At 40.1% G+C, this 72,089-nt stretch overlaps 1 protein-coding gene across 6 annotated transcripts; it reads right to left on the bottom strand.

Moving 5' to 3' along the window:
• Positions 1-15,469: 15,469 nt before the first annotated feature.
• pcdh17 (protocadherin 17) lies at positions 15,470-70,543 on the bottom strand. 6 transcript variants are annotated; one of them, XM_086025767.1, is made up of 6 exons: positions 69,981-70,543; positions 66,541-69,339; positions 48,515-48,573; positions 48,138-48,310; positions 19,964-20,344; positions 15,470-19,849 (listed from the first exon to the last, which is right to left on the bottom strand). In XM_086025767.1, exons 2-6 carry the CDS (start codon positions 69,034-69,036, stop codon positions 19,653-19,655), a joined length of 3,306 nt encoding a protein of 1,101 aa, XP_085881893.1. In that variant the 5' UTR covers positions 69,037-69,339; positions 69,981-70,543; the 3' UTR covers positions 15,470-19,652. The 6 variants fall into 6 exon arrangements, with proteins under 6 accessions (XP_085881893.1, XP_085881890.1, XP_085881892.1 ...); XM_086025764.1 differs by having other exon boundaries at positions 15,470-20,344; XM_086025766.1 differs by having other exon boundaries at positions 15,470-20,344; positions 48,138-48,307.
• Positions 70,544-72,089: the final 1,546 nt, after the last annotated feature.

The raw sequence follows: 72,089 nt of genomic DNA, 5'->3' as shown, positions 1-72,089 counted from the left end.
GCTGCCGCCGAGTGTTCATCATGTTGCCACATCACATCTCAAGCCAGCAGTTTAGTCATTCCATGCCCCACTCTTTAGTTTGTGAACAAGCCCAGTCATCTTCTCAGCCCATAACCTTCCCCTTGATCCCTCCCCCATGGATAACTGCCCTTGTCCTGCCAAGCATGCTGTAGGGTCACATCTGGAGTGGAGAATTATTGCTGCTTTTCATCGAACCACAGATGGCCTGTTGATTTTAAGACCACTAGAGTATGGTGAAAATGGAAGAGGTGGCGGGTGGCGACAATGACTTAATATTTATTTATTGTTTGCTTTGAAAACAGATTGTGCACGATTATTGTACATGGTCGGTTAGAATCAGAATCAGACTTTACATGTTACAAATGATGTGTTAACACGACAGACATTGCTGGTGCTTCACTGATTTTTTTTTCTCATTATTATCATTTATTAAATATTTGAGCTATGGAAACGATGCAATGGATGCAACGATGGATGGCATTTTTTATGGATTTGATTTTTAGCCGCTAACCGGGCTATTCTGAACTCAAGCGGCCAACGGCAAAGGCCTGTATAAGTGACAGACAAACCTTTACCGCCGCCTTTGGTGACGGTTTCAGGGTCCCACCCACCTGTCTCAGCAACGGGGAACAATCACTTCCTCCTTTCCACGCTGTGTACCTGCACCTGGATGCCGACGGCAGGGTTCTGGGCGCATAGGTGCCCCCACCACTTCCCGCTGCACAGGAGAGGGAGGAACCCAGATGTCTAACCTTCCCAGCCAGGTGTAGCACAGGTGCAGGGTTTGCTTTTGGCCTCTTCAAGGTATCCCCATTGATTGGGACTGCTCGCGTCACAGCATGCCTTGTAGCAGGAATTGCACTTCTTCACGGCACTCGTGAAGGTGGCGCTCGCTGTTGCCGTCGGGTCCACCTGGCCTTGCTAGCTCCTTCCTCCGCAATGTTTCACGTCATAAATTCATCGTTTTGCTAACAGCAGCAACTGTTTGCAAAACTGTCTTAAGCATTTGTAAACAGTTGTAAGACGTGTCGCCAAAGTTATTTTTTATTCGCCAATGCGAGAGACCCGGTGACCATGGATCCAATATATGTCGGCCCATTTGTGTGCAAGCATTCACAAGCATTCGCCTCTCTGCGAGATATCAGCACCAATTCTCCACATTAATCATCATGCCAGAGAAGTGGAAACAAGGCACAAAGAGGAAGGCAATGACCCCTGGTACTTTTGAGGAAGTCGGGGACCATTATGCCAAGGTCCCGGTTGAGGAAGAACTCCTTTCAGTTTCAGAAGAAGCAGCAGACCCCCCCTGTAGCTGTTGCTGAACCCACAGAAATCAATTTCCATATTATGGAAATCTATCTTGGATGGGGGACAGCAAAAAACTGAATGTTGGGTAAGGTTTGAGCACCTTTTCATTGGGTTGGGTCCACAAATTTGCCTGCTACTCCAGGAGTTGGCAAAAGATACCAAAGGTTCCCACTGGCACAGTATATGATTAAAGGTTTTGGGCCATAAAATCCAGTGTCAAAATAAGTCTGTGACATGGTTAAAGTTTGACATCTACTATATATGATTTGTTGATTGCATGCAATATCCAATCAAACCTAGAATCCTTTAAAGGCAAAGCCACACACAAAAAAAAGATCAGAATTCAGCGTCATTGTGGCACTAATAACTAGTCAAGTGTACCCACCCACTAATTCAAATTCATGTGATGCTACATTGTGACAACCATTGGGTTTGAGGGTAAGAGTGACACACAATGTCTGACAACAATGGCAGAGAAATGAGCAAAAAACTGTAAATTGTTAAAATGTGAAACGTATAAAGTACTTTGCATTGATTTCCTCTTTTTTTTTTTCTCCACACAGCGATTGTCAACATTTGAACATTTTTTTCAAAATCAGAATGGCTTTACAAATGATTTACCTTGATGGTGGAAAACACACTACATTTTGTTAACAATTATGCTTGTGGCAGCAGCATACTTAAAGTGGCAGCAAAAGGAACTAACAGGAGAAAATGCAAGGAACCATGACAGAACAAACGTCATGACAAAGGTCCAACAAAAACTGAACAGAAAAGGAGTAAGTACATGATGACTAATTACTGGACCAGACAGCTGAGCGGGACACAAGGGAAGTAAGGAGCTGATTGCATGTGACACAAAAGGGGAAGGGCAAGCAAATGAAACCAGGTGAAACTAATGACAGACATAGAATGGGCACCAGGGAGTGACACAAGAGGCATGGCGGCAATTGATTGGATGGATTTACGAACAGTTGCTTTGAAAGTAATTGGACTACTCTGACTATGAGAGATACCAGTGTTCCATATGTTAGGCCCACATAAAAAAAAAAAACTTTATAATATTTTATAATATACTGCTTACTACAATGTTCAAATCATGAGGCAATCCTAGTTGCTGTTTGTTAGTGAGCAGGGTTAATGTTATTAAACTGTTCAAGGCCTTACAGAAGCTGGAGTGTCTGAAATCTGACACAGGGCTGACCTAAAACTCAGCTTTCACCGAAAACTATGATTTGGTTCAGTTTGGTACTGTACAGGTCAGCAGGGTCTCCTAATAGTCAACCATAGTCCATCTTCTCTTTACTTCTTCTCCCCTATGGTATGATGTATCCTATTGCTGTAATTGTAGCTGAGGTCAATGTCAGCATGCCTCCTGCACACCCCACGCTAGATGAGCCTGATGAATTTTACGAATCAGAAGCATATCTAGGTGAACGGGAGCAAAAAGGAGAAAAACAATGGCAAAAAAGAGGAAGCTCGTGCTTCACTTGAAAGTGGATGTTGTTGAAGTAAAACTGTGTACATTCTGGGAAGAAAAGGTTTAGACACCCATGGTCGAGAATGCAGAGCCCCTCTGTTTTTCATCTTTCATTTCCATCTGAACAGAAATCTGAAGGTTTTTAACTACCAGGCATAAGTGGCTTGGGCTATCTTTTTTTCTTTTTTTTTTATAGACACTTCCCATAACCTGTATGCTTGCAGTCAAACACTCCTGAATAATGCGGCCCCCTCTAAGTACACCAACCTGCTGCTTACATAATTTGATGTCTTGACAGGTAAGGCAAAGTATGTTGAATCCAGCACACATAGCCGTGTGGCATGTGACATTTCCATATTATAAAAATGAGAGATGAATTCATTACTGCAGATATGAAATGCAGCAGCCAGTCATCTGTTTCAGTGTGCCTTCCATGCATTTATTTTGACGTGAGTCAAGTCCTATGTCAGCTTGAAAACAAATGCCTAGTTGCAGGATTCCCTTTTATGTTCCTACACAAAAACAAATGTGACAGACATAGATGGGATCAATTTATTAATCCCCATAAAAACGTTGAGCAAATACACTGTGATCTCAATTACATATCGTTGTAAAACTATGGTACAGTATATAACCACAGCTGGGCATTTTACTAAAAGCTGCCAGTCCGTTTATCGCCATTCCGTCCGATACACGATTACCGGTACATAGACTGAAAAAACATGCTTCTGCCCATTCTTAGTCCTTCTATTTTTTTAAGTTTCACATTTATTGTTTATCACCAACAAATGAGCGTCCGTTATAGGCGGATAGACGGACGGGTCCATCACATAGGCGGAATATCCAGCTCTGTATATAACTCCATTGAAACTTAACTAGATAAATAAATGAAAATGTCATAAAAAAATCAAATAACAAGCTTCATGCATCCAATGCATTTAGGCTCAATCCTAATTGTACCTTTAAACTGTTTTTTTCACCACTTAGCCCTAGATAGCTGATTTTTGCAGTGTAGCAGGCAAGAGTAAAGAAAAAACATGATAAAACACTACCAATTCCATAATTTCCTGTGCAAATTGTATCCTATGGTGTTTTAGTCAGTCTCCTCTTTACTACCATTTAGCGGGTTTCAGTAGGTGACACGCACACGGCTGTGAATTTGGCGACAATTGAATGGTGCAACAGTGGCGACAAATACCTTAACCCAATAAAATGAGTCAAATTGTCTATAAACTATTAGCTAATGTGCGAACAAATATTGTTTGCCTGCATTGGCTGGGCTACTGCCACCAGCCAAGTTGGTAACCTAATTTGCTATTACTTGGCACCTTTTTGAAAATGCTTTTCAAAACAAGCTTTGATAGTTTTCTTGGAGTTGCACTCTTGACTTGAATAGCAGTGTGGATCATGGAAAGAAAGAATAATGTGTGTGAAGATTTGCCAGGCCTGGAAAGACAACAAAATGGTGGGTGAATAACAATCTGATCCTCAATGGCTATGATCTTGAGAGCAGTTGTAAAAAATGCTGAACTACAATTTAGTTCCAGGGGAGCAGTACTGATGCCAACAAGAAAAAGTCATGATACTGGGCAAGTGTGAGCATAAAACCTTGTGTGGGTGATGGCTTTCAGCCAGAAAACCATAATTGGCATAAGAACCAAAATTTTGCAATGCCGCACAAATGGGTGTGTTATTGTATTGAGGTAACTCAAAACAACACTACAAGTGGATCTGCTCAAGAAAAATATATATGGTAACCATGGAAGCATGATTTATTATTCATAACATCACCTTGCCTCTTTTTGTATCATTGTGCGGATGGAGAACGATGTGAGCAGACTACTGATGTACCTCCATTTTTCATTTGAAAGTCACAACATTTTGTGTTATAACTGCTCTCTGAGGCTGATGGAGGGGGGTTGATGGGATTCCTGGATGCTTGTATGTGAATAGAGGCAAGACTCTTTTTCTCATCAACACCTGGGATGAGTGGGGGCTACCAGCTTTGACTGACAACAAAATGTTGAGGCCTGACACATGTGTTGAGAAGGGAGGTGACGTGATTCAGCCCAGAAAACAGCAATCCACGAAGCATAGGAGTTCAAGCTTACTTGGATGTGTGAGGAAAGGAAGAAGAAAAACAGAATGTGTGAAAGGGCAATGTGGATGTGAGAAACAAGAGGAGAGAAGAATGTAAAGTCAAGGGGAGCAAAGACAGAAATTATGAAAATGAAAAGTTCAAATGAGGAGGAAGGTATAATGAACATGCTTGTAGCATGTGTTCTATGCTATGGTGACTTAATTAGCTTGCACTTGCTTGGCTAAAGTGTTAGAACAAATACAAACACAAAACATGCACATCTCTACATTGTTTTTAACTCTGCTTGTTGGATATGTTTTTGTTTTTACAAACACTGACATGTTTTTTAATCAACCACTGCAGCAAAGAAAAAGACAATGAATTATGGCTTCACCTCATGCATTATACAGTACATTCGGGTCTGTCGGCTGTGGAGGGATGCGTGATGGATGTAGGTTACTTCAGAATTTGGTAATGCAGATCATTGACAGCCAGCGAAAGGAGGACTTGCACCGTCTAGCGTGTGCGAGCGTGTGTCTGTGAAAGCAAGAAAAGACAATAATGAAGCAAGGTGAGGATCACTGAAGTTGTCTCCAACCGACACCTGCTAATTTAGAGCTTAGCCTTTAACATACGATGTTTCTACAAGACCCACCTGAACTTGTGATATTTTCTAAAATGAAGGCACTCAACTACACATTTGTCTAGACTGCAGTGGAACAAGGGATAGTATTACTCATACAACACAAATTTCCCCAACAGGATTGGTCAACAAATTAACTTGATGATATAAGAGACTACATTTTATTTATGAATGTATAAATGACTAGTGGGACATGATGATTTTTTTTTTAGGGGGAGCATAACTATGCATATTGCCCCCCCCCCACCCAAAAGAAAAGACAACAACAAAAAAACATTGCGCAAGGCTTACAGAAAATTCATCATCATCATGTTCATCATATTCTTATCCCTTTCTTAGGTATTTAAAGAAGTACTTTGTAGTACCTATATCACAGATAATGCCTCTCTCGAAAGAAGTCATCCATTGGCAGCCCCCCTTAGTGACAGCAGGCCTCCAGCTGTCATTTGAGCATTCCAGCTAGTGATATGAAGGAAGAAAGTGTTCAGTCTAACAGGGCTGCTTGGTCATACCTTATAACCCCCCCCCCCCCCATGAACGCTGAAGAAAGAGCTTTCTTTTGATGTGTAGCGTCCCACTGTGCGCCTGGTTATGAATAGTGCTAACCAGACGCACACATTCTTACTGCATCTCATTACCTTTTGAGGCTGTGAGGTTCTAATGCATGCATGGCTTTACATTCTCGTTTTGTCATGTACTGTACATGCCGTCCAATGCTTCGGTTTTCTCGCTGCATGTCTCAGACTCTGCTCGTACCGCTCGCAACCGACACCAACAAAGCTAAATCTGACTAATGGGATAAATAAACTCCTCTAATCTCAACAAGGAGACTGGTGCCCAAAATCAAAGGTTTTATGCAAATAAACGTCTTTATGGAGTCTTACAGTCATCCAAATATTAAGTCACATCAGGTAGTAGTAAGCTGGACAGCTTTGAGCGTACTATGTAAACAAGTGTCAGGCTGTGTGCTGTTTGCTGAGACCCCAGCGACATTCTCCTGTCAAAAGTAGACTTCTTCTTCTGAACTAGCACCTTTTCTAATGATGCCTCGTCTTCTGCAAAAGGGGTTTAAGTTGTATATAAAATGTGTTGGCTGAATAAGTCACCTGTTCAACTTGTTGTAGCGGCTGTGACCTTAAAGCGCTTAGTACACAGTCATCACTTGGCTTCTAGATCCATATAGTTTAACATAGTTTAACATACATACAACATTTTTAAGCCTGTATATTTGGACATTAATTTGTTTCAATATCCTACAACTGGACTCAAAGATGACTGGTCAATGGCACTTATATTTTATAAACATTGTATTGCTTTATTTATTCATCCCTTACTTGTGTGAAAGTACATGATTATGTTTTTATTAGCAGTAAAAGCGTTTAAACATTAACAACAATGCATCAGACTATATGGGAGCTGTCAGAGTGTATGCTCGAAGTTGGTCTTGAGAACACATCACCAAAGCACAGCTGTCTTGTAAGCGAGATTAGGTTCAGTGCAGCAGAAAGACAAAGCATCACTTTGCAGTATTTATGAACAGTTTTTAGAGTGGTGGCACTGAGTGCTCTCCTTTGTATTTGCCAGTCTGCATATCCTGGCCTACATAACTTATGTGTGACAACAACAAGCAGTTGTCTGTTGAGCGCTGTCTGCTCTCCAAGCGGAAGTCCTGTTTTCCTGGCACAACACTCGCAGCACTTTCCACATGTTAAATATGCCTTCGTTGATTCATTGAAATGCACACGAGCACTCAGGCTCACGCACACAAAATGAAGAAACCAAGCGTTATTCATCGTAATTACTTAAACTGTTGTCTGCTTTATGCTGATGATCAATGGCTTTATCATGTCTACCTAGGTTTATGGTCTTGGCCAAGGACAACTGCTACATTGCAGTCACTTCTCAGTGAATTGACTGCCTATCAACATATACATTTACATTACAATTATTCAGTGTCTGTTAAATGTTTTTTTAAACATGTACTGTAGCTTATTTGTGTCTCTACTGGCCATTATAATTTGGATAAAATGAAAAGTGAGAATTTATCCATATAACCAAACACCATGGCGTTAAAGATCTCCACTGAATGTAGGTCAATACATTTGCATAAGTATAATACATAAATGAGTAAACATATTGCTCTCTTCAGTTTTGCTTGATTACAAAAACCAAACATTTCATTTAAATATTGGGCTATTTGATAATACTGTAGTTATGTGATCATATTATCGCTGAGGCCATTGCAGTAATCTCTTATTATCAAATGCAATTAACAATGGAACTGAGTCCCTCTGGATGTTGTTCCTTTTTACAAAGTACAAAGGAATAAACAAAACTTGTCTCAGTACTCATGAAGAATGTCAATCCTAAAATGGTGTCTGTTAAATATAATAATGTGTAATGACATAGAGAAAAAGCTGACTGCTAAAAGATTCGCTGACAGATTTTTTTTTTCATTGAGTAACTGTGTCCCACCTTATGTATGTGTGCTTTTGTTGGAATTTGTTATTTCTTGTATTGCTAGATACTGTCATTGTGCATCACTCTAGCTCTGTATTGATGCCATCAGGAATGGATATGGTCTACATATCACACAGGCCTCACAACTGCTTGAAATTTCACGGTCCGCCTAAGGTGGATCTGAACCATCTGGTGCATTTTTTTTATTTTTTTTTTTAACTGGATTGCCAAAGAGTTTAGTAGCGCAGTACATTTTCCAACAATATTTTATGGAAAACATTACAGTAATTACTTACTTACCTCCTTCCTTCCTCCCAGTTCCCAGTGAAAATATGACCATTCATAAGAGTGTTATAGACATGAGAAAATACAACCTTTCTAGCCTTTCTAGCAATGTCCTTCACACGATACAACCTCACTGTTATTGTCAGGATCACATTGTCAGTACCAAACGCTGTGCTTCAAAAAAAAAAAAAAAAAAAGTACTACATTACTCTCATGGTCAATAAGTATAATTGCTTCTATAGAAATTGAATGTTGTACAGCACCAATGACCAATGACCCTTGACCAGTGACTCGCCTTTGTTCTCCAGAGAGAAAACCGTAAGCGAAATGTTACTTAGACAACATTCATCTCAACAGTCTACACAACTGGACAGAATTTCAATTGTATGCATTTCAAATATGTATTCAGTTCTCATCGTATCCTGAAACATGCATTTCTTCAGTCCATGACATTGGTGACAAGAGCATCATGTATTTAGTCAATTGCTTGATCCATTGAGTAGGCAAAAGATCAATATATTGATTGGTGAATAAATCAGTCAGACCACGCATTGTCAGACAGAGGCTCTGTGACCGAACCGAACCCACGTTCACATCCCTTCATGGCAAAGTGGAAGCTTATTGTCAAATGGTGTCAGGCAAATGATCTGACGCAGCACTGCCACTGTCCCACTGCCACGGAACTGACACTTGAAAAGAGGGTGTTCAGATGTGCACTGGGCTGTGATATGCGCTATGACACAGGCCAAGATGCGCAACACATGCACGCCGACACACCCACTCACACACACACACACGCACACACCCGTGTGCTGATAGGCTGGGTGGTCCGGAAGAAAGGGGAGGAGAGGCAGAACGCGAGCAAGATGTCTGAAGGGCAGAAACATGAAAAGAGAGACAGAAAGAAACATAAATGGAAATGGAACAGCACTTTTTGGTTGTATAACCCAAGGCTAACATGATTTCATGGTGACTCCAAAAGCTCATCTGTGGCGTCAAAGTTAATACATCCGTTTATACAGGGTTGAGTCGAACGGAAGTTATCATCTATAGTTTGTATTCATATGATGTGGTGGTGCCATTCACTGACTTTGGGAGATTGTCATATGGCAGAAAAAGCAAATGCATACCAAAGCACAATTTTACAACAATATAGTCATACTTGTACATTAAAATGAAACGCGAAGACCAAAAACTGAGAAATCTTTGTTGTTTGCATCCCTCTAGGGAGTTTGTTATTTAAACCCTCTTATTGAGTGCAAGTCAGTATTGTGTGGATTCTTGCTTTGTTGTAGATCAGGCCCAGAATGTGCTAAATGCTAACTGTCAGACACAGCTTTTTAAGTCCCTCAAGGTCCAAAAAAGAGATATTTGCTATTTGATATTTGCCATTATCTAGCGAAAAGGTGTCTCGAAAATGTTCGCGTATTGACTGTATTTTTTTTTTCTTAGCGTGTCAGTGTTTGAGAAAAGCATTCAAAGCTCTAATGGACAGTCTAATCGCATGCGGGTAGCGTATCCGAGGCTTTAATCGTCTTTATCAGCCATGTCTGAGTTCAGAGCAAGGCCGGCATCTCTGCATGCTACAGAGTGCTGTGCATCTAGTGGACATACATAATATAACTATGAATGCAAAGAGTGGGAGGCGAATTCAGAACACTTTGATCAGACTTAAAGTTAGCAGTTGCCACTGATGTACTTTCAACATTTCACAAGGTCTGTAGCTTGACCAAGGCCAAGCGTTTGGACTGGTGCCAAGGGACAAATAGCTCACAGATTTTCTGTATGTTCAATGGACATTAAAGTGACTTATCCTTGTGGAAGAAATCTCCAAGCAAGAAGCCTCTCGGGGTGCTACCATCACTACCACCGGCATAAAGCAAACATTACCAGCCATCACCAGTTTGACTATTAATGCAGGAAAGAAAAACTAAATTGGCAAAATTGATCATTCTGAAATATGCCAATACTGACACATTACGTATTTTGTACAAATGCTACCACAAGAGCTATTGACGCTTACGTACCCCTGTCTAGTAAGAGCCAATACAAGACATGCCATTTCAAAAGTAGTAATGTTCAGTAAAACTGCACTCAAAAGGGGGATTAGCTATATTTTAACAAATGTGGCTGTCCTAAGTGGTGTAGATAAGATTTTTATTTGGAATATTCTTATTTAGCTACTGTACATGAGAGGCAATATTGCATTAACTCATCTCAGTATGATGCAGTACAGTTGGATGCCACTACAATCTACTAACACAATGGTAGGCATGTCATAAAATTAATATATTTCTGTCATTGTCAGCCAGTACAGAGCATAATTATCTCAATGTGATTATGGGATGTCACACTCATCATGAATCCAGCAATTGCTTGGAAATGTCGTGTGCATCCCCATTCCTTCAGGGAATTAAGTCTAGCAAATAACAGTACATTCAATTATTTTCCCCACTAATTCATTTTTCCTGTGATGGTCTTTATCATGTACGTTTTTAGCATGAGTATTAACCCGTTATGGGTCCCCGGCCCACCCGTGTGGGCGATGGTGCGATGGTCGGACATTCACTACATACTGAACAACTTCAAAGCATTCCTGGGCATGTTATATATGGTTAGAAAACTGAGTTTCCGCAGATTTGAATGATACCAAACATTATAAGATACAATCATATCTGCATGGTCGGCGAGCATTTTAGTCAAAACAATCGCTAACACACATAAAATATGGAACTCACCATTTCATCCTCAAATGTCCGACACAATTTCATAATCCATCATCAATGATCATATTACGTCGACAAGGGTCCAGTAAAAGTATTCCAGTTATATAGATAGTCCACAACAAGCCTGACATCCATAAAGCCACGTTATTAGCTTGCTGCAACCGTTACAGGTTGCATTCAGATACATATACATATGTACATATTTTCCATTGTAGAGTTACCTTCGACGACGTTTCAAAACGTAGGGTGGATCTTAGTTTGATTGATAGCTTACTTGATCCAATAAACTAATGTTTCCCATGTCGGGGTTCAACAACAGCCAATGAACATAATCCATGCGTAAATAGTACCACCCCTGCATATGGATGATTTGCCAGTTATGTTTGTAGTCACAACCAAACTTGATAAGATGGTGATTGACAGCAGCGCTGTTGACCTACAGGGCGCCGGTGGAAATTGGACTACTGTTGGTCGAAGAAGGAGAGGAGGAAAGTGTCTTCGTAGGAAGAGAGAAAAGAGGAGCGCTAAGAGTATAGGACTGAGAGTAGGGACATTGAATGTTGGAATTATGACAGGAAAAGGTAGAGAATTGGTGGACATGCAGAGGAGGAAGGTAGACATACTGTGTGTCCAAGAGACCAGGTGGAAAGGTAGCAAGCCTAGAAGTTTAGGAGCAGGGTTCAAGTTGTTCTATCATGATGTAGATGGGAAGAGAAATGGAGTAGGAGTTATCTTGAAGGAGGAGTTTGTTAAGAATGGAGGTAAAAAGAGTGTCAGATAGAGTGATGAGTCTGAAGCTAGAAATCGAAGGTGTGATGTTCAATGTTGTTAGTGGATATGCTCCACAGGTAGGATGTGAGCTGGAGGAGAAGGAGAAATTCTGGCTGGACTTTGATGAAGTGATGCAGAGCATACCTAGATGTGAGAAAGTTGTCATTGGTGCGGACTTCAATGGACATGTTGGTGCAGGAAACAGAGGGGATGAGGAGGTGATTCAAGGTGGAGGTGGGCATCAGGGATCAGATTTGAGCCCCTTCTTGTTTGCTATGGTGATGGACAGGCTGACAGACGAGGTCAGACAGAAATCTCCATGGACTATGATGTTTGCAGATGACATTGTGATCTGCAGTGAGAGCAGGAAACAGGTAGGGGAGAAGCTAGAGAGGTGGAGGTGTGTCCTGGAAAGGAGAGGAATGAAGGTTAGCCGCAGTAAGACAGAATACATGTGTGTGAATGAGAGGGATCCAAGTGGAAGAGTGAGGTTACAGGGAGAAGGGAAGGTGGAGGATTTTAAGTACTTAGGGTCAACAGTCCAGAGCAATGGAAAAGAGGTGAAGAATCGTGTACAGGCAGGTTGTAACGGGTGGAGAAAAGTGTCAGGTGTGATAGAAGAGTTTCAGCTAATATGAAAGGAAAGTTGTACAAAACTGTGGTGAGACCAGCGATGTAGTTTGGTCTTGAGACAGTGTCACTGAGGAAAAGTTAGGAGGCAGAGCTGGAGGTGGCAGAGATGAAGATGTTGAAGTTCTCTCTGGGAGTGACCAGGATGGATAAGATCAGGAATGAGTACATCAGAGGGACAGTACATGTTAGAGGTTTTGGAGATAAGGTCAGAGAGGCCAGACTGAGATGGTTTGGACATGTCCAGAGGAGAGATAGTGAATATATTGGTAGAAGGATGCTGAGTTTTGAATTGCCATGCAGGAGGCATAGGGGAAGACCAAGGAGTGGGTTTATGGATGTAATGAGGGAGGACATGAAGGTAGTTGGTGTGAGAGAAGAAGATGCAGAGGACAGGGTAAGATGGAGGCAATTGATTCGCTGTCCCCTGAAGGGAAAAGCCGAAAGGAAAAGAAGAAGAACGGCCAATGAAATTTATTTAAAAAAAACATGGGAACCTTTTGAACAAAAACAAACACCGTGCGTAACACACACTTTCAAAGCTGCTAGCAGAGAGATCAAGCAGTGCGCTATAGCGCACGTCATATCGCGTCACCTTCTTTGATTTTTTTGCGTTTTTTTTTTTTATCTGGATGTAGGATATGATAGCGCTAAGTCTTACTTTTCTTTAGAACTCATGATTGATGAAGCATTCCACAATAGCAGCCTTTTTCGCCTACATATGTGAACATGGTTGCAACATGGGATTCAAATGGCACACTTTTGGTTCGCCTGGACATCCCCTTAGTAAATCCTGTGGAAAATTTTCTGTCGTATTATTGCCATATTTGAAATGGAATTGGAGGAGCCTTTTTGCTGTAATCCTGTTGTGTTATTTTAATCCACAACCTAATACAACATTTTACAGGCAAATTTTTGGAAAAGAAAAACATAGACGGACATAAAATCTGCCTTTTATGTATTCAAACTTCCATAATTCAGGGCCAGTAGCACTTCAAAAGATTCTGGCTGTTGAGGCGAAAAATCCAAACTGTTATCTTCAAAAAGAGACCAAAACTATGCTGACACTCCAAATGGTTCAAGTACAGCTTCAGTTTTACTTTGGGTGCACCTTTTTAGGCGTTCAGGTGAAAATACCAGGTGACCTGCAAGGGGTTTTAAATTATGTGTTGAATTGTAGTTTGTCAAAAACTGTAGAGGTCACTAATTTTCTGCTTTACTTTGGTTTAATTATGTACATTTCTTTGGTTTGTAATGGCTAACCATTCTTTTGTTTTTTTGGCACTAAATGTGTCCTTTGAGTTGTACAGCCCCAAGGCAAAAAATATTGACATTTTTCTGAAGGATTTCATGGACACTTTCCGGAATTCATCTTCTAATCCACTGCTGCTATAATGTGCAACTTTCATCTTTTTTTGAACTTTTGAATGCCAGGAAATTAACTTTTTTCAAGAGGAACTGAACCCAAAATATTTTACAGCAAGAAAACATTGTAAATAAGAATAAATAATGTAGAATAGCAATACTGTATGCATGTGAGGTACGTACTGTATATTATTTTGGTCCATCCTCGAGCATCCGTCATTCCTCATCCTTCAGCAACGTGGGTACCCTTCCATCCACTTAACAGCTGGGAGTATCGTGGGAGGATTGCATTGTTTGCAACTGTTTAACTAAGACATATTTTTAGCTTCCAGCAACCACCGTATGATGTGATACCGAGAAGATGATGATGATGGAGATGACGCGGACTGGAGCAACCAGGGGACATCACAAGAATATTTAAGATTGCGTAATAACATAATACTATTCGGGTTTGTTGCACGTTTGCCCTTTTTATTGCGTTATTTCACATAAAACTATTGCAAAATAAGGCAACATTATTTTAGGAGGAGAACGAACATCTTTCACCTTCGGGTCATAGCTTTCAGTGTTTTGTCAACAGCCTTAGCAGTGATGTTTAATTCTGCTGGAAGTGATTCAGAAGTTCACTGATAACAGGACACACAGTAGTTGAATCAAATTAGTTTTAAAGTTGTGGTGGCATTTAGTGAGATGCCCTTTTTGCTTTTACGTGTCCAGCCATTCAGACATTGGCTATTAATTGATTTAGCAGCACCAGTCATTCTTACATTTGCCTGGGGCGCTAATCCATACAATGGAATTCATACATCTACTTCATATTAAATCTCCCATCTTGCTTATTGACCTTTTCATCTAGCATTTTCCTTCACTGGTGTGAGCAGGCCCTTCACAGACGTGGATGAGAAACATTTGCTGCGTCTTAATCTGCGTTTGGTGAGAAATACAGTACATGGACACCTGACACACTGCTTATCATGGACGTGACTGCCATCAAAATTAGTATTTATAATTCTTGATAAAATTCTTAAATACATTGGATGGATACATGGATAAGGTGTCACAAAAGTACGCATTTCTTTGAACCTGCATCGACTCTAAGTTACATATATGGGGAAGGTAGTCACAATTGTTTGCTTCACCATTTCTTCTGTTTCATGCAAAGGGATCCTCGACAACACCCACACAGGCCCACACCATGGATAGTTCTGGTAATTCAATCAATGTTTCCACTCATATTATTACCGTGTGTACCTCTCTCTCTCTCTCTCACTCACACACACACGCACCATAAAGATTTTAATAAGGCATATACATTCTCAAACAGAGCCAACAAATGAAAGGCAGCAGATCTCTCCATTTAACATTTTAAAAAAACAAAATGTAATCAGTTTAGCTGCAATATACTGAATTTTTACCACAATTAGAGTGCAAAAACTGTATTGTGATATTGATACAAAGAACATGCATATGAAATTGCACTTTTGAAGAGTAGCCTACTTTTCCTCTATCTATTATTATACACCTTAAATGCTAATGCAGAAAGAAAAACAGCCTTGGCCCATATATTTTCTTGAAAAACCTGTGTGCCGAAGAATATATTATCAGAAGGAGAAAACATTGGTTACAAAAAATTATTCCATAAAATAATGAATGCAATTTTCGCAAAACCGATAAAGACAAGAGAACATTATAATCAGTAATAGTTTTTTAAAATGTTTTTATTTGAGCTTTTCATCTTTTTTTCACAATGAACAAAGCCTTTAGACAATAGCAGTTGAAATAATCCACATGGACTCTGGTCTTCACCAGTTGCCTGTTGTAGCGCTGTGCAGTGCAGGTTTTGGGGGAGGGGGAAAGATGACACTGACAAACACTGGATGCTTGTTGTCACTGACCGAAGTGACCTGTTGTGGGTGTGTTTGCAACAGTGTGAGTGAGACTATGGCGGTGAGCCACATTCAACAGGGGCCTTGCCCTAAAAACTTGGTAAAACCAGAGAGTGCGCTAAAATAGCCCATTTCAGATTTGAAAAATACACTGCCAGCTGTGAATGATAGCATGATGGGAGAGGCCTCGCATTATACTCCATCTCCTATTATGTGCTGACCTCAGCATCAGGCCTTGCGCTATTAGACAGCAAATAGCCCAGGAGAGGGGCCATGGCTTTAAAGAGTACCTTCCATACACAACAACCAGCTCCTTTCACATGAACAGACAGTTGTCGGACCAGGGAAACACCATTAGAGGGGACAGCACTCAGCTGTGGCTGTAAAACTCGTACAAAATGTCTAAATCCTGCAGTGTTTCCCAAAAACAAGACTTGCGGGAAAATCAAGCTTATTGTGTTTAAATTAAATACATAGCACATGTAAAATAAGTTCAACAGCAAGAAAAGAGATGTTTTGTTCAACTTGACACGGAAATAAAGCAGATGAATAGTGTGAACACAATACACGATGCTGCATGAAGATAGGGCATAATGAATGAGAAAAAAAAAAGAAGAAACAACACAAAGACAAGTTCACAAGAAGTGTCACATTTGTCTAGGTAGTGCTTTGCCCTCCTTTTCACCCTCTTGTTTACCTTTAAAGGCCTTTTCATTTAAATGAAAGGCAGTGTGTTGCTGAAGTGAAGTGGTGGCTGCTGTGTGCAGGGGTATTTTGAACAGCACATTTGAAGTCTTTCTACTGTGTGTATGATGCTAGTGTGAGGCTTACTTGATTCACCAAGAGAGGCAACAAAAACTCAATTTTAACATGACCATTAATACTTTCCTCCTAAGCCAAATCCTCCAAGTCTGCTCGAGAACCGTTGCTGATATGTCTGAGGAAAACAGCCAGGTAAATCTGAACTTAGATATTTTTCAGAATAAAAATACTTTCAAATACAATCACTACTATTCATTGGCAAGAAAACAAATACAGCATCACAAGGACAAAGTAGGCAAGCAAAGAGAAATATGCAATGTGAGGAAAGCAGAGTGACACAAGGATGTTTAAAACCGGCAGAGGTGGGCGTTACACCAGACTGACGGACAGGTCCATCAGTCCGTCACTGACGGATGCCCGTTTTGCTGATGATTGGCGAATGACGGGACATTTTTTAAAATAGATGGAGTGACGAATGACAGAAGTGGGGTTTCACCCGTCAGTGTAATCATAATCAACAGTGTCCATCAGTAACGGTCCGCCATCCCGTCACTGGCGGACGCCTGTTTTTCTGACGTTTTTTGAGGGGACCAACTGACGGACCAACGGACTTCATGGGCTAATTGACAAATTTAAATGACGGACTGACTCACGGATTGACGGCCTGACTATTACGAATGAGTTCGCCACAAAAAATTACGTACTGACGAATGACGGACCAGCAACATTTTGTAAAATGCCCACCTCTGAAAACCAATAATTTCATTAAGAATGTGACACAGTAACAGAAATAAACGCTGATGTGGCATGATGTCATGCAGGATCAAATGTATTATTCTTGCTGGCAAAACTCACATTACACGCTCCTTAGTACAACACACCAGGCAGACCCAAATGAATGTACAGGACAGTAAGTTACCGTTCCCTCTCATGGATGCATCTTAAATGGAGTTGTGGTTAAAACACACACTTAGTGTTGGGCTGATTTTACCATCGGAGAACATTAGAAAAAGCACCTCTCATTATTTCACAGCGTGGCCAAAATTTGCCAAGATTTGAAAAAATAAATGTCTGTCAATATTTTAAGAAAGCCTCAATGTGATTCTACGATGGTGTACCTAAATAGCTAAGACATCAAGTTCAAAGTAGATTGAATTTCAGATGTCCAGTTTCTAGGAGAATTCTAGCATGTGTTGAGAAGCAGTACATACATAAATATCAGGGACTGCTGAAGGGGGACCTCCTTTGGTCCTTTATAGAAAATGCACATTCTGGTGGACCGGGGTCTCATAAGCAGTCATAAGCTCCAAAGATAATGTAAGCTCCCCGCAGAGACAGTAAGGCAGTTTGATGATCACCAAGAAAATCACTCCTTTTTCATTATGGCAGGTTTCTTTTTGGGGGGGAATTGAAAGTAAAAACATACTGTAGTGAACACCAAAATATGCATACGAGCTCTTGTTAAAGAAAAATAGCTGCCCGGTAAAAATCAGTTCTGTAAAAATACCCCTTTAGCTATTTTTGTGGTCGTTGCTTTTTGTGTTATTGTTGTTGTTGGTTTTTGAGTTGTGTTGTAAATCAGCTGGCTGGCTCATTAAGCTTTCAACAGTTATTGTGTGAGATCCAGCTGAATCTCAGGAAAAAACATCTCAAAAGCACTGAAGCCGGTCGGCAAAGATGCATAAAAGGGAGGAAAACAAAACACCAACAAAAAACCCAAACTAAAGCAAACTCACAGAGTTCGACAGCTACTAAGGCAACTTTTGCCAAATACAATATAAGCCCATGTATATTGCAACACAACTATATATTAATTTAATAAAATACACAATATAGCTTTTGTACACATAACAATTTGGCTCAAATGCACAGAAATTGTAATGAAATCAATAAAAATATGTTTTTTTTATGTCGACACATCTAACTTGAATACATTTACACATATAATGATCGTATGTATAGTGATAATGTGAAGGGACATTTCTTTATTATTTTTGAATATTCGTCATCAAAACAGAAACAATGTCCTTTGAGTTGTGTTCTTACGTCACTCTTGGCCTTAACTCAAGGACACTTTTTGCTGAGATTCCACATTTCTTTCTTTTCTTAAATATAAAAATGTATAAATATTTTGTCATTATTAGGACATTATACATGGAATCTTACATATAGGCATCTATATAACCATATAGATCTTTTATTTTTTCACAGTTGAGGAAAAATGTCCCTTTTTATACAACTTGTGATTGCCTTAAGGCATTGCCACACACACACACACACACGCACACACACACACATAAATTCACTGTACACAAGGGACTGAAAGCTGATGATGTACATGTATACGACAATTACACAGGTGGCCAGTAGTGTGTATGCAGTAGTGTGTGTGGTGCAGGGCGTCAGTGCTTGTTAGTGTCAGCGTGTTGTGCTCGTGTAGAAGTAGTGCGTGTAACGATCATCATGAATGTTTGAATAGAAGCGTGAGACAGACACAGCTTACACGTGGCTACAAATGGTAGGTGAAAAACATGGCTCCTTCGAAATTCTTGTTCAGCAAAGCTTTAGTGCCCTCTAATCCTGACCAGTTCAAAAAGATCACAATCTTTCGATCAAAGCCCTGATTACCAATCCCTTCACGTTTATACACATAATCCATCAAGGTAAACACCAACATGACAGTCACCAAACGTAAGGTCATTTTGTGTATTTTGGCCAGTTACTGTCCCAATAGAATCCATTTGTCTGTCATCAAATAGATTGTCATGTCTGACCTTATTAAGTCCTTTCTTTTCCCATTGTCAATGGCCGTCAAACATAAAATAAATTCACCTACAAACACATATGTAGGATTTCACGAAAGACTCCGGAAAAACGAACTCATGAGCTGGTGGGCACTTAGATAATATCTTGCGAGGTGCCAGAGGCTCAATCCTCTGCTGTTTTCTTGAAAATCCCAAACACAAGGAACATATAAATTCAGCAGATTTCAGATGTCCCTGTGGTTTTTTTTCTTGGTAAGGATTTTGTCATTTGAACTGCTGCCAAATGACTCATAATAGATGTTCTCATAGTCAGTTCAGTGTGGGTACTTTTGCATACCGTGAGAAAAGCTCCTTCTAAACAGACATTTAAATGTTTATTACTTTTGGTGACAGTTTTGGCATGAGAGTTTTTGAAATGGGCTCTGATTCCTTACTCAACGTCCTTCCTTCCTTTCGTTTTGTCTTTTGTATCACTTCCTCAGTGTGCCAGTGGCCTCACTTCCTCTGCAGTCATGCAAAAGCTTGTCAATGTCTCTCACCACCTGGTCAGCATCCATTCCATCACGGCTCACATCAGGCTCCACCTGCTCCAGCACACACTCCATTTCACCTCTGCTCTCTTGACTGATTCTGGAGCGTGCCTCGGCAAGCACCTTGGCCACTGGGTCTGAGGGAGGCAACGGCGGGTAAACCCCTTGCTCCCTGTTTTGTTTGGTGGGTGACAGGTACTGGCCATCAGGAGGTCCATAATAGCCGGAGCAGGTGGCAAGAGGAGGCTTACCTTCAGCCCCGTCAGCCGGACTCTTAACCGAGGAGCATGTGGTGGAACACCCCTTGACTGGGCTGCTTGATGCCGAGGGAACCTCTTGGAGCAATGGACTAAGAGCCCGCTTTGCCTTTAAGTAGGGCTTGACGTTAGCTATTAGGATGGTGTGATCACGCCGCTCCTTGCCAAATGTACAGAAGGTTTTTTTGCCATTGGGGTTGACAGTCTCATAGGTCTCTGTCTCAGGCACGCTCTCCATCCCTGCTGGCACAAACATGTTGTTGCGGTAATCAACGCCCTCTGCTTGGTTTCCACCAGAAGGGAACTGTGGCATCCAGCAGCGGTCAGAATGACCCAGTACTCGACACTCCTCAGTACAATTCAAACAGTCCTCATCTGCAAAGACAAAAGGGGAGATTCATTAATGTATGGAAAAGTCAAGTGAACTAAAACAGTCGGAGGCTACATTTAAAATCCCAGCAAAGGATGTGACCACATACACGCACACCACACACACACACACACACACACCTTTCCAGCACACTTGGAAGGGGGCACCAGCTACCATTTTCCAAGCTCTGATCAAGGAGATGGCAGTGTATACACGCGTGATGTGGATGGAGTGAGTGAAAAACAACAACAATTGAGGTTTGGCAAAGGCATCGTACCGTTATCATAAATTCATGTCAGTGGGCTTTGAAGCCTTCCCTTGACAAAAAACGCGTGCCAAATGGCTCATATTTCCCCCATCTTTGGTGTGTATGTGTGTGCGGGTGTACACAAGTGTGTATATTTTTTTCTTTCATCTCTATCAGAAGGATGCACACTTTGGCTGATTATGGGAGTGCTCATGCCTCTGTCAAATGAATCCAATAATGAAATTAAATAAATAAATATCCCCCCCCTCCCTCTCCTGGGTTTAAAGTGAAAAATAGAAGAAAAAACAGATGGTGTCCCACAAATATTTTGGGGATCGGCTAGAACGATGAGAGAGAAAGAACAATAGTGGTAAATAAATGAAAAGAATCGCTGTGTGGTCAAATAGAGATCAAATTCATTTCTGCAATTGTTCCTTCATGTCTTGACTTGTACCAAGATGGACTAAAGGTCTTAACAACTGTGTGTGCTGTCCTATACGGTTCACCATTAAATGGTAAATGGGCTGTTACTTGTATAGCGCTCTGCTACCTTTGGTACTCAAGTATACTCAATGGAGCACTGTCATTAATGTGAGTCACTATGGTTACTGACAAACAAAATAGCATGCCTCACAACTATTGGTAATATACGAGACTACTTATTTGAGTCAAAAGCTGGAAGCTGTGTTGAGCGAGGGTTCATCCATATATATATACATATATATATATATATATGTACATATATATATATATGTATATATATATATATATATATATATATATATATATATATATAATTGATGGATTTGAGAGGACTTTAGGTGTTTGTATAGAAAAGTGTAAACCAATACAAATAGGGTCACTTAGAGTTCACATCATTTCCTCTGTTATTCCGGAACAAACGTAAGACATATATTTATTGTGTGGCTACTGTATATCAATAACATTATGTAATGTACAGTACCAACCATCCTCCTCCCGCTAAAAAAATTGGATCTGATACAGTTTTTGTTATTGGCATGTTGCCTAGTGAATGTGCTTGAGTGTATGTGTTAGGGTTGTCTTTGCTGTGTAGCGGGTCAGTAGCCTGCAGTCCTGAGAGACTTGCCTCGGAAGCTATAGAGATGAGCTTAACACTTTGCAAATGATTGAAGAAGCCAAACAGCCTTGGCAAAGAGAGCCTGACATTTCCCATGTTGAAGCAGTCATCTGAGGAGGAAACAAGGTGGGCTGAAAATAAAAGGTCAGGGTAGTTTGAGGTGGCTACATTTAAATGCTGTGGGGTGAGCACGTGCATCTGCAAATACTGCAAATGCCTCCCACATTTGCGTGTGCACCTGTGTTTATTAGCACTTCATTGCAGCAGCAAGAATATAATTATACACTTTTTATGTTGAACTTGGAAAAAAAAAAAACTATTAAGCTTGTCAGTGATCCAAACGTGTTACTAATGTTCCAACAAGAAAATACTATCACTGTCAATCCATCAGCAAGGCAGAAAGTGAAAAGCAGACCAGAAGCTGCAACACAATGCAAGTCAGCAGAAGAGCTCACGTGTACATTATGAACATTGGACTATATGAAGCCAGAGTGTGCAAGGTGAGTTGCCTTTCAGTAAATACATATTAAAACATAAATAATCCATGCAGGCATATTTCACTCTATTTAGCTGGCGAAAAAAGACCGATAGATTATTCATGCCTCGGCTGCATGTTCAACCTTGAGGAATTCGACATACAGTGGTACCTCAAATTTCCAACTCGATTTGTAATGCTGGTCAAATTTCAAACGTCAAACATTTGACAAGTAACCAGGTGGCAGATCACAACCAAGCACAGCAAGCTAAAATAGCTATTTAGACCGTCACTCAGTGTTCACACAGAAAAGCATCAACCACTTTCTATATGGCTTGTCCTCATTAGGGTAGCGGTTGTGCTGGAGCCAAAGCCAACAGACTTTGGCAGAGAGGTGGGGTACACCTCGGACTGGTCCCCAGTCAATTGTGGGCCAGATATAGACAAACAAATTCCCAAACAACACTCACATTCACTCCTATAATTAACCATGCATGCAGTCTGAAATTCAGATTCAATCCCAAATGGTCCTGGCTGTTAGGCAAACATGCTAAGTACTCAAGAATGCTTTTAATAAGTACAACTAAGACAAATCACAACAACTGTTCTGTATAATGATAATATAATTCAAATTCAACAACAACAAAAACACAACAGAATTCAAAATAAGCCATTTGTTGTTTCAGCTAAATAATACGACCAGGTAGGTAGTTTTCATAATACAATATTTTCTGAAATTCTTTGCTGGCTGGATGAAGCTTTGTTCCTATTCAATTTAAAATGGGACAGTTTGTTTGTTTCTTTCTTTCTCTTATGTAGTCCTGCAGAATCCATGTGGCTCAAAATTATTATCCATTTGTAACAGCCAATTCCCTCATTAAAGTGAATGACACTGTTGTTAAAAAAATTGAATCAGAAAAGAAAAAAATACAAAATCAGACTGCTGAACATTTGTTTTGAGTGGAAAATTACAATAGAATCATATCTGAACTTCCACTATTTAGAATTAGAATCTTGACATTGCGTACAATGTCATTTAAAACTGCCTTAACGTAAGAGATTTTCATCATGCCAATAGATTTGTCAGTATCTGGGGGGGAATGTGCAATTATTCTACTGAGTCTAATAATGTCTCTTATCTCTCTCCAGATTATACAAAACACCCCACTCTTTCTCTTACAGAAAAAAGCGGGATACAACAACAAAGCTTAATTAAGAAAGGCCACATGCCATGAGAATCGCACAGAGCTTTTCCTCAACACTCACAGATCCCAAAAATCTGGTCACCATTACCATAATCCCATGATGTTTTTTCCTCCTTTTCTTGATTCAGTATTTGTAATTTCTAGATCAAACTTTCAATATAGTACGGCGAGGTTGTGCACATCAACCAGTGAATTTCTCAACGTGTTTGTGTATCCGCGTGTGTCATAAAGCAATGTGTGATTTCCCTAACCACACTTTTCTCCACCATGGCCTTTCCTCCCCAAACCTCTTCACGTTATTACCCATCCATGTGATTAATGTCCCTCTGTCACACACTGAGCTTCTTGTGCAGGGAGGGTGGGAGTAAACAGTTTAAACTGCGTTACAACAAGGTGAGCATGGGACGGACTGATGGTCTTGTCACAAGTATTGAGTAGGAAATTGGATGAAAGCTTAAACATGATAATATATGCAAACTGACTATTTTCGACCATTGTCATGCCTGCATGAGCAATCCTAAGTGAAACGAAAAAAAAAAAAAAAAAAAGATATCCTACATCGGAAACAATCACTCATTCTATGCAATATAATTTATGGAAAAATGCTTTTTAAAAGTCACAGAAAAAAAATGAGTTCCCGACTTTTCATTAAAAATTCTTAGCCCTAACATAATAAAAAAATATACATATAATAATATTCTGTTTGCTAGGCTGACATACGAATTTTGTAATCCCTAAACACAAAGTTATAGTGAAGCGTCATACGAAACTGGAGGATATGTGTAAGTTAATACGCCCCCACCACAAACCAAGGTGGACAGGAGGAGTGGCAGCTGACAAGTTGCAGAGAGCATCTGTGACAGACCACAGACGCACCTGCTCACCTGAGGGAGCCCATCGTGTGTGTGTGTGTGTGTGTGCGTGTTATTGTCTTTTTAATCTCTTCGCCTACTGCTGTTTAGCCCATCTGATGCATGCTCTTCTTATGCTCCCACCAATCAGATAACAAAATATTTGAACTGCACAGATGAAAACGTCCAAATCAAATGTTCAACAGATAACAGGCCTCAGTTCACCAGTTGATGAAATAAGGATAATTGTAAATTGCATTGCAAACGACAGCGATTTGCATAAAATGATTAGATCATGGTCACTAACATATTATTTACTGAGTAGTCCAATATGTCACAGTTTGAAAAATGGGCAATTGTTAATGCATTTATTGAGTATTGAGTACAATTGTTAATGCATTTATTGAGTATATATATATATATATATATATATATATATATATATATAAATATAAATTAGAGGTGAACCGGCCTGTAGTCGGGTCCTATTTCTTTACCCCCGGGAAAAAAGGTGAATGATGGACGACAGATGGGTACCCTTGGTACTGACGGATGATGAATGACGGATGCTCAATTTGTGGTAAAATGCCCAGCTCTGTATAAACAGTATATATATTCATTTTTCTTATTTTTACGTGAATAGTGTTTCCGCATTACAGACATCGCATTAACGTGAAAATTAAAACAATTTTTTTTTTTAAATCCCAAATTGGACATACGTGTTTTTCACAGGACAGCGAAGTTATACTAAAATTGGTGAAAGTTATGATATAACTACAATAGTATCAAAGTACTACCACTTTGATCATACTATTATTTTCACCACAGAAGCACAAATAAGGGTTGTGCTCCTCTTTTGTTTGTGGTTATACAAGTATATTTACATTGAGCTGCTGTTTTGCTCTTTTCACCACAGTCTGATATGAGAACTCTCTTTTTATAGTTAGACCTATGAAAAATAAGTAGTGCTGCATTTATTCATTAATACCAACAGTTTCTGAATTTTTAGAAGTGCAGTCCAAACATGCTGGAAATATAGCTGTATCAAACAATATTTATGGAAAGTATTATGATATATTGGTGGTTAACAACATTTAATAGATAATTCCAAAGTCCTACAGAATGTGGTCAAGTATGGGGGAGAATAGGACTGTAGGCGGTTTAGCCGGGAATTAAGAAGAAAGAGATACTTCATTTTGGTGGGGGCGCATAATAGCTTTTATCGCAGTGGGAGACAAGAGAATGGCGATGCATAGCAGGAAATGCTTGGCAGCAGCAGTAGGGGTGCCTGGTGGTTGGTGATGCTGAGACTCAACCAAGGACATATATCTCAGGATCAAACATGTCCTCTCATCAGGCATTCCTTCACAAACCACAGGGCTCTCCATCAGCTAATGCCCGGCTAAGTTGTTCAAAGAACACCCTGAGGAGAAAGCATTTATGCAGAGCAGAGCGAGGGATACAAACTCAAGAGGAGCAGGACAGGGAGTGTGAGCTCATATTCAAACAAAAACAAACACACAAAGCCTAATCAATGATGAGCAAGCAGTGCTGTCTGCTGTGGGTGGCGGGAAAGGTCTGTCGGTTGTGGAGATGGGAGTGGCGAGGTGCCGGCGCTGGGCTCATTGTCACACAACAGCCCATTCTGTTTTGCACCAACCACAAAAGACAACATTAAAAGCACAATGTGGTCCCTGAAAATCAAATACTGTTTCCATGTTACCAACAGTGTATAAAAGCCGCAGCAGATCTGTGTGTGTGTGTGTGTGTGTGTGTGTGTGTTCCTGTTTGAATAAAAAGGGAATGAATGAAGTGTGTCACCCTGGTTCAAGAAAGTCATGAATATTGAGTCATTAATATTATGTTAAAATATATAATTAAAACATGAATGTCTGATACGACCCCTTTTTTTTTTAGATACACACCGGGTTAAAATAGTTGAAAAATATGTGAAGTAATATTTTAAATAAGAATAAGAATCCATATCACAACAACAGATCATGACTATTGTCTATCATGTCAAGTTAGTATCAAGTCAGTTTCTTTTCTTAACAGTTCAAGGTGGGAAAAACTGAAATGTTAACAAACTGGTTTGATAACCATGGGAAGACGTCCACGGTTGAAGCGGCTGGGAACAGGACAACTAAGCCTTATCTGAAAACTACATCAACGATGTGTGTCAACACACTGAAAATTCCCACTGCTTTTTGAACAACATGCGCACAAGGATTTCATTGTTGGCAAAGAAGGACAATCCCAAGATAGTCACTGAAATAACAAGAAAATGACAAAAGTAATATTCAATTAAATAAATATATATATTACGAACTAGCTCAAGATTAGATTCAGGCATTGCTTTTTGTGTTCCAACAGAATTAAAAAACAAACATTCACATGATTGAAACTGGTCAAAAATGACCATATCCTTGACTTAATATTTTATTGCACAACTTTTTGTGGCAATTTCTGCAATCAAACAATTTCTGTAACTCGCCATGAAACTTGTTCAACTGACCCTTCGAGAGCAACTACTACAGTTGTCTCAAGTTTTCACAAAAGTTCAAAAGGATTTTGGATCAGGTGGATAGTAATGCCCTACATTTACTCTGTTACATTTACTTTATGTAACTTTAGTTACAACTGCAAACTGAAAAAAAAGATCCTTTTATTTACTTGCTGCACAGGATTAAAATGTGGTAAACCTATGTCATTTTCCTGTGTTTTCCTCAAAAATAAACAAATGATATGTATTCGTTTAAAACATCTTAATCATGTGCAACCGAAAATCAAGTACTTTTTATTTAACTAAATTGCAGTCGGCAAGTAAGAGTAAAAAAAAAAAAATCATGTGTGTTGACTTGACGTGTTTTGAAATTGTCTTCACTGTGAACACAACATATGCGATATTGCAAGCATTTCTTACCAACCCTTCCTTTAAAATAAATTGAGAAATAGTTGAACAAACTATTTACTGGCTTCCGATTTCAAAACTAGTGATCCATTAATTACCAGTGTATAAGGCGATCATACATTTACACGGGTTAACAGTCGTAACGGCCCTCCAAGTGAAATCAGAACTACGATGCGGGCCGTGACAAAATGAGTTTGACACCCCTGTTCTAGGGTATAATAACCTATTAGCACAACTGTACACATCAGCAGTTTGTTTAGTTCTGCAATGTTTGACAATAATACATGCCAAAAGGTTTTTGAATTGCATTGAATTTATTCAATTTGACTGAGATACTGATTATAAGCATATGTAGCTACAACGACGAGTCTACTTCAATATAGATTACAATACGTAGACAAAATATGATATTCTGGACGTTTGCTTCAAGAAATGTACTCAACCTGAACCATTATAAATTTTAGCTGAATACCCCTAAATAAATCCTGCCATAGGGCTCCACCAGTCACCTAAACTGAAAGGAAGTGCTTCGACCATTTTAACCGAATGCCGAAGTTGGTTGCGCATAAAACCTATTATTCAACAGCAAAAGTGTGGCTAGTGAAAACACCGAGTGGCTATGGTGACTTTGGGAAACCACTAGCCACAGTGGCATGTGAGCGAAAAAAAGGCATGTCAAGCCTTGATTGGTTTAGTTAAAGTGATGATGTTGGGAAATATGTGAATTTCCACAATCCATCCATCCATCATCTGAACCGCTTATCGTCACGAGGGTTGCGGGCGTGCTGGAGTCTATCCAATAGGCCTCTATTTTTTATCTATTTGATGTTTTTGCTCAGTCTAAAAAAAAATAACAAATTAGAAGTTACTCACTAACTCAGTACCTGAGTAGTTTTTTTTTTTTTTTCACCACTGAATACTTAATTTTACTCAAGTATTTATTTGTAGAACTACTTTTTACTTGTACTTACGTCATGTTATTCTAAAGTAAAACTAGTCTAAATTAGTACAATTTTTTGCTACTCTCCCCACCTCTGATCAGCACAGATAAGACCAAGTCATGTTCAGAAGGTTTTGTTCTTTGCTATTCTTGGGTGTTTGTAGCTTGGTATTTTTGTTCATGTTGGAGGACCATGACATGCGACTAAACGCCAAGCTTTTTGACACTTTGCAACACATTTCATTTCAGAATGCATTGATTGGCTAAGAGTTCAATTACAACCTTACTGATTCAAGATACTCTGTGCCAGATGTAGCAAAGCAGCCCCATATCATAACCAAGCTTTTATCAATGTTTCACAATAGATAGTGCTTGTTTCTTTGGAAGCTTTATTTTTACATCGATAAAAATAGAGCTGATGTGCCTTGCCAAAAAGATCCAGTTTTGACTCATCTGTGCAAAGGACATTCTCACTAAAAGCTTTGTGGCTTGTCATTGTGCATTTTGGCAAATGGCAGTCTCATCAGTTTCAAGTCATTTCAATGACAAGTGTATGAGTCTTCTAAAACAGAGGCGTGACAAATTTTGTCTGTGTGTAGCCGTAGCATCTAGGTGCTTCTCAATCATGAACATGACAAATTGCATTAAAGAAAAATGAACTATTCATGCACAGTGAATAGTTTTTTATTGACTTGATTTCAGGTGCGAAGTTAAGGAAAGTTGCAGGGTCAAGCAAGGTCATGGCCTGGGCCAAACCAATAGAAGGTTTTAAGTCACAGGACAGAAAAAGGCCGCTACTATTCGTATGTCCTTGGGCCATGGCTCACTTTTCAACTCCTCTTGCTCTCACTCCTTGAATGTTTTAATGATGGAGCAATTTCACGAGAGCAGCCACAGGCAAGCTATTAGCTGTAGATGTCTGAGAGGACCAAATGTTTCTCCTGGCGCCATGTTGCTGCTATCAAACATGATCAAACTATAGTATGTTTAACTTTGATATAGAGTGCAAATAAGTCAGTCATCTCAAAGTCCACTAGTTCATAAAACTATCCATTTTGCAAGAAAACATGGTTGTTGGAATTAGGCCTCTAATAATATCACACAAAACATCAAGTTCCCGTAGTGCAAACCATGCCTTTCCCACTGTCACGTTTAACCAAAATTGAAGCAGAGTGGTTCTTCTTTTTATGTTACAGTCGTATCTATCTGTTGATGGAATATTCATCAGATATGGCTTTGTCATTTAAATTATGACTTGTCAAATGCTTCAGTAGTTTAATAGTAGCAGTGATTGCTGTTTGGTTTTGAGCTTTTTTAAGCCATTCCTGCATTTTTTGTTTTTCAGATGGTCCATGTTGTATGTTATTGGCCTGGATATGTGTAAACACTGAAGAACACACATAGCCGTCAAAACAGGGTGACACTGCCGATTAAATGTAACCTGTGTATTTTACCTGAGGAGAGACATGAGGGTGGCACTAAGGATGGCAACAAGGGGACAAGAAGGGTACTTATTAAAATATGAGGCGAGAAGCGTGGTGAATCACTAGCTAATCCGTCGCTTCCTCTAAGTCTGTGTAATTAGGACATGGGGGATTGCACCGAGACAGGGGATGCTTCTGGACCGCCTTGCTCTTTTTTTTCCCCCATTTTTTGTGTATTCATCCCTTTAGCCTGAGTTTATGGCAGATTGTCATCTTAATATAGCAAGTGTGCATGTGCCTTGGCTTTATTGTGTGCAGCTCAGCATGTTCAGTCATAAGCAACATAAACAGCACAGCTTGCCTGCATCATGACGTATTTCTCACCACTACTGTTTACAGACATAAATGAGAGAGCACTTTCTTTTTCGGCTTTGGTCACCACGTGACACCCTCACAGTGTATATGGGTATATTTAGCAAATAGGCTGTCAGTCATATTGCAACCTTTTACAAAACATAGACACAAAACTATTTTAGTCTATGACAAAAGATACTCAAGAGAGAGAGAAAGAGAGCGATAAGTATGGTCCAAGCATGAAATAGGAAACTATACAGCACATCTGTCTGTCTTACAATCCCCGCATGGGGTTTTATTCAGCCAACCCATACAAAACGAAGCTGTACCAGACGACATGCAATCCTGTCACACTGAGTGAATTAAATCATTTTCTTTTATACTTGTTCCCCGTCTGCCTCTCTGTTTGTCGCTCTCTTTTGAACAAAAGGATTTCAACAACTCCGGGTGCCATGGCTTTGTGCAAGTAATCATCCCCATGTGTACTGCTTTAGCAGGATTACGAGGAGTGCTTCATATTCTCAGTTCCAGAATCATCATTGTAATGCAACACCACATACATGCAGTAGAGTATCGAGTGGGCACGTATCAATATTGCTCCGTATAATGCATGACCTTCAGGGATTGAACATATACAGATATATGCAATGTACGGTTTCTGTTTTTTTGGTGTCAGGTTTAACCATCAAGTGAATGGAGAACAATTAATCAAGAACATACAACACATTCATTTTAAGACCAATAGTCAATCTTAATATGAGATACGAACAGGTTAAACCAGAAAATCAAATATATTATGATTGAATCACGTAATAAATCAAACTTACGCTACAAGGACAAAGATTTCTCACATGTACTTGGTTTGAATGAATTATGCGGGATAACACAGAAGTCTAAAAATTCTGCCATCGCTGCCAATTTAAGCTTACCTGTTTTTGCACCAGATAGATAAATCCAGCAAATCTGGATTTACTGTGTGTGCTTATTAAAGCATGTCTTTTTTTTCTCCCCAATCACTATGTCAAGCATTTAAAGAGTCAATCAAAATTTCTCACACAAGGCTATAACAAAACAAAAATGCAGGTTATGTAGCCACAAGAACATAAGGGCAGTCAATTTTTGAACTGGTAACATTTCCATTTTCAGAAGGTCACTTCACTTCCCGGGACACACTGATTTATTTATTTGCAGAGCTGGGCATCGTCCATCAATCACCAAATTCCTGTCCTGCATATTTAATCGACCCATGTGGCACCAGCCCGTCTCTCGTTGGCGACGGCCAATCGGCGTCAAGAACGTAATTTCGTCACACCCAGACGCCGAACGAGCAGACACGCCGCCAAACAAAGAAAATATATCAAACGAAAACACTTGAGACACACACACGCACAGCGTGGTGATTGATGAAATAAAAAGAACATGGAGCATATGTCATTGGGTCTGTGGGACCGCAAAGTACACAAAACTCTTTTATTTGTATTTTTTTCCTTACTCGGCCACGTGTCAGGAGTGCGGCACCTTGCGTGTGACGTGGTACTGGTTAAGTCTGTTCTTAACGCCGTTTGGCTGACTCCGACCAACTGGGGCCACAAGGGTCGATTAAATATGCAGGATGGGAACTCAGTGATGGATGGACGATGCCCAGCTCTGTTTATTTGAGTGAATTTTGTTTCAGCGTTGTAATATTCTACCACATGCTCTATTGTGTAATATCTTGAGAATTAATGTACAGCAGTGCAACTAAATGATATATCCCTCTTCAAATTTTAATATTTTGTTGTCAAATCCATTCAAATTCCCGTCAGCTCCTCAGCTCCAACCTTTGCATCTTAGTTGTATGGCTTCCATCATGTCCAGCCTGGCACTCTGAATCTCCGTGTCAAATGTCAGTGAGACCAGAGCACCCCCAGAGTGTGGCATTGTGAATAATGAACGACACATTCCAACAACACTTTGAGTTTCCGAACAGTAGGAGTGCAGCAGAGTGCGCTCGAAGTACATTTCCGAATGCACCCTATATCACGTTTGTAGTGATTTCATCTTTCTTTAATTTTCATTCTCCAAAAGAAAAGAATATATTGTATTTACATTTCAATTCAATGAGTTATTAGAATTCAAATAAACCAAATCTTTTTTCGGATTAAATTTAAGTGCACAACATAGGAGACAAACAACATCAGAAGCGAATATTTGCTGCTACTCGCAATGCTCTCACGCCAAATGTTCATGAATCTTGAGAGGTCTGCCTACTTTTAGCTTCCCGCTCAGACAGTTATAATTTGATTGAAGCAACTTTATTAATGAACGTTCACAGAAGAATTTGTTTCATCTTAACATATATGATGTGTTACGTTACTCGTCGTTGCCGTCACCAAGTCATCACATTAAAGTAACCTGTTACTATGTGTCGCCTGACTGCCATTACAGATAAACATTCAGCGCACATCCTCATGGGACTACCAGTAATAAGAAAACAGTACATCCGTATGTTGGCATTTGATTATTTTTGCCTGTGAACAGGAATGTAGGTCCCTGAAGGATATTGGCTGAATTATAACAGAGGTTAAGTGAAAAGGTGGCGAGAGGAAGGTTGAGTCGATGGTGTTGGCTTTCTCAACCCTGGGGCCTAACACATTTAGAGAGCTAACTGACACACTTTGGATGTATTAGCCACAGTGAGCTCTGCCAACCTGTCTTTTTCTGCTCCTCCTCCTCCGCCTATCGCCATCTGTCTGTCACTGCACTCTCCACTCTCTAAACGACTGCGAAACATGCCTGTTGTTTTAGCAACATTGCTTTAGCATTGATGTTCCTCTGTGCCACTGCCAAATTGGTGTTTGCAGTCTAGACATTGGGTGCGTGCAACTCTAGATGGGTGAAGATAAAACACTCACACTCACCCGTCTGCTTAGAAGTGTGATTAGATTAAAAGAACAGTGATGCACAGGAATGCAATAATGGTCAATTAGTCGACCCACGAGGAGGGATAATCATTTCAAATACAAATGTATTTTCCATCTCACTATCTAATTTATACTTTCTTTGCTTTACTCTGGAGAATGGTGACTTTAAAATAGGCAGGCTTCAAGTCTTGGTTGCTGCGATAAAAACACCAATAAATGGAAATATCTAGAAATAAACTCAGATCTATCTTGTGAGAAGAAAGCCCAAAGGCTTGAAGACGGTCATTTTCTCTGACAAATGAATGAATGGAATCGGAAGGTGAGAAAAACAACTGACTTCTTTTCATTCTGCCCAATTCTATGTGATGGTTTAAGATTAGGGTCAAAGATTATAAGGCTTACATAAAATAAGAATGGGATTAAAAGAGATCACTGATGTAAAATTACAGATCACAGTAACAGTGGTGAAAATCCAGGTGTATTTTGAATCATAACATGGCAGCTGCTGTCTTACTGGACAGTCGTAGCCAAAACTAAACAATCTATTCCTGACAAGAGAAAGGGAAGTGAATATTCTGGAAGCTGCCTGCAGTATTCCAGTGAGGGATTCGGCACACATCAAAGGCTGCCTATGCAGTAAATCTGTTAGATTTGGGATTAATGCACTCCAGAGAGGCCTGGAAAACACACATACGCACATACACACACCCCTATCACAATTCGGAACAGTTTCACAACGAACGCTAGCAAAGTAGCACAAAGAGTAAATGCTGTCAGTAACTCGTCATAATGAAGTACATACTACAGCATGAGGCTTTGTGGAGAGTATCCTAAATAAGGCAAACATGGCTTGATGAAAAGCAGAAAAGCGCTCCTTCTTCCATCCATAAGGCTACGGGACGGCTGGAGCTTCTCCCAAATGGCGTAAGACCATACCAGCTGCATGGAAGTCAGCTATTTGAAACTAGGGCTGTATATTTAGCGTGCTATTTTCATTGTCCATTGTTAGTTTCATTGTGAAATTTCCCAATGAACTATCACAATAATCGACAGTATTGTCTGTGTTTTTCTTTTTACTATGCCACTGATATACAGTACAACAGTAGTGCATAATAATCCAAGTAGCCTACATCATTTGTAAGAGCATTTAACTCGAATCGGTTAGTCTAATAAAGTATATTTTTTATTTGATTTTGCATAATACCAATACAAAATCTACATGTGAGATGGAGATATTACTTTTTTGCCATCCTCTACAGTGTACGATCTTTGACTGTGTATTGGTTTAAAAGGCGGGTAGAATTGTCATAAATAAAATAAAGTGAAGGTACACTGGCAGTTGTGCGTTATCCTTGACCATTTATGGAAGAATTACAATTTGCTCTGAGGAGCAGCGGTAGGCTACATTAAATTAGCTAACAATGCTTACTTTATAACTTAGACATGCAGCACTGTTAGCCAGTTCTGTTTTGCAGCAGCCACATTGCACATTTCTTCTTTCTTTCTTTTTTTTTTTTTTTTGTAAAGTGTGAAATGATCCCAAAGTTTGGAAATTCTCTGTTGGTCTTTTGTGCACTCTTTCATCCTGGCTCGTGATTATTGCTATGCGAATCAATGTGGGAAAAAAAATTGTCACTGCAAAATCCCTCAATTTAGCAAAAAAAAAAGTCTGTGACATGGTGAGGGAAAACTGTACCTAAAACGTCTTCAATTATTACTTAAGAAAGGAATTTGAAGGAATCTTCAGATTTGCTCCGAAATGCAAACAGTTCTTGTGAATCCTATGCCTCCACCTCCAAAAAGTTTTGGAAATCTCCTAAATAATTTTGGTGTTAAAAACACAACCTGTGATGGAGCTAAACACAAATGTTCTCCCTTTAAAATTCAGACATTGTAAAATTCACTATTCCATTTAATCTCAACACAGAGAGACAACCTAATCCAAGTGACTGCTTTTCCACCTCAATGACCATCCCTTCCCCCACCCTACGTACCCCGCACCAAACCATGGGTGTGGAGAAATGCAAGCCACTGGGCAGAAAACGCCTGTTGACAGCATTCTGGTTTGTTTGCAATTGGTCACTGAACAATGAGCAAGTTTCCTGAAGCACTTGTCGTGTTGATGAAACAGCTGGACACCGACATCAGAAAGAGAACAGGGTGTGACTCAACCATGGCGAACAGCAGGGATCTTACAATTAGGGAATTAGGGAATGATCAATTAGGGAATGGTCATTTTAATTAAATCTAATGTATTATTATTATTATTATTATTATTATTATTATTAAAATCACTGCCATTTCAGAAAGCAGAGATTTGCAAAGATCAGAAAGAAGACAAACTCACATTTTATTGCTCAAGTGTCAGATAAGACCCACAATTTGTACCAGATAAATTAACAGCAGGGTATAGCCTAGGATTTTTCTAAATCTACTTTACACTGATATATGTATATTAATTCACATTTTGGCACAAGTGGTCATGGTTTCGCAGTGCAAAGTGAGTAGGAAGACTGGTAATTAAGTGTTGCTAGATACATCCTGAATTCTGATGTGGTTCCCTGGATACAAGAGTGAAAATGTTCTCCTTCCTATGACTGTAATGTTTTTTGTTTTGTTTTTCACCAACATGTAAGTACGAAAGGTAATGCTTTCACAGGCATTCGTGACCCCCCTCATAACATAGCGCCCAAACCCTATCTCAGCCTGCTGATCATCCTGAGCAGCTTTATCACAATCCAGGAAACTAGATTATCCCTCAGATGAAAACTTCATCCCGGTTGATCCCCACTTGGGAGCTGATAAGAGGCAGGGGCACCATCACCCAGATTTCCTACTTGTTAATCAAGACAGATTTCGATCACCTTCGGGGCCAGATGGACAGCTGTTTTCAAAACATCACCACAGACTATGCTGTCGAGGATGCATACTCCAGCAACAACAACACCACTGTTTTTAAGAAACATTTTTAATCTCAGGCATTTTACGAAAAGTATATCACACAAAGACAACACAATACGCTAATATGGTATATGTAATATGTAATCAAGAATGAATATTAGTGCTGCATTTAACCAATGAGGAAAACAAGATTTTTCTATAATAGGTACAATTGAAAGCAGTAACTTGCTTTACTTAAAGTCAACCCAAACATATTTTTTTCAATAATATGTTCTATGAAGGCAGGTCACTGATAGTGTAGTGGTACACACGCCTTGTGTGCGGGCAGGTTGGGCGATTCCCGCTCAGTGACGGTGTCTGTGTGTGCCCTGCGACTGGCTGGCGACCAGTTCAGGGTATAGTCTGCCTTCGCCCGTTGACGGCTGGGATAGGCTCCAGCACCTCCCCGCAACCCTGTATAGGATAAGCTGTTTGGAAGATGACACATGTTCTATGAAGGCCCACAAATTGCAAAAATGCATCGTGATAAATATTGCGTTTGTGGAATAAGAGTTAATCCACCCATTTTTAGCCATTTCTGGGGGCTTCCAATTTGTCACTTCTGTCGACTGAAAATGACATCACAGTTGCTCTGGGCTCATGCAACGACTAATCACAGCTCACCTGTTTTCTGAAGCTGAGCCATGATTGTTCGTTATCTGACTTGTGGGCCTGCATAGAACATATCCCTGAAAAAATATGTTTGGGATGACTTCCGCTTTAAAGACATTTGAAAATTAATATTAGAGAGGTGCACATTTGTAATGATTGTCCATGTGTGTGTGTGAATCAAATAAAAAGCATTCCCAAGAGCACTGTACATGAGGAACACTGGGGCATGATGTGCAGCCAGCCTTCCAAATCCACATAACAGATCTGAGTTGTGGTTTGAGCCTGGATGAGAGGTCATGTATTAATTAGCTGCTGGTAATTACAGATGCATCTTAAGTTAGCTAACACGTCCAAGGGGTTTTGGCGACCTATCTTGCAACCACAGAGATTAGTCAAATGTACAAATTAAGAAAAAAAAAACAAAACTCTCATTCATGAATAATGAAACACCAATTAAAACTAGTCATAAATATGAATCTCTCGCATCTTGTTATGTTTGTTTATAATTTATTGAATGAGTTATGGCTAAATGTATTTTTTTAGCGCATTAATTATTTTATGGCGTCAACATGTTGGCCCTGCCACTAGATATTCAAATCTTCACACTTGACATTCCGTCAACATTTGCCAGGAGCAATGAGGGTGTCGTTTCCTCTCTCGGGGGCTGCTATCCTGAGGAAGGAGGCAACACAGGGACAATATGAGTCACCCAATTAAAGTTGTGTTGGCCTTGCAATTCCTCAAGGGATTGCCTTGTGACAGTTTAATTAACCAAGTCCCTTATCTTAATTTAGCAGGATCAAAAAGTAACCAACTGAGGTTATCAGAGAAAAACATTCCCTGTTAATATCTTTGAATCCTCCATAACACTACACACATTATTCTCCTAATATCACCTTGATGAAGGGGACTAATGTCCATAGAGTGTCACTGATACTTAATAATATTCAAATTACAGCATCTGACACCTATAAGCCACACAGATACTGGGCAACCGTTAAAATGTTCTTGAAACACAGATAAAGGGGGCACCTAAAAGACGTCTTTTTATGCCACTTCAGTATGTATAACAATGCCAATTCACAGTGTGTGAGAACTAGACTGAGTTCAAGGGAGCCTTAGCAGGCTGTGTGTTTATTGTGAGTAGGCTTTTCTTTTAAATGTGTACTAACAGCAGGGAGCCTTGCCCCATGCTACTTAAAGCATCTCCCCATGAAGCCATCCTGGTGTCTATCCATTCACCAATGTATCCATTCATTTTTCAAGTTATCTTCCTGCTTTGGAATGCCCCTTCCTTTGTTTTCCATACCACTGCAGGCTGTAGATGAAAGTACATTCCTATTTGAGGTTAAAGGGAAAAAAAAAGGCCTGATTCTTTGGACAGACCAGGACCATTGATCTCTTTGTTTCTTGATGCAGTGTCATGCCATGTCATGTCTTCTTCGAAAACGCTTATCCTGTACAGGCTCGCGCTGCTGGAGCCTATCCCAGCCGATTATGGGCGAAAGGCAGACTACAACCCGAACTGGTCGCCAGCCAGTCGCAGGGCACACACACAGACACCGTCACTGAGCGGGAACCGATCCCACGCTGCCAAATAATATGCCGAGCAGTACAGTCAACTAAGTCCATCTCGGCAGTGTATTAATGCCTCTGTCGCTAGTCCGCTGCAGGCCTCTCACTCACGCTGTCACGTGGCGGAAGTTAGCCACGCATCTCCCCAGCTAGCTAGCAACCAAGCAGTCAGTCGGCAGAACGGGGCACCAACAAACGCAAAAAACGACACGTGTTGCATCTTTGTCAACGGCTCAGCGAACGATCGTGGTCAAATTAAGCCATTTTAAACTAAATACAAAAACCTTTTCCGGAACCAAAATTTGCCAGTGTACTCTCCAGTTCAATACGTCATTTTCAAGTAAGCGACTTCGAAGCTTTGTAAAGCACTTTGGGCACTGTATGATGTAGATAAAGTCCATGAATACATGGACTCTGTTTACCATTTTGATCAAATTGGATTTTTCCATTTGTTCGACTTTGACGTGTTTCAAAAAAGTGTGATGAGTAGCATTCAAACCCAATCTGAAGTCATTTTGCCACAACAACAACACCAAATCAGACTGTTTTGGGCTACATTACAATCGGTGAATAGGTGAATTCCTGATTGCAGAATACGTCGGTGTCAACTGTTTAGTGTCAATTTGAGGAATAGAATATGGTAAATATCAAGAATATTGGTGGTAATTCCAAAATATCACAAACATGCACATGCAAAAATGCCCTGCTGTCTTTGGATTGAGGACAGATGGCAATGGAGTGGCCCAGGTCCAAGAAGTGACGATGTTCTGTATCATTATAATCTACCCCTTCGTATCCTCCCTACTGCTGTGCTGGACAACATGTTTCACCCACTGAGAGCAGAAACTAGAACAGCGCTTCTGTTGCTCTCTCACACAATCTCTTGTGGAGCTGCGGCAACAAGCTAAATAGCTCTATAAACGCTTCGACATTCAACCCTCTGAAAGCTGAAAATAAAGGTCATTTCAAAGGGAATATGTAACAATAATTTCCATAATGTGGGACAGAAATATATACAAGGACTGCAAATGCACAGAAGCAATGCATTGTAAAATCCCATCTACTCAGCCTTTTACTAATCAATCCTATGGTGCTTACAATAGCTGCTTCTTTCAATTTTTAAGTGGATCACAGAAGCAAAAAAGTGGGATATATTCAGTGTGTTACTTTATTGTTTTTTAAGCTATTGCTTAAAATTAAACCAGTAACACACCTCTAAACAGTGTACATGACATCCTGTATAATTCCAAATGTAGATGTCAATGCAGGACCAAGAAACACACTAATTAAATGTTCAACACCACTCTGCAACGTTCATGGTTACAAAGGGAATAATTCAACATCTTTCTGCTTACTTTTATTAATCATGACACAATATATTACATTTTCATGGGAAAATTATTGAATACATAAAATAATGGCAACAAAAACTGCAGACACGCAGTAGATTATACAACATTTACCTCAAGGATTCAGTGTACACATAATGGATTTAGCCAAACATATGCAGGTGACGGACATAATAAGAACTATAATCCACACATTTACATAAAGAGAACAGAACTTAATATTGATATTATATTAACTTAATATTTCCAACCATTTTCCACTGCAGCTGTCAATCACTCAGAAACACTACGATACATACCATTGCACAGGGAGCAATTGCAGGATGCTTTTAATTATTTCCAGAGTTTGTAAGGTGAAATGTTCTGTTAATATTAAGAGTTCATGTGAAATTGCAAGATGGACAAAACTGATTATGTATGCGTATGCAATTGCCAGACTTCATTAACAGCCCCACACAGTCATCTTCCTTGAGCAGGGGACTACACCATTAGAATGATCAGGTTAAAAAAAACTTTGGGTTTTTGATCATTGTAACTAAACGCTTTGTCAGCGTCTATTGTTACTATTGCAGATAAAAAGTACAGGAGGAGCAAGACTTACCCACCGGGGTTTAAAGTGCATGAAAAAAAAATGCAGCACCACTAAGCTTTATCACCAGTATAAATTAGTTGATAGATACAATCATGCAATGATGAAGCTGTAATGGTGCGCATAGCGAAATAAGATGTATTTTTGAGTCATTGCTTCCATAAACACCCTATAATTATTCACTGCAGTAACCTAGGAGAAAGGATAATGCCAGAGATTTATAGCTGAAGTCGAAGGAGTCTGAGAGATCCATCAATTGCTCCTAACACTGCAGTGCCACAGTATTTGAGAGTGGCTCTACTGGCTGAATAAGAATCATGGGGTGAGCCTCCAAGCAGGCTGGCTGAGGCTCAAAGGTTAAAACAGCCCCCGTACGCAGCCAAGGCCAAACACGCACACACACACGTGTGTACGCGCGTGTACATACATACAACATGAAGAAATGCTCAAGACTGGACATTAACATTCACGGACTTCAATCACAACAATAGCATTTAAAACATCTTTGTGTATTTCAGAAAAGTAGACTAATCCGTCTAAATCTTTCATAATGAGAGGGAAGGAATCCTAAGACTGTGATATCTTCCATCCCTTCACCCCACAAGATTTTAGGCTTTCCACAGGATTCAACTAGCTTAGCCACAAATCTCCTCACTGCTGTGTGATACCACCATATCCTCTAAGAGAGGGGTGACCACACAATCTGGCACGTGTGTGGGCACACTACTTGACTATGAGGGGATGTATTGTAGAAAATTCAAGACTGCTGATGATTCCCATTTCCCAACACCAGGGAAGTAGCTGGCAATGCCGCCATGAATCAGGCTATCGGCCTAGCCAGGGACAAGCCACAGACGGCTGAGAAGATGAGGAGCACGGACAGATGAAGGGCTCAGAGACAAATCCTCTGTCCAATGGAAGAAACATGAGCATCTGGATGCTGTTTTTAAAAGTTGATTTTTTTTCTTATCTACTCTACAAAGCAATTCCGGACTGTTTGCGATTGATTGTTCAGCAGAGTCAGAGATTTAAACATAAATTATTTCCCAAAATAAAATTGTCGTGGATGCAATAAAGTAAATAAAGAAAGAAGAGGAAGCAGTCAGTACGGCAGAGCGCTAAATGACCGCAAGGAGCTAACACACTCCTCAATTAATCATGTTTTAAACTGACAGATGCAATAAAATCTCATAAAACCTTGACTGCTCCATATGCTACCTGTTTAAAGCAATGTTTGTAAAGTGACTAATTATGATGCTCTCTCAGCAGATGTTTATCCATTTACATGTAGAACAATGACTTCAGGAAGAATTACACATTATTAACGTACAATATAAAGCCTACCGTGATATCTCAGATTCCCCCCCAAAAAACTGTGATGGCAAAGAAAATACGCATTTGCCATACATGTGTGAATCAATATGAAAATTATGCATGACTATAATAACAAGGTGTGAAGTTTTACTCTTCACTGCAAGTAAGTGTCCTCATTATATTGCTGTATTGGCATCGCGTATTAAACATGTACGACGCTCTTTGGGCCATATTCTCCCATGTGCATAAGAGGGAAAATACGCAATTTTCGGACTATGCAGATTCTGCTGTCAACTTAAAGCCCGGATCTCACTGAACGGCAAGTGTTTGTGCGCGGCTCGAGCGTTAATTTTTCGTCAGGGTTCGTTCAAGATCGCAAACGGTAGCGAAGACGTTCGCTGAAAGTTTTAACGGTCACAAACCACTTTTATTGTCGCCAGGAAATTCTGAACATGTTCAACATTTTTAATGCAAGTACAATACATGTACTAAAAAAAAAAACCTGCAAACAAGCTACCAAATGTATTTCAACCATCACCGCCAATATTTGTTAGGTTTTTTTCCTTTTTTAACTGACCGTAGTTTCATTATGTAAACTTTACTAATGTTGGCATACATCTATATTGATATTGAGGCTCAGCTCAGCAGCCAGACCAATCACTCCCATGCCTGACTGTAAAGTTAACAAGCTAATTGATTTCAATCACCTACTGGAAAGTGGGGTCTCCAACCTCCATGTGCGGCAGCACAGAGACTACTGAAAAAAATATTTCGATCAAAAGAGGCGCTGTGATTTAATAAAACAAAAAAATGTGACCGCATGATGTGACTGGCGTGTCCTGGTAGTTGGAAACCACTGGTTTACGCCGATGATGCCCAAGTGTTGCTGAGTGGAGCGGGAGGGTCGTTGTTGCCTACGGTTGTGAATAAAAGCTTGCATTGCGGAATACACCTTGCCGCCTGTTTGAACCCCTTGATAAACAATACACCAAGCAGGATCAAAGTAGAAGGTGCGCAGGGAATTATTCCACTGCACACAAAGAGGTCTGTGATTATTTGTAAACCTAGCAAATTCCCACAATGCAGAACCTGCTGCTGTGGTGGGCCCAGAACAAGGACGAGGTGGTTTCTTCATTTGGCCAAGTTGTTGTGCAAAAGTTACCTGGCTGTCCCAGCGGCAAGCAAACAGAGCAAGAACATCTCTGTGTGTGTATAGTATACGTATTCAAAAACTCAACTTTTTTTATTAAAGTGGAAGTCACAACTACTCGGGGCTCAGGTAATGACCAATCACGGCTGACCTGTTTTCTGAAGCTGAGCCGTGATTGGTCATTACCTGAGCCCTGAGCAGTTAGTTCTGATGTCATTTTCAGTTGACAGAAGTGACAAAATCGCCGCCTCCTCAGATGGTTAAAAAAGGGTGGATTTTGCTGCTTAACTCATATTCGACAAACGCAATATTAATCAGAATGCCGTGTTTCAACTAGTGGGCCTGCTGGGAACATATACTTGATTCCCCTTTAAGCATGAAATGGTTCCAAACTTTGGACATTTACTGTGGTTGTAGAGGTAATAGAGACCACTTAACAGGTCATAATTGGATTACCTTATTTTAAACAATCATTGATATGTTCAACACACCCCTTTTGTGGACATCAACAAACCAGAGCTCTCGAGAAAACATTGCAAGCAAGAGCAGGCAGGAGAGAAAAAAAAACAAAAAAACTAAGTCGGCTAGAAATTACTTGCTGAAGCATTGCATGCAAAAACATCGCATGACAAGTCCAGCTTATATGTTACATCTCGCTCAATTACTGAATGTGCTTTCTGCTCAACTGGTCATGTGCTCAAAACGCTTGAAAAAGAGACATCTTAACTACAGACTGAGTAGGGTTTTCTTATACAAAAATCCTAAAGTAAAAAAAAAAAAAAAAAAAATATTGTGAAAGCATATTTTAAGAATGCAATACAAGACTTATTTTTCCCTTAACTCATCACGCGTCCTGCATCATTCATGATGTCACAGTATGGTTGAAGGCAGTTAGACTCCAAGACATACAAGACACAGTACAGTAAAAGACACTGCCCAACCCTCTTGAAATGTAATATGTAAGTTAACTGTATACTTGATTATCAGCAATGTCATTAATGATAGGTCCCAGCAGCTATTGGATGAATTACAATGGCATTTGGAGCACATATTCATCTCGTGCCATCATAAGGTCAAAATTTAAATGTACCTAATCAAATAGATTATAATGCTAGTGGCATTCCCTATGAGCCTCACCTTTGCTTTATGTTGAGATGCGGAACCACACACTGTGCTGTAATTTTACGCATGTTTACATTAGGATGGTAGCCAAAGGCTCATGCTTATCTTCCCGCAACATGCTTCAAGATATTCACACATTACAAATGCTCTACATACAGTATGTGTCATATGCATCAAGCGTCTGAGAACTTCACATCACAAATTACACTTCAAAAGAAGCTTTGCACAAAATAACCTAATAAATGCTGGGTGACTACAATCAAACATATCTATGCACTTTGTTTTTTCAATATCTGTGTGTGTCTTTACATCATACAGTAGATTGCATATTGACGCAAGTGAGAGCCAGTGGCAAAGCATGACATTTCTCCTATTTAAGCTCTTCACAAGCTGAGGCTGTGGGGAGGGGGAATTATTCAACCTGGCAACAAATAACAGTAAGGAGTCGATTTCATTGCACTTGCTCTGCACTGTTACAAGCAAACAGATCACACTATCTCCCCTTACTGGTTTCCAGGAAGTCCTTGTTTTGTTACTTTGCCGCTTCCGTTCTCTCCTACTCAAACATGCTTTTAAAACAAAGCCGGAGGCAGTTTGATTATCATACTCGGATCGCGATTAATTAGGATAGGTCTTCTGGTACACTCACATCGCCTCTGTCCCTCCCAACTCCTCCTCTTCCCTCATCGCTCTCTCTCATCATTTCCTTGAAGAGCGCTATCAGTGGGAAACATCTCGACTAAACCACTGCTGCCTGTCTGTTTGTGATAGCGTCTCGGGCAGTCATTTCTACAGAGGCAAGCAAAAATACTGGCAGCCACACTGCTGGAGCTAGACAAGCCTGTATCCATTTCTGTTGGAATCATGTTGGCGCATCAATTATTCGCTAATTATAACTGGCAAAAGACACATCTGATAAACTTAAGCTTAATTAATAAATTGCTACCAATTTTGCAGGGCTAATTAATCAATTTTGAAAATGAGCCGTGATGTGACGATCTCCAGGTTGTAAGGGTACGTCTGGAGGAAAATTGCATGGGAAATATTCATGAGGGAACAGTGGTGAGATAGTGGTAAGCATATGTGCCTCACAGTTAGAGGTTGTTGGTTTGAATCTCGGTTCAGCCCTCCCTATTTGCGCGGTATCCCCATGCTTTGTGAGTTGTCTCCAGGTACCCCAGATTCCTCCCACATCCTTAAAACACACATTTTCGGTCAACTGAAGGCTTTAAATTGGCCATAGGTGGGAAGGAGTATGTTTGTTTGGAAATGAATTTGGAAATTGAAAATTAAATATGAAGCCTAATTACTATGTCTGTAAACTGAAATGCATTTCGCACACCTGTAGTTCTGTTTATTCTTACAAGCTGAATGGTTTTCAGTGTCTTGGCAGGTGACATAACACTGGGTAGGCAGAAAGATACAAAGGAGGGCCTCGCTTTATGACTCTCCCGATGTACATGGCTTTGAGGGTACAAACAGCATGAAATAACTACTTTGACTTAAAATTTCCCCAAACTATGACCCGTCATTTGATCATGTTATTTTTATTGATTTGTTTTGCTTTGTGACAAGCGAACTTCAACGACATCGTCACTTGAGTAAAGTGTGTGTCTGTGTGCGGGGGAGAGTGGGGGGTGGTTGAGGGCTGACATGCCCCGATGCACCTTCAACAGTTTATTAAACAAGGTTTATTAAACAACAACACAGTCAAACACACAAATACAAGATGAAAACCCTTGCAAGGAGCATAAATTAAATGCTTACACTGAACTGAACGCATGGTGAATGGTCAAGCGACATGGAGTGACACACTTGGCGACATCATTTAACCCTAGAACACTAACGTTAAAATTAGTAACACAATCACTAACGTCGGGCACATTTAACCCGATATAATATCCTGGATAAATTCATCAATTTATGTGAAAGTACAACATTGTATGCCAAATTGGAAGTTCTCCCCTTTAGTTTCCCAATATAAAATATCACATACAAAAATGCATGAGTCAAAATTACCCAACGTTAGTGTTCTAGTGTTAAAGCAGGGGTGTCAAACAATTTTTTGTCGAGGGCCAAAATGTAGTTACAGTTTCTCTTGGAGTGCCATTATGACAGTGAAACCATATACTGTAAATGTATTAACAAGCGCCTCATATTATTACATATTCAGTGCACAACAAATTGATGGATCCCTAATTTTGAAATCAGAAGTCAAGAATAATGGTGGGCGGAATGGTGGTCGACTGGTTAGCACATCTGCCTCACAGTAGTGTGGTCGTGGGTTCAAATCCGGCCCCGGCCTTCCTGTGTGGATTTTGAATGCTCTCCCCATGCCTGCGTGGGTTTTCTCTGGGTACTCCGGTTTCCTCCCACATTCCAAAAACATGCATGCTAGGTTGATTTGACAGTTTAAATTGCCCCTAGGTGTGATGGTGAGTGTGAATGTTTGTTTGTCTATGTGTGCCCTGCGATTGGCTGGAAACCAGTTCAGGGTGTACCCCGCCTACTGCCCAAAGAAAGCTGGGATAGGCTCCAGCACGCCCGCGAGACCCTTGCGAGCGGTTTGGATGGAAGGAAAAATAATGGTTTGTTCAACTATTGTTTCGGTTGTTTTAATAAGGGGTTTGATAACAAGAACATACTAGCAATATCTCAATGTAATTATTTATTACACATGGCAATTTGAAATTTAGGTACGGATTTTAGCAAGTAGCATGGATGTTGACATGCTTGATTTGCTTTTGCAGGCCACATAAAATGATGTGGCTGGCCGACCTGGCCTCCGGGCCTTGACAGGACACGGATATTACATTGTGAGTGTGACTTTTGGCTTGAATATACTTTAAGAAAAAAAATGCAAAAGCCCTGCTTTCTATTTTCCCCATCTGAAAGTTGATGTATACTGTCTGCTTGCTGGTATGCATGCTTATGTGCACACTGGATTATGGAGGCTGAATGCAGAACATGTAACATCATATTTGCTTTGGCAGCTCATGTTGCTATTTCTTCAAGTCATTTTCCTCTTACTAAGCCTCATTAATTTGCTATTCAAGTGTATAGTCCCTGTACATATGCTTGACTGCTTGAAAAAATAGCTTACTTGAACAGGCCCAAGGTGATCATTTCGATATTTATCCTTGACAGTAGGATATAAAATATGAAGCTGGACCTCTCTCTGATGATTACACTGTCATTTAACAGGCACAAGATTAAAACCTGAAATAAAATACACTGAAACAACGTGTTGTTCGCCACACATTACTCCACAAAACTGCTCCTGCACCTTACCGTCTCCTGGTTGCACTCCACCAACACACACATACGCACACACACCTTTGGATAAGATCATGTTATTGGCTAAACAGAGACAGCTGCTGCAAGTTAACTGTCTAATCTCACATCAAGCAATTTCCCTAAACAAGGATTGAAAGTCATAGAGTGGAGGGGGTGAAGGCACAGCAGAGGAGGAGAATAAATGGAAGCGCAGTGAAGAGTGAAAAGCAGGTTATAGAAGGCAGGTTATAGACTTGTAGCACTCGTGTGTTTGATTGGTGCATGGGGACAGGAATGTCTTATTAAAGCACCCCGAGAGTATTCAGGATAATAATACAAAGAAAGTTGGATGAACAGGCTGGGGATGGCTCTTGAATGCAGAAGCATCACACAAGCACGCTGGGGCAAATTTTATTGACTACCATAGTACTTCCCAAGGCACTTCTTTTGTCATGTGTGCACGGATTTGTGTGGTTCATCACAGACAATTAAACACACTAACACATTAAAATGTTGAACATACTTTATAGAACTTTTTAATTAGCCAATTTATTTTGCCAATGTGTAGATTTGTATTTTAATTGCGAAACCAGAAAAAAAAAAAACAACAACTATCTAGTCAGACCTGCCCATTGCAATACAATGTTGCACAAATTGTCATTGTCCTTCCGCAAGGAGTAAAATGGCCCTTCTGTTCCTTGGATTAATAGCACCATTACAAAGAATCCATGTTCAATATACTGTACTGTACTACAAAATCCCGTTAGTAAGATTACTACTTGCTATAATGACATGAGCGGATTTCTCTGGGAATAACTATTTTTCTAAGCAGGTAATGACTTACACTGAGGTACAAGGTTGTTTGGCACAATAGTGAGACTTTAGCACGCCACTTGTGCTATTAAGGCTCTTTATGCCTTTTTACACTGGCTTTTTTGGCGCTTCGAAACATGCAGTAACCATGCAAGCTGGCTGCAGTTAGGAGGGCTGCAATAACTCATATCGAGGGAGTTATTGTTCAACACATGTCATGTGTAATCGGCCCGACCCACAGCGCTAAGAATAATTATTCATATTTCATCACCACATCACAGCGTCACATCGCTCTCTGCTCACTAAGTTATTTTCCATGTTCCATTATCAAAATTTCAGTGACGTGCGCTTAGGGTTGAGGGACTAAATGGAGAGGCTGAAGTAGTTGGGCTTATGAAAACATAATGGGCTTGTCGCCTTTGATAAAATAGAGATGTGTATAGAACGTTCACATCACACACACTGACTGGGAAAGGTGCATAAAAGGGAAAAGAAAATTAAGGAGCAGATAATGTAGCGTGTACAATCAGAGACTCTGGTTGCACAAGAGTTATTACAGATAATGGCTGAGACTACGGGTTGGGAGTCATTTGGTTTCAGGGAACCTTTCAGTTCATGCATGGTAAAAATTTGAACCGTAATGGCTTACCTTGTTCCAACGGAGGAGGTCTAACACCTGTAGCCTTCAACTTAAGTGCTTCCTTTGCAGACATGTCACAGCAAGAGCCTTTGTTGGTGTCTTGGTCGCTGTCGGCTTGGTCGCTGTCCCCATGGCCGCTGTCTCTGAGACTTGCTCGCTCTGGGTCTTTGAATGTGGAACTACTATAAAAAGACAGACAACAACAGAATCCTTAAAAGAAAATAATATATTAATAATGACCCTGTAGGAAATGAAGGAGTATTGATGAATGCATGTCATTTCTGGCATATTAACAATAAATTATGTTGCTAAGGTACTGTGGTGGGACTACCAGAGAGAAAAAAAAGGTCTGAGATGGAGTGATAGTTACAAATACTAACACATACCTTTGAACAAACTGTTGTCTGCTTCCCATGTAATTAGGCTCAGTGGGGAAGCTGTCCGTCTGAGGAGAAAAGAGAGGGGGGAAAAGTTATGTACTGGCCACTACAGAAACAACTCCTACTGTGAAACAAGATCTCCAGGTGATTAATTATACAGGAAAATTGTGTAAAAGGACAGATTGCCTGACCAGAAAAATTTGAATTTAAGCTCCTCTTTATTCAGGTTCGACCATTTTATTATCCATGCAAATTGGGCAAATTAGCAATGAGAAGCTACATCACTGTGCAGAACATCAAATGTAGCAGAAAGTGTGATATGAAAAACTGGTAGGATATTTATCTTAGTCACCACCAGTAATAACATTATTGCAACAAAGTAATCCTAATTTACACAATATTTTTATACCATCTCAATAACAAAATGTTTGCACAGAATGAGTGACTTAATACAGGAGGCCCTCGGGTTACGAATGAGTTCCGTTCCTACGCTGGCGACATAACCCGAATTTCCGTGTAAATCGGAATTTACCCTTTAATAGCTCCTAAATTTCTAAATCAATATCCGATGTTCATCAGCATCTCGCCTTTCTCCGACCATTTGATGATATCCTGCTTCATTTCTATCTTAATGGCTTTCCACTTGGCTGGACCAGCATCCATAGAAGATTCTGCTTTCCTTTTTACACGCACAATATTGGGCTGGAGATAAACTGGCGGACGAGACTCCAGTGTCGTAAAGTCGAAACAGCGTAAGACGAGTACCGCGTAACCTGAGGACCTCCTGTAGTGGTGGTATTCAGAGGTGGATTTAGTTGGGTAATTCCCCACTAAAGGCCCAGGTACCACATGCACGGCCTGCCACTACATAAAAGTGTCGTGTGTATGTGCAGATACTGTACATGCAGTGGTTTAATTGGCTGGGTACAAGGCAACCTGATCAGGCACATTGGGTGAGTGGGGTGGGCGAATGCATCTGGAATCAATATGAAGAACACATCCAAAAACACACCTAAAAAAAACCCTTACTGCATTGGATCCATTCAATTATAGACACCCAATGACATGGAGTAACTGACTTGGAAACTATTAACTCGAAAGTCACTTCTCCTCAGCACTATATAGACTTGATCTCGGCAGTACTTAGAACAGCTTTCACTCTCTGTTACTAATTACTGGAAAGTGTGCTTGTGAGTGTTTTTAATGATGGCTATTAATATAAAAGGCCACGATTATCGTGCGGTGCTGACTGGACTTTACAGTTGTCGTTGTTGTTGTGTGACCCATATGAAGCACATAAACAACAAAAGTTTAAAAGCGGTTAAAAAGCATGGTGTAGACTTAGAGGAAGAATGAGATTACAGAGTTTAGAAAAATTGTGTAATTATCTAAGTGCAGTAGTGGATATGCATCACAGTAACACAAATAACTGTGACTGTCTTGAACTGATAGCCGTCAAACGATCAGAGAGCGATGTCTCCCTTGCTAAGGTTTTTCATATGCACAGCTTGGCTCACAGTCGATAGACTATTTCAATCTGTGCTCTGTGGTGGCTCTGTATTAAAAAGAGCGTTTGAAGGTCAGAGAGGAAACCTCAATACTTTGAACTTTCCACGCTTATTCTCACGACTTTACCGCTACGCTGAACACTCCATTCATCCAATGGCATTATTCAAAGAAACACTCATACAAAATATCAAAGGATGGACACAGAAGGAAGAGTGGTTGTGAAATCATTTGGCATTGAAATGATAACAGTGTGAAGTTTTGAGAAGAAATATGGAGATTAAATTCTTTTTGTAGCCATCCAGGGACTAATCCTTGGACACAGTTTTCAATCAGCGTGCCACGGCTCAACCTGAATCTGATCAGCATGGAAGGACGTTTATGGATTTTAGGTGTCTTCCGTCTGTAACTGTTGCAAAACGAACAAATAAAAAGCACATACTGACACTGCTTAGAAACCTCGTGCTTGCTTATTACATAGTCTGGGTAAATCGTAACGCTCCACCTTCCTGCATGCGTATTCTGTCCAACCCTTTCACTGCAAGATACATTTTTCAACCAAGTTGGCAATGATTACACAATAATTGACAAGCAAATAAGTGAATACCTGCCTCATATAGCTTAAAAAAATAGTGGCTCATTGCACTTCACATGGGATTGGGGGATTTCATTTCCATGCAGCCGTAGTTGAGAATTGCAGTAGTGTGTTTTCTATGTGCGTTTTTTTAGTGTATATGCAGCAAGGGCACGGGGGTCAGAGGGATACTGAGTATAGTGAGGCTGAGTAAGTGTAAAAAGCTCCACTCCATTCTCTATTCCCATTGAGGCCCTAAGACTGACCAAGCAGACACAGGAACGATTGAGACAAATGGGACAAGCACATCAGACTGTTATTTCACTCTCAGGCCATGTTGCTGCTTTTTGTTCGTTTTCACAGGGTGAGTGTATAGAGGATTGTGCATGGGTGTGTGTGTCCGTGCGTGTGCATATGTGTGTGCATGTGGGTGAGTTTAAGCTGTCAGAGGAATGGTCAGTGAACGGAGAAAATGGCAGCTTCTCTTTTACACATGATTGGACTGCAATCGTTCAAAGGAAAAAGGTACACCTTCACCTACTCTGTAGGGTATGATACACCCGTTTGTTCTTTATTGTCTGCATGAGCACATTTGAAAATGGATTCATATCAAACCACAAGATTGTCAGTTAGCCAGAGTGAGAGAGAGAGAGAGAGAGAGAGAGAGAGAGAGAGAGACAGAGAGAAAGTTTTTACCAAGGGAACCGTTGTTTATTCCTAATGGAAAACTGTCAAAGTAAGCAAGCAGGCCAAAGCAGGAAGAGTTGGTAAAGGAAAAAACACAAACAAAATGAGGTTAGCAGACAGTTGGGTGGGGAAGCAGGGGAAATAAATGAATAAGAGGAAAGAAAAGCAGCAAAGTTAAAGGATGATAGAGAATATACTTTACGGAAAAAATGTGTTAGGGACACTGGACAATGATTAGACTGCGTTGATTACTTGGTTACTTCAGAGCAATTCTAAGTGATCAAATGTAATTAGTGGGTCGTACACACCTTCCAGGAGATAAAAGACTACATCGTTCAATGGGCTGAAGTAAACCAAAAGCCGACACATGGATGGGGATGGGGGACCTTGGGGTTGGGTTGGCGGTAATGGTTTGAAGGAGTGCAGTGCTACAACAATAAAGGCAAATCCACTTGGGTTTTGACTGTTTTAGCCTAAGCAATGCAGTTAGCCATCAAGTATGACGAGCTCAGGGCACTTCTGTTGACGAATCAGTTTTGAAGGCTTCATTGACTCATTGGAGAGAAGCTCGCCGCATATTGTGCAGAGCGGGCTTCGTTCGTGTGTGGTAATCACCTGTCTCTGTCAATCCATATTTCAAGTAGGTCTTCTGGTATTGTCTTTATTTTTCTTCTTGGGCATAGGCTCTTGTGTTGAATCCTCATTGGGATTTTCCCCATTGCAAAGAAAACTTTGCCAACTTTTCTTTATATTTCTCGTCTATTTTGTTAGCTTTTCAATTTAATATGAGCATTGCGTGACCGAGACAACTTGACATGTGTCAGAGTCAGTCAAACGGATGTAAAGGAGAGAATCCTGTAACTTTTAAGAATAAATATTTTTCAGCCTCATATAATAAATAAAGTGAAAGTAGAGTAAGTTTCTTGCTTTCAAGTGTATAGGACATGAAAAAAAGTTACCTTAAAAACGTTTTTAGTACAAGTACAAATGATTACAGTTCTAATATTGATAATGATAATGATTACTTTGGTAAAAATCAGAGCTGGGCAGTCCGTACACAGGTTGATTGTACCTTTTACTATCCAATGGAAGAGCATTTCATTGTTCTGCCTGTCACTATATGCCGCTGGTATAGACAAACATATTTCTGATTAATTAAAATATTCAAATAATAATACAATAGCTATAATAATTAATTAAAATTCACTTCCTGTGTTCATTCTCTCACTTTCAACATAACAATAGAATACATACAGTATCTCATTATCCTAACCAGTCAGACAAACTGAACATAAAAGAAAACCATGACTCCAAAACTGAGAAACAAACCAAAGTGTGGATTTTGTGAACCGTTCCACCCCAGTATTTAGTAGTTTAAAGGATAAAAAAAATATGATTGTATGCAACCCCTTTCAGCCTTCATGGCCTTGAACAGAGCTTATTTCTGAGGACATCACATATTACACATTCAAGCAAACTTATGCCATTACATATAGGAAACCTTGAATAATATAAAAGCATAGTTTCGTATTATAACACTAACGAGAAAATTAATAATTTGAATGTGGTTTGAAAAAAAAAACATGTCTAAGAAACTAAACAACATAACGGACAAGTAAGTGCCTTCAAGCTGTGGCTGCGATCCTGAAGCATTTTATATATCTATAAAAAATATATATATCTCAATATTTTTTTAAAAAAACTCGATGACAATAATTACATGATATTCTACAAAAAATATTTTAAATTTGCACTTGCTTCACAGACCAATTGTGGATAGAAAGTGTTTATGAACAACATCTATTTTAAATTGCTAAATGCAGCTTGTGCAAAACATAATGATATTCTACGACTATGTTTATCAATAAAGAACTAAAAAATATTTATCGATTTACATTGATTTTTGGGAATATTTATGTCATTTAAATGTCTGTGCTGTTATTCCATAATGATGTGACATTTTCAGCTGCAGTAAGTAGTGGTGTACCACTGCCAAATACTAGAGCAATCAGAATGAAAAAAAGGTGTTAACTACAGCAATCAGAATGAGAAAAAATGTATTTGATGTGTGACGCGTGACAAAGTGTCACCCAGTGAGCGAGAAAAAAGACGTCGTCATGACACACACCCATTCTCATACATTGGCTACCGTATTCAGAATTAAGTTGAATAACAAAACTGCAATTTACCGAAAAGTGCATTTTTCCACTCATTCATCACTGTGATATGGAGACTTGTGACTTTATTCATGTTTGGGTGTATCCTGGTGTCACACTAATAAACCGTCGTAATTTGTGCAACATGCCTTGGGAATACAGGCTAGTTATGAATGATGTAAGCGTGTAAAGTGAATGTCAACCGATCATCCAGGATGTTGCTCGCTAAAGTACTCAGTGTGTGTGTGTGTGTGCGTGAGTGCGTTCATATTTGTTGGTTCAACTCTGCGACTGTTTTCTGAGTGTGTGTTTAAGCTTTTGTTTAGCGTGCTTGCGCGGTTGCCAAGTTTTACTTGTAATCCATATGGCTCGTGGTAATACAGAATTGCTCTTCATGGTGACCGTTTTGGCACATCTAACAATGTTATTTCCACCGACGTCAGTCTTGTCAACCCCAAACCATTTACAGACTACGGATGACGTGGACCTGCGCCTTGTTATGAATCCCCGCTCGACACTCCTCCATGTTTGAAACAGCTCGGCTGCAGTGCGGAGAGAGTCACGTGATCGGGTCCTGCCTGGTGATTCGGCGAATGATTATCACTTCCTCCTCCTCTGCCGTCAATGCACCCTGATTTTCAGCATTTCCTCATACTTTGCGGGCCTTGACTGACTCAAATCGTTATGCTTTTAGAGAGAAAGCAAGATTGACAATGATATTGATAACGATATATTTCACCCACCTCTATATTGTACGCAAATTAAAGTTGACACTTTACCGCAAACTAACTTGGAAATGCAAATTATCCATATTTTAAAAATAAGATGGGACACACATGGGATTATTTTTTTCTGTGCATATTCGTTGTTCGTACCAATATTAATAAGCACATGACAAAACATACTTTGGAGCTGACTTCCTTCAAATCACATTTACAGCGACATTAGATAAATCGTCCTTTTGAGGAATTGTCATGGAGAAAAATCTGACAATGTTTTTTCTATGATGAAAAATTACTAATCTCGTCACATTTAAGGTACCGTGTCTTGAAGTAAAATAGGCAGCTACAGTATATTTGTTCTCGGAAAGACAGCATTATTGAACTGCTTTTGAGAGAGTGCATCTATTATTTGTAATAATGTTTATCATGTAATTTTTGTAAAAACTAAATTACCTTTCAAGTGCATGAAAAGAAAAACACCTAGGGGATAAACAGAAGTGAGCCTTAGGGTTGGTCAACAAAGCCTGTCATTATTATCTCGAGACTCATCTCACATAAGAAATAATGTAACGCACACCTCCTGAGAGTGAATACCCTTGAACTCATTGCTTGATACTTCTCTCTCCCATTTATGTAGTATAAACACATACATAAACAACATACTACTTTACAACATATTTTTATGTTCCATGAAAAACTAAGAGGGGCAAAACAGAGTTCTCCATGTAAAAAAGTGGATCAAAAGTGTCAACTTAATAAGCAATCTTTTAATATTCTGTTTACCAGATATGACAAAACACACTTGCATAATCTGTTTAAACTCAATTCCTTGTATTCGCGAGATAAACAACAACCTACACAAATCTGCCAGGGACAAAAAGAAACAGGTTGATCAACATATCTTCAACTAAATATTGTATTGAACTGCCAAAATGAAAACAAATGAGTTTGTGTTGTGAACATTTTTTGTTCTTTTTAAATAATAGTATTTATGGTAACAAGAAAAAAATGGTACCAATTTCAAAATCTCTTAAAAGGGGGAAAAATAATGCATTAATGCGTTAATTAGTGACAATAGGTACTTTATTCTATGATCATATTAACAGTTGCAGTGACACATGGTGTCTTTTGGCAAATGTGTATTACAGCGAGGTGTCATTCATGCAAATCCTGTAAGAAGGTTGACCAAAATTGAGTGTGTTGCCGTGACTAACCTTGGAGCTTTGAGACCTGCTATCTGCCAAAATCCTCTACCAGACCGCGTAATTATGTGCATTGAAGTGGTGAGTTAACGTGACATGTGAAATGGTGGGTAGTGAACATGTTTGTGTGTATGTAGTTTTTCAAAAACTCTGTTTTCAGTGACTTTAACCGTGTGTGTGGAGATGAAGCATATAAAAAGACACATACCTTATCAATACACCCCATACATACGTCTATTTGACTAAAAGGTAGGGAAAGTTGTGACCCCCTCTTGAATTTCTTCTCCTCATATGCACAAATTCCAGCACGAAAGTGTTCAAATGCAACATAATTACAAGAACACAGCAGTCAACTTAGCTCAGAGGAAATAGTCTGCTTCAAACAGGAGCAGCAACACAACATATCATGTGTACTATATCCTAAAAATCCACATCTGTGGCAGTTTAGCCCCAGGAGTGAAGGGAAATGGTTGCTTCTGGCATCGACATTTACTTGAACACACTTGCAATATCAAACACAGCAATAAAACGGTTCAAATAAACATATTGACATATGACATATTCAACCATTTGGTTCAGATAACAGGGACAAGCCTCATGGCTGCTAATAAACTGAGAACAGGGCAAGATTAATACTGTAGGAGAAGAAAAACGTTACTTGTTGCTTAATTGTTCAACCGACCTTGTGAAGAAAGTAGTAACGGGCACAGCATGCAATACTGGAGTAGATGCTGCTAATCATTCTGCACGTCCTCATCAATACTTAGTGCGTCTTTGCCGTTAACTTAAGTCTTGCGTCAGCACTGACCTTGCTTTACCCTCATTTAAACCACTGCTAAGTCAGCCCAAAAACAAAGCTGTTTTAGAGGGAACCAACTTATCACTTTCTACATGCATCAATAAGCATTCATGGAATAGCATTTAACATACAACATTTTAAAAGGGTTTTGTTTGGAATGGTAAAATAGACTAAAATGCCATTTTTGCTTATTTTTATGCAAAGTGAGTTTAAGAAATAAAACTGTTGATAGTATAAAAAGGCAATCTAAGTGAAATGTATTATGTAAAAATACAGTTTATGTGATTACACAATTATTCTATACAATTTTCAGTAGCACAGATACAAATGTGTGCCCCCTCCAGCATTTAAATTGCTCATGCCAGGTGTACATAATACATTTTGTAAACTAATAATTTAACTTTGACATTTAATAATGAATTTGAATGAGCTGACATGAATGTTTTTTTTTGCTTTATTAGTATATGAAAATGAAATACTCCCATTTGTATCTGTTTGCAACACTCACGCTGAATTAACTATAAATCTGTCCACCCTCTGTCCACATTCTAGACTGTCTATTCCAACTGAAATAAAATAATAATACTAAAAAAGAACAAACAGGGTGGTAAAACCCATCATTAATAAAATGCATAACACCTGACAAGTTAACGAGAAAGAAAGAAAAATATTCCTTTGGAATTTACGGTACAGGAGTCATTCTGGGATTTAAGGGTTTTCTTCTCAAAGCCCAGAACCAAGGCCAGATCTATGAGCAAATGCACATGCCTTATCAATAGATGCATTGACTCACATAAGCGCATGTACCATCCACCAGGATTCCTTTTCTTCCTACTCGATAAACACACACGCACACACACCAGAATGTCCTGTTTCAGTTCAAGGTGACCTATTCACTATTTGTATTGGGTCAGCGGTGATGAGGTTTCTCAGCTAATAGGAAACACAGGAAGACAGGGTTATACTTCTGTTCTCTCAAAGAAGGTTCAAGGGGCAATGCTTTGCTGTGCAAGCGTGAGATGGCCTGTTCCCCTCTGGCTCTTTTAAGTGTGTCCATGGTGCATTAATAATTTGCCAAACCGGGTTTAGCAATAATCAGCAAGCCCATGAAAGAAACAATCAAGCATAATCTCTGCCTATAAAGCGAAATAACCTCGCAAAATTCCTTTATATAATAGGACAAATAATACTTCCTAAACATTGACATTTAAAGACACATTCAATGGACTGCCTTGCTCGTAATCGTCTCCCACCCTGCACACCCACACTTCCACTTATGCCTCTCCACCTGGGAGTACATGGACTCAAGATGTCAGTGTGACACATTTCCCACAATGTGTGAGGGATCTGTTTTTGCTTACAAATCTGGACAGGAAAGAAAGAAGAGTCGCGGAAAGGAAAAAGGAAAAGAAAGGCACAGTACTCCATAATTCCATTCATCATCTACGCAGTGTTGAGGGCATATAAATAGCAAAATCTGCTCAGAGTTAACACTGAGCCAGTGCCTCTTCCGTGGTACTTTATTCATTAAGACTGCACAGAGATCAATATGGCAGACATATACACTGTACTGTTGACAAGATAATCTCATCATTATGAATTTGGCTCGGGTCGTCAGTAACATGAGCAATTGTAACAGTTATTAGCAATGACAAGTGCTGGGAGAGAGCAAGGAAAAAGGTTTGAAACAAGAGCTTGTAAATGAGAGAGCTTGTTTCTTGATTTCCTTTTTATTAAAGCTCAGAGCAAAAGACAATAAAATGTTACATTTCACTAGAAAATATTGCATAGTCAATAAGAAACAGAACATACAAACAATTGATCGAGAGAAGACGATGTAAGATATAACACCAGTTTGAGACCAATTGAGTGAATCAATGTAATGCAATAGGAAACGATGTGACATACAATATATCGCATTTTCATACTCCATTAGCATTCGCCATCATTGCTTCAACCCTGAAGAGCAGAAAAAGAACAACAACAAAAAACGTTTTCTGCCTAGCCACTATACTTAGTGGGCCTTTTGTTTTGGCAATAGCGTATCGCTGTGCCGACTCAGGATGCTTTTGTTGCTGTAAACACATAACAGTCACAGCAAAGCACAGTGGCTGTCATTTCCCTTCACACACACACAAGGTTTTAGACGTGGGAGTCACATTTCAAACTGGGCTTCACATGTAAGCAGCAGACAGTGCAAACAGTGGGGTTACTACTGTACCCTCTGAGACACCCTTGCCACACAAACTAATGGGCAGAAATACACCAGCCATATCTAGAATACTCTTTAAATGGCACTCACTGTCACTGTGGGCAAAAACATCTGTTTTACAGCCATTTGTTTTGATATGTACTTTGCTGAAATGAAAGCAAATGAGATGATTTTTATGGTACAGTATGTCCACTCAGTCAATTAATCACATTACTGATGTAACTGGAGAAGTGCTTAGCAATAAAAGACAAGGGCAAGGACGGCGATAGGGATAAATCATTTCCCTTCAACTAATGAGAGAGAAGGTGAGAAGAGATGCACATAATTCCTTCTTGGAGCTGCATGGTGTTTCAGTAGCTCATGTCTAGAGGGCAGATTGTAGCTCTTGCACATTGGACCGATGCCAAAGCACTGCGGAGTGAGATCCACTTTGTTTGACTTTGAAAGTGTTTGATTTACAGCTCGCTGCCCCAGCTACTGCCAGTTCAGAGAATACATTGTCTGCATGTTTGGCCTTCTGTGTGCTGGACACCTTTTTACACAATTATGTTAAGTTTAGCACTCGGGCTGACATGAACATTCACGATCTTGATATCACAAAACCAGCAATTTCGATATCAGTTTTCCTGCTCACCCTGCATTTACTGCTCATCAGTTGCAAAAAAACATTTTTACGCTTGCCCTGAAAGCTAGCGCCAGGCAACCACAAACACCAATTTATGTTTACCATGGAACAACATCTGAACCCAGCCAATAACAAACATCCAAGGGAGGGACCAAGGGAGCAATGAGGGTGACACATACACATACTTCATACACAGCAGGGAAATTATAAAGAGTGAGAAAGGCAAGGCCGGTGCGGAGTCTACACATTCGAGTGATATGGTCGAAAATAATAACCCCAATTATTTGGAGGCAGTTTTAATAAAAAATAAATAAATAAGAGTATTTCAACCAGAGTGAGGTGTTGTGCAAGTCTTGCTTAGCATAAATTGTGGAAAAGCAAAGCAGCGCAACAAACAATTTTACGACCAACATCATATGGCGTTCACGAGAGGTCACGAGGACAAGCACGTGTTCCTTTGAAATGATTCTGTAGAAGTAGAATGTTCATGCTTCGAGCCACACATGCACGCACACACACAGTTATGTTATCTTTTGAAGACTATAAGATTGAACTGTTTTTTCACCTTCCGCCTGTTGCAGCATAATATCTGTTATTTTTTGTTAACGCAGAGCTGCAGTAAAATGTTTGATTTCAACTTTATTGTTGAATTTATGTTAATGTTGATGACTGACTGTTAGTTGTGATGAAACTGCACTGTCTACATTCTTTTATACTAAGATATGTTTATTTCTCTCAAAATGGCTTAGTTTCCCCTGAACCCTTAGTCTTATCATATCACATCATTCATTCATTCATTATCTCAACCGCTTCTCCTCACAAGGGTCGCGGGCGTCCTGGAGCCTATCCCAGCTGTCTTTGTGCAGTAGGCGGGAGACACCCTGAATTGGTTGCCAGCCAATTGCAGGGCACACAGAGACATACAAACAACCGCACTCACAATCACACCAAGGGGCAATTTAGAGTGTCCAATCAACTTACCATGCATGTTTTTGGGAGAACATGCAAACTCCACACAGGGAGGCCAGAGTCGGGATGGAACCCACGACCTCTGAACTGTGAGGCGGACGTGCTAACCAGTCGACCACCATATCACCCCATATCACATCATGATGTGCTAAAAATAACACAATTTTCGGTCAAAAATGGACCGATCCACTCACTACTTGGGTCAGTTTGATCCAATTTTTTGGGTTGTTTTTGCAGAAAACCCAGAAAACGGGTAGTTTTGTACAAAACTATCAAAAAAAATGGGCTGTTTTGTACAAAACAACACAAGAACGTTGGTCAATTGACTTAATTAGGGGATAGGTCAAGTTTCGACCCAAAATTGTGTTATTTTTTCCCCAAATGTTTTTACAGTGAAACATTGAGATATGTGGCATGAATATCAAGATTTCAGCCCTATTTAACACCATCTATACCCGTTTAAAATCATGCTGTTCCATCATCTGGCTGGAGAACAACCGAAGAGTCCTCAAGGAGAAAGCGGTCCCTTGGTAAGGCCATTCCAATCATACGAACCAGCAAGATCGGTACTTCAACCTAGCAGTGCTAGCAATATCACCTGTGTGATTGTAGCCTATATGTTGCATGTCAACACACCTGGCAGCACAATTCAAGATTCCTGCACAGTGAATGTTTTGTTCTTGTGATTTATGTGACCTTTGTTGGTGCTATTGACTTCTTGGCTGCCTTGTTCAAGCAAAATGCCAGCTGTGCAAGGGTAAAAGCCTCAGGTCTCCTGAGGATATAAACATTTCATTTGGTCACAATCATCTATTTGTATGAAATTGCAGAAACAGCAGGGCCCGAGGAGTGTTTGTAGTAAATAAGAAGAGGTGAAAAAGAAGTGGAAAATCAGCTGCTAAAAGGTACAAGGATACATCTGCTCAAAGAGTACAAACAAGGCAGCAAAAATAGGAAAATAAAACAAAGACGCGCTGTGTCTTAAAGAAAATTCAAATCACACCGACACCAAATACAAATGGCCAAATGTCATTGACTTGAAACTCTGGTGTCAATAAATTAGACAGTGCAGCCCGGAAAATCCACTCCCCCTCCTCCATGGATACACTGCCAGTGCAGTTATTATCATGGCCATGTCATCTCCAATAGGCTGCTTCCAATTGAACTAAGCTAATTGCATTAATGTGTCTGGCCCATTTGAGTATCACAGAGGCCAACTTGTGTTGCCATATCCTGTCTGTTTCTTGACACGTGTAAAACACAAAGTGTCTTTGTTCTCAACCTTTGCCAGATCAGGAGGTCTTTCATTATAACGAAATTTCAAAATGAATGCATGGCAAGTCCTACCATTCAAACACTCTAAATATACAATGATCATGTTTCATTAAAGCAAAAGTCAACCCAAACATATCTTTTTCCAGAATATGTTCTATGCAGGTTCACTAGTTGAAACAAGGCATTCTGGTTAATATTGTGTTAGTGGAATATGATAAATCCACCCGTTTTTAGCTATCTCAGCCATTTTGTCACTTCTGTCGACTGAAGATGTTCAGTAAATGACCAATCATCGTTCAGCTTCAGAAAACAGGTGAGCCGTGATTGGTCGTTATCCGAGCCATGAGCAACTCCGATGTCATCTTCAACAGAAGTGACAAAATGGTCGCCTCCTGGGGTTGCTAAAAACGGGTGCATGTTACTGCTTTATTATTATTTATATTCCATAAACGCAATCTTAATCAGAATGCCAAATTTCAACTAGTGGTCCTTCATAGAACTTATTCTGGAAAAAATTATATTCGGGTTGACTTCCCTTTAAAATCTCTAATCTTTGGGTTGCTGGAATTATTTGAAAAACCTTTTATCCAAAGAATTGCAATCCGACAGCAAACCTATCCTCTATCACAGGGGTCCCCAACCACCGGGCCGTGGACCGGTACAGGGCCGCAGGCCACTTTGGACCGGGCCGCACAGATGAAAGAAAAAAAAAAGTACAGTACTTCCAGTTTATTTATTATCTGAGGCTGAAAAACATTTTATTTTGAAAAGTGACCGGATTCGCTCCGTTGCATCCATCTATGACTGACTCTTAACACGTCAAGTTGTCTCCATCGCGTAACGCTAATATTAAATGCACAAGCTAGAAAATGAGTAAAATAAACAGACGTATTTGGAAAGTTTCACACGCAGAACCACCACCCAACCAAACCACCACCTCGCCCATGAGTTGGGCCGTGGCAGAAAAAATGTTGGCGACCACTGCTCTATCATAGCATGTGAAACAAATCATACAGTAGTTACCTGTAAGTGATGATTGAATTTGTGTCTGCTTGGAAAATGCATCTTCAAAAACCGTTAACAGGCAGATATAGTCAGAGTTTAAGGGAATATGGAATAAATGTAAATACAAGTCAGATCAGTGATTTTCTGGGCACTTGAAAGCAGACAAAAAAAAAAATCAAAGAGGCAAATCAATGTAAATACTAACAATATTTCATACACTCTTACGATTCATTCAAAGCAGTCGCCTAATTTATACTGGATACAAGCTTGTCTGGTAGTGTGACAGGGGAAAAAAAAATCCAGTAGTAGCAATAGAATAAACAAAACCTGCACTGAAAAAAAATATGCCATTTGATTTTTAAATTTTTTACTAAACAAATAGATAATTTATCGCTTGTCCCCAACGAAGCATTCCTCAGCCTCGTAAGGGGTTTTGGAATATAGAAAAGAGAAATGAAGCCGTTTTAATACACTAGCCCTGTGGTTCTGAACAAGTCAACTGTGGGAGTGCTCAAATGACTTTGAAACAAGTGCCAAGTCTGTTCGGAAAGTACACTTAGTTTTTCCAGGTAAACCCCCCCATCCACCCCCATTATATTTTATCCCATCCCACTGGAGGCTCCAGAGGAAAGCAGCTATCTTAAGATGTAGGGGAGAAGAAAAATTAAATAAAGAGTGTTTTTCTAATCCATTGCCTCAGTGGTCTCTCAAGTGTGGGAGCAATTTCAATATAATATATGGCAGAGGATGTGATAAGACACAGCCCTGTTATGCACATCAGTGTGTTTGCGTGCTTGAATGTGTGTGCCTTTCTCAGAGGAAGGGTGTTTCAAGGTTTGGACAAATGCAAGATTGTCACGCTCACAAAAGAGAAGAGGCTCTGGCTCGAAAGGACTAAATCCTATGCCTGGAATACACAATGAAATTACACCCACCCACCCACACACATAAATCTGCCTGAATTATGCAGACTGAGACCATTCCTGAAAGAATTCATTTTAAACATCTACTCCAGCAACATTGTTGATATGCAAACACAACCATAACAAATCAAAGAGGGCTAAACAATACCACAAATTCACGCAGTTCAAATTATTATATTTAATGTTTTGGCTACCACTCCTATGAAAAAAAATAAATCATTATAGGATGTTTGTGATTCAAATTAGTTAGAGTGAATTTTAAACATTGTTTGAAAATCACGCACACATGTTGCTGACGGTATCATGATTACAATTACATTTATCCATAGAGAAGACCCTTCCCAAATAGCAAGGGACAAGAACCGAGTTTACCCTTGAATAACTGACTAAAAAACTCACAGCAGAACGCTGCCACCTAAAGGTAGCGTTAACTGACTCAGTGTGGCATCTGTCATAGTCTCTCCCATTTGGCCTTTGTACCACCTGCAACCCATTACCATAAAATTCCAGTCTTTCATCGGGGCAAATGTCTGTTTAATTAAAATTACAATTTATTCAAACAACTGATGTGATCATTTATGGATGACTAAACAACATCTCTACAAGCTTGGAGAAAACGAGTGCAATTTCCCCAAAGAGTCAGCAAGTGCTGAAACGTAACAACGAGAAATAAAATCCCCACCTGTATTGGACAAAGGGCACATTACATAGGGCACGCTCTTAAGGCACAGCAACCCTTCTGAGCATTGAGGAATTTCACAACAGCTTGGTTTTAACCTCCATCCTGCACTTAGTAATTCCCTTCAACGCCTTAAGCAGTATTAAGCATCATTACTGTGCGTATCATTCATCTACTTATCCCAGGAATTCTCCTTGCAAATAAAATGAAGCTCTCCGCTGGGCTGGTTGCTGGCCCAGTTGTGACAATGAATGATAAGGCAAGCCAAGCTCTGCTGATATGTCCGTGTTATTCCTCTCCTAGCAATAGACGAAGCAGCGCCTGTAATCATCATGAGAGACCAAATGCAGTATTGCGAGTGCTTTGCAGCCTTGCAGTGTGATACTATGCATGCAGGTGCCTGTGAACACTGCTACACCAAGTTGCCTTTGTGAAACTGAATGAGCCGGCGGTAAGCTCTTCCACGTCATACATTTATTTTTCCTTCACTAGCAACTGTAGTGACAGATGGGCTGTGGGGCCTGAGGATCGATGAAGGAGGAATTTTGTATTTGTTTCCTGACATCTTTCTCCATTGCCACTTTGCTCTGACTCGGGTTACTTGCTGTCCACATAAAGGGAGAATGGTGGCAGGGTGGAAAAGAAAATGATATGCTTCTGTACAGCCTCTGAAGAAACTCAATGCCTCAAGGCATCTCCCTCTACATTGGTTTCTCTTGAATAATACAAAAGAGCACCCTACATAGCTCACACTTTCAGGGGACCCACTTAAAACAAGGTACCAAGGAGTGCTTTGTTGCTGCTCCGACTAGTTTTTCCTATGACAGTCGGAAGAAGGATGACAAAAGAGTGCACACGATGAGTGTGCAGAAATCTAATGCAGTATAATTCATCATCACTAAATTAGAAGAGAAACAGCTAGAAATGACCCTGTCCCTCTGATGAGGAAGTCCTACTAATGCTCTTTGCGGTGGCCTTTGCCCTTTGCAGCTGGCTCATAATAGAAGCATGGTTGAGAGTGAGAACAACAGACAGTGGCTTTCCTCCCTGGTGGGAACACGTCACAATTGATCGGAGTCAACACCAAAGAAATGTCCAGCTCATATAGGGAGCTACAAATGACAAAAGACATCTCTCAAGAGAGAAACGGCATTGGTGAAATGGACAATACAGAAAGAAAGGAAGGAAGAAAGAAAGAAAGAAAGATAGAAAGAAAGAAAGACAGAAAGAAAGATAACTTGGCCCTAACATGAACGCAGGAATAAATCTCATATTATACAAAGAGACCAACACCTCAAGTGAACAACAGAAACCATGATAATACTAGACATGAAAAAGGTAAACACAAGAAAAAAGACTTGAGCAGTTACAACTGACCATTGTCCTAACACTACGTAGCGCTACAGGTCTTAATCCCCGTCTGACACAACAGACTTCTAATGAGCTTAAGGCCAAAAGACTCAGAATTTCACACATTAGAGACTTATAGACCTACATACTCCTCGCAAAGATGCTTAAAGTAGCTGTAAAAATATGTTCAATCTGCTAATCTCTTCATGGTTAATTCTAACAGTATTAAGTCTAAGTCTTAAAGAGGAAGGCAACTCCCCCAAATTATTTGCAATTAGGTGTTCTCTGCGCCTTCACTAGTCTAAACACGGCAGTCTGATTAATATTGCATATGTGGAATATGAGTTAAGCAGCAAAGTACATGACTGAAAAGGACATCATTGCTAAGGGCTCATGTAACAACCAGTTGAGCCATTATTAGTCGTTACCTGAGCCCTGATCCACTGTGATGTCATTTTCAGTCGACAGCAACTGGCAAAATGGCCGCCCACTGAGATGGACAAAAATGTGTGGATTTTACTGCTTAACTAGTGTTCCACAAATGCAAATCATAATGCACGTTTCAACTAGTGGGCTTGCATGGACCATTTTCTTGTAAAGAAAATTTTGCGGTTGACTTCCACTTTAACAACTTCCATTAGTGGAAATTACAATCAAGTAGCAAACTTCTATAAATGGAAATTAAAATCAAGAAGCAATTAGCAAATACCAGTTTCTGTCATTCAATCTCATTGCATAAAATAACCACATTCATTTAATTATATATTAGTTTACTTTGTGCATCCCATTTCTCTACCACATACCTCAAAAAACTCTCAATTGCCCATCCATGTGAACGTGAGTATGAATGGTTGCTCGTCTATAAGTGCGCTGCAAGTAGACCAGGGTGTCTTTTTTACCCTCAACCCTAATGAGTACAAATTGTCTTTAAAAAAAAAGAAAAAAAAGATGTATACATTGGAAGATGGTCAAATTGAGTTAGGATTATGCAACTATTAAAAATGTAAAGATATTGTGTTGGATTTTGTGGGCATGTAGATTTAGTCACAAATTGCTGATTGTAGAGTGAAAAAAAATATTTGAAACGCTTGCTGTGATGTACTTCAAAATCAAATAGTTTGTGTGGATGTCACTAGATCCGCTGTGAGAGGGGACGGGAATATTTAATCCTTCTAATGCTCTCTCCTCCCCTTCTAATTTTCCCCTCTGTGCTCCACTGTCTCTGCCGTTGGTTTCTTTCTCTTTCGTTTTACAAGACAAGTTATGTTGACAAGACCTGGATGCTTCATGAAGGTAGTCACGTGGGAGTGGGAATAACAGTGTACGAGAGTAGGGCAATTCCCCTTACCTGTATGATGGACATGCGGTTAGTAGGTGTGTCTGTAGTGCTGGTGACTGGGCCTGTGAAGCTGGTGTGGCATCCCACGTGGCCTTGGGGCACGCTGAGGTTATTGGAAGTGGGCTTAAGGTACATGACCTCTGATCTTGGTGAGCTGAGTGGCAGGCGTGTCTGATAGTCAAAGTACATGGGAGAGGTGGCCAAGGAAGGACTGCTTACCACATTCATCACATTCATGGCATCCCGCTCCTCCACCTCGCTTTGCACCAGCATGATGTCGTTCTTGTTAATCTTCTTTTTCTTGCCTTTCCCTAGCTGTGGATGGGAATATTCTGCAATGCGGCAGTTATAGGTTCGAATCTCCTTATTTTCCCTCTTGCACTTGACCGCTATGGTGACCATGGCAGCCAGAAGCATGATTGATATTATACTGAGAGTTACAATGAGAGGCAATGACATGTCCCAGTTCTGATTGTCGTCGACATGCAGCAGTCCATCAGCAGGCTGTCCATTGGAGGCCTTAATGATAAGCCTAGCAGCAGCAGTGAGGGTTGGTTTGCCATGGTCTGATACACGGATAATCAGCTCGACAATGGGGTTTACATTGTCCCAGAAAGGGTGGGCTGTTCGCACTTCGCCAGTCACAGGATCTATGTCAAAGAGGTGCTCTTCATTCCCATCCGAGATCTCATAGGTGAGCCTCCCGCTCTCACCGTAGTCGTTGTCCACTGCTCTCACTGTGGTGACAATGTAGCCAACGCCAACATTCCGTGGTACATGGATTTCAGCAGTATCATTTTGTAGAAGGGGTAGAACAATGACAGGTATGTTATCGTTGACATCCAGGACACTGATGCGCACTGTAGCGTTGCTCTCTAGATGTGGCGATCCAGCATCTCGGGCAAGGACCTTGAAATCAAAATATTTGATTTGCTCATAGTTGAACGATCTCACTGCATATATGGCTCCATTGGCAGCGTTCACATTTACATAGGTATTGACATCACCACCACTCACATTGGAGTTAATAATGCTGTAGTACACTGTGCCATTCTGGCCTAGATCTGGGTCATGAGCAAGAACTGAACCCAAGAACTCCCCGGGAATGTTGTTCTCTGGTATCTGGAGAAGGTAAACTGTCTTGGTAAAGCGGGGGACATTGTCATTCTCATCCAGAATCTTTACAGTGAAGGATTTAGTGGAGTTAAGGGGTGGAATACCATTGTCTTTGGCCACGATGGTGACATTATACTCGTCTTGTGCCTCTCTGTCCAACGGCCTGTCCGTCACCACTGTGTAGAAGTTGTCGTAGTTCTCCTCTAGTTTAAAAGGGACATTACCCAGGACTCTGCATTGAAGCTGCCCATTCCTGCCAGAGTCCTTGTCTGTGACACGAACCAGCGCAATAACAGTGCCTGGAGGTGCTGCTTCGCTGATAGCTCCCTGTCTTACAGACACAAAGCCAATAGAGGGCCAGTTATCATTCCTGTCTAGCACTTTCACAGTGACTTTACAATGGCCAGGGATTGGATTGGGTCCGAGGTCCTTTGCCTGGACGTCAATCTCAATAACTGGGCTCTCCTCATAGTCTATTTCGCCTTGAATCTTTATGACCCCTGTTCTGGAATCTATTGAGAACAGCTCCCGGATTCTCTCTGGGGCATAGCCACTAAAAGAATAGACTACTTGTCCATTGTTGCCTTCATCGGGGTCTGTGGCATTTAAATTTATCAGGACTTTACCAGGAGGTGAATTTTCTGGAATTTCAACAACATAGGAGGGCTGATCAAACACAGGGCTGTTGTCATTTGAATCAATAACTTTAACATTTATCTGCATGGTACCCGACCTTGGATATTCTCCACCATCAGTGGCTGACAATATAAGAGTGTGATGGCTTCTTTCTTCCCGGTCCAGTGGTCTTTGAATAACCAATTCTGGGAACTTAGTTCCATCCCCACGGGATTTTACCTCCAAGGAAAAGAGATTGTAATCATCGCGTGTTATCTGATAGGTTTTCAGACCATTTTCCCCTGCATCTGGATCATGTGCACTGGTCAAAGGAAAGCGCGTCCCTGGAACTGCATTTTCAGATATGTCAATATCAATCTGATCCGAAGGGAAAATGGGCGAGTTATCATTAATGTCTTGGATATCTATTTTGATCATGCAGATCTCCTTGTCATTGGCGAACACTTCCATGGAGAGCTGGCACTTTGGGTTTCTCTTACACAATGTCTCTCTGTCAATGCGTTGCTTTGTATAGAGTAGTCCACTCTGGGGGTCAACATCGATAAGATGCGGTGCTGAATTCTCCAACACCCTGAAGTTGGCTTTCTTTCCTTGCCCTCCCTGCCCAATCTGTTCCAGTCCAAGTCTGGCATCTTTGGCAATGTTTCCAATTACTGTTCCCGGACCTTGTTCCTCTGGGACAGAATAATTCAAGTTTTTCAATGTCAGGGCTTGAGCCCATAAGAGGAGGAAAATGAAAATGGAAAGATACATCCCCACTCTGTAGTAGGGGCAAAATGATGTATTGTCTCTGTTCTGCCTCTGACCTGTTGATATTTGGTTAAATCTGGGTATTATTACTTAGGATCAAATGAAGAGTCCTGTTCATCATGTGAGGTCTTGACATTTGTCTTGGTAGATTGTGTTTGATCTGTTGCGCTCCTCCTCTGCCTCTCCCAGCAATCTGTGGTGCTGAATGCCTAATTCATATTCCGCGGAGCACTCTAACTCATCTGAGCAATAATCATGATCCACTCTCCAAATTGAATACTCATTGTGAGCAAAAATTGATAGCACCTAGAAGAAAGCACAAAAATATATACATTATGTGAATGTCAGTTAGTTAGTGGAAGGTAGACAAAAAACATTGCAATTTCTATCTGGGAGCAATAAGATCCACCACTGAGGCAAAAGTGAAACAAGGCTCATATGTAATTCATCTCCACAATCATGGGTGGAGCTTGCCAATTAGTTAACCTTGGCAAGACACTGCACATTGATTCACTGATAAATAATGATTCCCCTTAAATGTCACTTACTACTTACATCACAAATTAGTAAACCTGTAAGCCCTACCTGGCCATTCAGTACGTTGAATAAAATCAGGATGAAAGCTGTCTAACTTTAATGATATGGTGACTATGCGGGCATACAACAGGAAATGGCCTATTGTCATGGTTATTTGAACAAGTGAGCATAAAATGAGCCTCTTACACGCATTAACAAATCCGCATAATCCGGATATTTAAAATGAGCCTCATAAAAATTCAAAAAACGAGCTGCCAGCCATCAGCAGAACCATGTAATTCTCTCCTCTGGTGCTCTGTGTCTTTCTCTGCAAGACTCAACTGTAAAAGCTGTTGCTCCTCATGCTCCCTCAAAAAATGATAAATCCAGAGAACACACACACACACACGCACACGCACAAGGTAACTTACCCATAATTGATATAATAATCCCAAAACGAGAAAAACATATATAAAGATCCAAAATCAGTTCCTAAATGGGTTTGGGTGAGTTTGACCCCATTGAATGAGTGTGTATCCCTTCTGTTTGCAGGCTACGATGCACTGCAGTGTAAATAAATAAATTAAAACGGCTTGAGAAAAGTCTGACTGTGATGTCAATGAGCTGAAGTCCTCTCTGCTGTGTGATTAGGATGCAGAGGCTCGCCTTCTGCGAACAGTGAGTCACCTTTGTTCAAGAAACGATGGACATCCAGATGCGCAGCACGGTAAGATCCAAAGTGAAAAGGGGGACCAGTCAGTGGGTTCTCCCAGGTTCGAATCAGCAACAGCAGCAGCGGCGTGGTGTCCTTGTCCAGCGTCCTCATCCAAAGTGCGGGGGAGCGGAGAGGCAACAGTTCGTCTGCATTCTGGGTGAACTCAATGCGCCGTTCGAATAGAACCGGTGAGTTTTCGGCTGTGCAAACCACGCTGTTTCAAAGTGTGTTGTGCACGTTTGGACGGGTCCTGAGCACAAGAGCGCTTCCGAGCATAGAATGAAGTCAGTGCACGAACACGCTGCATTAAAATGTTGTCTGCGCTCGTGAGGCAGCCAATCGCTTTGAGGAGGTGGGCAAAGAAGGAGGGATTCAAACGCAACCACCAGCCTGGACTACAAATGATGGGCGGCGCGTTGGCCACCCGCACTTCATGTTATTTTTCAAAAAAGGAAGAAAAAAAACACGTCACTGCTGTGCTTTCTTAACTTCATTGTTGTTACGATCCAGGAAGCCAACTGATGTGTGTGCGTATGTGGATGTGTGTGTGTGGGTGTGTGTGTGTGTGTGTGTGTGAGATGTATGAAAAAGAAATGTCCGTTAAACCGTTAGGCAACAAGAAAAACGATTTCAGTTTAACACATTTGAAACACACTCTTTTGTTTAAAAAATAAAATCCTAATGGATTCATAGCTCGAGAGCAAATCTTTTATACAGATTGCCATGTTTATGTGCTAACCTGCTGTTTTGCTGGGAAATTACTGATGTGAGATTCAAAGAGTTTATTATGAAGTGAACATGGGTGGGTGAGTTTACCTTCGTAAAATGTAATTAGTAAATAAAAACAGAATACAATAAGTTGAAAATCATGGCATTAAAAAAAAGTTTAACGCAACTTCTCAGCATCCTTGGAATTGGGTTTGTAATAAATATTAAAACACACGTACACACAAAACATTATGTTTATTGTATAAATTAGGGACAGTATGAGAAAACAGAATCTTATACACAATCCATTATACACTTCCTGAAGCTTAAAGGCAGTTTTTTTAAAGAGTTAAAGATCTTCCAAAGTTCTTATGGCCAATTAAAAAATGAAAAACTGCCAACCCTGATTTCGCCTTTTACAAAGACTGGGTTGCGACATTTTATTATTTTGATATGAGTTGAATCCAATCAACACTGTCTAACAACAAGTGACTCCATCAATGTGTGCCATGATAACATCAAATAATCTTGACCTGTACATAACTGTATTTGCTTGAGGTTTTAGGATTTGTTACAACGGTCCTGTGTCCATGCAAATAAGCACATGCAGTTTGCTTGTGTGTCAGATAAATCTGCTCTGCAGAGGTGCCATTGTGGGTATTTATCATTTGAAGACTTTGTTTAATTTTATTAAACAAAACACAAAGCCTACATTATCTCACAATTGGAAAATGCAAAGCAAAGCAGGGTTAATAAACTATTCGTCCATTACAGATGACTTCACCCCCTTGACTGGTGACTAGGGAACAAGACAATCAAACATTGATCCTACTAAAGGAAAACAATGCATGATCAGTAGAATAATAAATGTAATCCCCAAAACACAGAAGTACAAAGTGCTTCTTAAACACACGTTAACTAATACATAAAAAAAGACACAAACTAAACCAAAAAAAAGATGACGGAGCAATATGTCTATTTGAATAAATGTATTACTGTACATACTGTACAATCGACAGATTATCAACAAAAGTATTCTGTTTTGCCAATGTTTAAGTGTCTTGGCTATGCATCAAGGAAGGAAAAGAGAAACAAAAAAAGTGTGATTATCATTAAC

The sequence above is a fragment of the Filicampus tigris genome, chromosome 3 (assembly GCF_054856515.1).
Source record: "Filicampus tigris isolate MCC_2025a chromosome 3, RoL_Ftig_1.0, whole genome shotgun sequence".
Classification (NCBI taxonomy): Eukaryota; Metazoa; Chordata; class Actinopteri; order Syngnathiformes; family Syngnathidae; genus Filicampus; species Filicampus tigris.
This window is presented reverse-complemented; position numbering and strand designations above follow the sequence as displayed.

Bases quoted from the DNA above. Each gene is read 5' to 3' on its own strand.
- pcdh17 (XM_086025764.1), bottom strand. From the start codon at position 69,036: ATGTATCTTTCCATTTTCATTTTCCTCCTCTTATGGGCTCAAGCCCTG. The intron at 48,311-48,514 runs GTATGTGTTAGT...GTCTTTTTATAG, and splicing joins AGACAACAGTTTGTTCAAAG to TAGTTCCACATTCAAAGACC. The intron at 20,345-48,137 runs GTAAGCCATTAC...TTGTCTTTGCAG, and splicing joins ACCTCCTCCGTTGGAACAAG to ATGAGGACTGTTTGAATTGT.